Source organism: Lolium perenne, chromosome 4, assembly GCF_019359855.2.
Source record: "Lolium perenne isolate Kyuss_39 chromosome 4, Kyuss_2.0, whole genome shotgun sequence".
Classification (NCBI taxonomy): Eukaryota; Viridiplantae; Streptophyta; class Magnoliopsida; order Poales; family Poaceae; genus Lolium; species Lolium perenne.
This window is the reverse complement of record NC_067247.2, coordinates 364,948,705-365,020,793: the sequence shown is the minus strand read 5'-3', so window position 1 is coordinate 365,020,793 and position 72,089 is coordinate 364,948,705. Positions and strand designations below refer to the sequence as shown.

The following is a 72,089-nucleotide window of genomic DNA, read 5'->3' as shown; positions in this document are numbered from 1 at the left end:
CAACATAAAGTAATATAATAAGTGCAATATGCAAGCATGTAAGAATCAATGCACAGTTAACACAAGTGTTTGCTTCTAGGATGGAGAGAAGTGGGTAAACTGACTCAACATAAAAGTAGAAGAAAGGCCCTTCGAAGAGGGAAGCATCGATTGCTATATTTGTGCTAGAGATTTTATTTTGAAAACAAGAAACAATTTTGTCAACGGTAGTAATAAAGCATATGCATTATGTAAATTATATCCTACAAGTTGCAAGCCTCATGCATAGATTACCAATAGTGCCCGCACCTTGTCCTAATTAGCTCGGATTTACATGGATTATCATCGCAATACATATGTTTTAACCAAGTATCGCAAAGGGGTACCTCTATGCCGCCTGTACAAAGGTCTAAGGAGAAAGCTCGCATTGGATTTCTCGCTTTTGATTATTCTCAACTTAGACATCCATACCGGGACAACATAGACAACAGATAATGGACTCCTCTTTAATGCATAAGCATTCAACAACAAATAATATCTCATAAGAGATTGAGGATTGTTGTCCAAAACTGAAACTTCCACCATGGATCATGGCTTTAGTTAGCGGCCCAATGCTCTTCTCTAACAATATGCATACTCAAATCATTCAACTCATGATAAATCACCCTTACTTCAGACAAGATGAACATGCATAGCAACTCACATGATATTCAACAAAGGTAGTTGATGGCGTCCCCAGAAACATGGTTATCACACAACAAGCAACTTAATAAGAAATAAGATACATAAGTACATATTCAGTACCACAATAGTTTTTAGGCTATTTGTCCCATGAGCTATATATTGCAAAGACAACGAATGGAAATTTAAAGGTAGCACTCAAGCAATTTACTTTGGAATGGCGGAGAAATACCATGTAGTAGGTAGGTATGGTGGACACAAGTGGCATAGTTTTTGGCTCAAGGATTTTGGATGCATGAGAAGTAATCCCTCTCAGTACAACGCTTAGGCTAGCAAGGTTATTTGAAGCAAACACAAGTATGAACCGGGTACAACAAAACTCACATAAAAAAACATATTGCAAGCATTATAAGACTCTACACCGTCTTCCTTGTTGTTCAAACCCTTACTAGAAAATATCTGGACCTTAGAGAGACCAATCATGCAAACCAAATTTTAGCAAGCTCTATGTATTTCTTCATTAATAGGTGCAAAGTATATGATGCAAGAGCTTAAACATGATCCTTATGAGCACAACAATTGCCAAGTATCAAATTATTCAAGACATTCTACCAATTACCACATGTAGCATTTCCCGTTTCCAACCATATAACAATTAACAAAGCAGTTTCAACCTTCGCCATGAACATTATGAGTAAAGCTAAGGACATATTTGTCCATATGCAACAGCGGAGCGTGTCTCTCTCCCACACAATGAATGCTAGGATCCAACTTTATTCAAACAAAACAAAAAAAAAATACAGACGCTCCAAGTAAAGCACATAAGATGTGATGGAATAAAAATATAGTTTCACTAGAGGAACCTGATAATGTTGTCGATGAAGAAGGGGATGCCTTGGGCATCCCCAAGCTTAGATGCTTAAGTCTTCTTGAAATATGCAGGGATGAACCACCGGGGCATCCCCAAGCTTAGAGCTTTCACTCTCCTTGATCATATTATATCATCCTCCTCTCTTGATCCTTGAAAACTTCCTCCACACCAAACTCAAAACAACTCATTAGAGGGTTAGTGCATAATCAAAATCCACATGTTCAGAGGTGACATAATCATTCTTAACACTTCTGGACATTGCGCAAAGCTACTGAAATTTAATGGAACAAAGAAATCCATCAAACATAGCAAAACAGGCAATGCGAAATAAAAGGCAGAATCTGTCAAAACAGAACAGTACGTAAAGACGAGTTTTTTTAGGTGCAACAGACTTGCTCAAATGAAAATGCTCAAATTGAAAGAAAGTTGCGTACATATCTGAGGATCACTCACGTAAATTGGCAGATTTTTCTGAGTTACTTACAGAGACTACTGCTCAAATTCGTGACAGCAAGAAATCTGTTTCTGCGCAGTAATCCAAATCTAGTATGAACCTTACTATCAAAGACTTACTTGGCACAACAATGCAATAAAATAAAGACAAGGAGAGGTTGCTACAGTAGTATCAACTTCCAAGACTCTAATATAAAATAAAAGTGCTGTAGTAAAATCATGGGTTGTCTGCCATAAGCGCTTTTCTTTAACGCCTTTCAGCTAGACGCAGAAAGTGTGTATCAAGTGTTATCAAGAGATGATGCATCAACAGCGGGGTTTGGAGTTTTCTCAACCATGCACTGTATCTTGTATATGTAAGTTTCAGCGGCTCCCTTTTCATTAGTCTTAGGCTTGCTATTCTCATCAAATAAATTTTCAGGGACAAGCCAAGCATAATTATCTTCTAGAGCTTCATGCATTCCTAGGAGCTTGCAAGGTATTGGTGCTTTAATCTCCCCACCATCATTAACATTATTAGTGTACCTTATTCTATCCATGTCCATCTTTTCAAGTGTTCTTTTAAAATCAGTGAACAAACCAAGCCTCTTATGTTTAATAAAAACTTTTCTAGCTTCTTTAGCTATATCTTCAAATTCTCGAACAAGGACTTTTAAAACAAAATCTCTCTTTTCTCCCCTCTCCATATCAGAAAGTGTAAGAAACATGTGTTGTATCATGGGGTTGAGACTAATAAATCTAGTTTCTACCATGTATACCAAACAGGCAGAGGCACTTTCATAGGTAGGGACAGTTTTTGCCAAGGGTATATCTTCAAGATCTTCATTCATGCTAACATGGGTGAAAAATTCTTCTATATTATCTCTTCCAATTATAGACCCTTGTCCTACCGGTATATCTTTAAGAGTAAACTTAGGAGGAAACATGATGAAATAAGTAAAGTAAATGCAAGTAACTAATTTTTTTTGGGTTTTTAATATGGAGAACGCAAACAAGATAGTAAATAAAGTAAAGCTAACAACTAATTTTTTGTGTTTTGTTTTAGTGCAGCAAACAAAGAAGTAAATAAAGTAAAGCAAGACAAAAAACAAAGTAAAGAGATTGGAAGTGGAGACTCCCCTTGCAGCGTGTCTTGATCTCCCCGGCAACGGCGCCAGAAAAAGCTTTGCTGCTTGTGACGGTAAAGCACACATCCGTTGAGAACCCAAGATGAAGGTATGATGCGTACAGCGGCAAGTTTTTCCCTCAGTAAGAAACCAAGGTTATTGAACCAGTAGGAGTCAAGAAGCACGTTGAAGGTTGATGGCGGTGGAGTGTAGTGCGGCGCAACACCAGGGATTCCGGCGCCAACGTGGAACCTGCACAACACAACCAAGATACTTTGCCCCAACTTAACAGTGAGGTTGTCAATCTCACCGGCTTGCTGTAACAAATGATTAGATGTATAGTGTGGATGATGATGTTTGCAGAGAACAGTAGAACGAGTATTGCAGTAGATTGTATTCGATGTAAAAGAATGGACCGGGGTCCACAGTTCACTAGTGGTGTCTCTCCCATAAGATAAATAGCATGTTGGGTGAACAAATTACAGATGGGCAATTGACAAATAAAGATAGCATGACAATGCACATACATGTTATGATGAGTAGTGTGAAATTCAATTGGGCATTACGACAAAGTACATAGACCGCTATCCAGCATGCATCGATCTATGCCTAAAAAGTCCACCTTCTGGTTATCATCTGAACCCCCTCCAGTATTAAGTTGCAAACAACAAACAATTGCATTAAGTATGGTGCGTAATGTAATCAACAAATACATCCTTAGACATAGCATTGATGTTTTATCCCTAGTGGCAACAGCACATCCACAACCTTAGAACTTTCTTCATCGGTCCAGATTTAATGGAGGCATGAACCAACTATCGAGCATAAATACTCCCTCTTGGAGTTACAAGTAACGACTTGGCCAGAGCCTCTACTAATAACGGAGAGCATGCAAGATCATAAACAACACATAGATGATAGATTGATAATCAACATAACATAACATTCATTATTCATCGGATCCCAACAAATGCAACATGTAGCATTACAAATAGATGATCTTGATCATGTTAGGCAGCTCACAAGATCCAACAATGATAGCACAATTAGGAGAAGACGACCATCTAGCTACTGCTATGGACCCATAGTCCAGGGGTGAACTACTCACACATCACTCCGGAGGCGACCATGGCGGTGAAGAGTCCTCCGGGAGATGATTCCCCTCTCCGGCAGGGTGCCGGAGGCGATCTCCTAAATCCCCCGAGATGGGATTGGCGGCGGCGGCGTCTCTGGAAGGTTTTCTGTATCGTGGCTCTCGGTAATGGGGTATTCGCGACGAAGACTTTAAGTAGGCGGAAGGGCGGAGTCGGAGGGCTGACGAGGGGGCCACGCGCTAGGGCCGCGCGGGGCCCCCTTGGGCCGTGCCGCCCTAGTGTGGCGGTGCCTCGTCGCCCCACTTCGGTTCCCTTTCGGTCTTCTGGAAGCTTCGTGGAAAAATAAGCCCCTGGGCGTTGATTTCGTCCAATTCCGAGAATATTTCCTTACTAGGATTTCTGAAACCAAAAATAGGAGAAAACAGCAACTGGCTCTTCGGCATCTCGTTAATAGGTTAGTGCCGGAAAATGCATAAATATGACATAAAGTATGTATAAAACATGTAGGTATCATCAATAAAGTAGCATGGAACATAATAAATTATAGATACGTTTGAGACGTATCAGCGCCCATGCTCAAAATGGTGTCGCCGAGCGTAAGCATCGTCATATTCTTGAGGCTACCCATGCTATGATGATTGCTTCCTATCTTCCGCCGCATTTCTGGGCTGAGGCTATCGCTACGTCGACTTACCTCATTAACATTCAGCCTTCTGCTGCCCTTCAAGGGAGCATTCCTCTCGAGTGTCTTTCTGGTAGTTCTCCAGATTACTCGACTCTTCGTTTATTTGGTTGCGTTTGCTATGTTCTTCTCCCTCCTCGCGAACGCACCAAACTGACCGTTCAGTCTGTTGAGTGTGTTTTTCTCAGATACAGTGATGAGCATAAGGGCTATCGCTGTTGGGACCCCGTTGGTCGTCGGATGCGCATCTCTCGTGATGTCACCTTTGATGAGACGCGTCCTTCTATCCTCGCCCCACCTCTGGTACTTAACCGGTGGATGATATCTCTTTTCTTCTTTTTCCGGATGCACCTCCTGCTGTCCCTTGTCCTCCACCTCCTAGTTCTGATGCGCCCCCTTCGGTTTCCGTCCCATCCTCTCTTCCGTCTAGTTCCCCTAGTACTCCTCGTTCTCCGGCTTCAGATCCTTCCGATGATGGTCCTACTTCCTCTTCTTCTGATGAGTCATCCTCTGTCGATGAGCTTCCCCCTTCACGATCTGTTCGTCAGCGTCGTGCTCCAGCCCGTTACTCTCCTAGTCAGTATGGTCTCTCTGTCGTCTCCGAGCCGACTTCTTATCTGGATGCTGAGCGTCATCCTGAATGGCAGCTTGCCACGGCTGAGGAGATCACTGCGCTTGAGCGCACTGGCACCTGGGATCTTGTTTCTCCCCTTCTGGTGTTCGTCCTATCACGTGTAAGTGGGTCTATAAAATTAAGACCCACTCTGATGGATCTCTTGAGCGCTATAAAGCGCGTCTTGTGGCTCGTGGCTTTCAGCAGGAGCACGGCCGTGACTATGATGAGAATTTTGCCCCTGTGGCTCATATGACCATTGTGCGTACTCTTCTTGATGTTGCTTCTGTTCGACGCTGGTCTGTGTCCCAGCTTGATGTTCAGAATGCTTTTCTTAATGGCGAGTTGAGTGAGGGGGTTTACATGCAGCCTCCTCCTGGGTATTCTGTTCCCAATGGGATGGTTTGTCGTCTTTGATGTTCTCTCTATGGTCTGAAATAGGCCCATCATGCCTGGTTTGAGCGCTTTGCCTCTATGGTGACTGCTGCTGGTTTCTCTCCTAGTTTTCATGATCCAGCACTTTTTGTTCGCACTTCTCCTCGTGGACGTACTCTTGTCCTTCTCTATGTTGATGATATGATCATTACTAGTGATGATCCTGAGTATATTGCCTTTGTCAAGGCTCCTCTTCGTGATCAGTTTCTTATGACTGATCTTGGTCCTCTTCGCTATTTTCTTGGGATTGAGGTTTCCTCCACTTATGCTGATTTTTCTATCTCTCGGGAAAAGTACATTCAGGATCTTCTTGCTCGTGCTGCTCTTGGGGATGAGCGCACGGTTGACACTCTTATGGAGCTTAATGTTAAGCTTCGTCCTACTGATGGTGATCCTCTTCCTGATCCCACACGTTATCGCCATCTTGTTGGGAGCCTTGTTTATCTTGCTGTCACTCGTCCTGATATTTCTCATCCTGTTCATATTCTAAGTCAGTTTGTCTCAGCTCCTACCATTGTTCACTACAGTCATCTCCTCTGTGTTCTTCGTTATCTTCGTAGCACGATCACTCGTCGCCTTTTCTTTCCTAGTTCCAGCTCTCTCTAGCTCCAGTGCTACTCGGATGCTACGTGGGCGAGTGATCCTACGGATCGTCGTTCACTTTCTGCTTACTGTGTGTTTCTTGGTGGTTCGCTTGTTGCTTGGAAGACGAAGAAACAGGTAGCGGTTTCCCGTTCGAGTGTTGAGGCTGAGCTGCGGGCTATGGCTTTGTCGATTGCAGAGGTGACCTGGTTACGGTGGTTGCTTGCAGATTTTGGGGTCTCTATTACGACACTCACTCCACTTTTGTCTGACAGTACAGGTGCTATCAGTATTGCACGTGATCCGTTCAAGCATGAGTTGACCAAGCATATTGGTGTTGATGCTTTTATACACGTGCTCAGGTGCAGGATGAGGTTGTTGCGGTTCATTGTGTGCCTTCAGATTTGCAGTTGGCGGATTTCTTTACAAAGGCACAAACTCGAGCGCAGCATGACTTCTTACTCTCCAAACTCAGTGTTGTGGATCCACCATGAGTTTGAGGGGGGGTGTTAGAGTATATATCTGTATATTGTAGTTTCCCCATATGTTAGGGGGCTTCCTGCATATTTGCACCTGTACATGTACTATATATTGTGGCCTTTGGCCCTTGGTAATACAACAAGTATATTGCCCTAACACTGATCAACATTGATACTGACTCTGCTCAAGTGGTTTCGATGGTACAAGCTACAGGGATAGATCAGTCTATCCATAGTCATTTAGTCTCGGAGTTACAAGCTTTAGTTTGTGCTAGTAGTCATTCCCTTCTAGAGGTGGATCGTGGACAAGTTAGGGTTAGTCATGTTCTTGCAAATTTTGGAAGAACTAATCACTGTTCTTTAACTTGGCTCGGCTCAGAACCTGATGTGGCTCTACAGGAGATTGAGTATGAGTCGCTTGTAAGCCCTACTGTCTATTAAAGATCAAGTTTTACTCGCAAAAAAGGACACACTCTGCATCAACTCCTGAATTTTTTCTCACAATCCAGATGATGTAGATATACATCACCATTGCTCGAATAGATGATGTAAAATACATTACCTATGCTTTGGCACATTTCAAATGAAATTCAAACTTCAACACATAATTAAACATTGACAAATCGACACATATAGTCCATACATAATTAAAAAAATTGATATCTAGATAGATAGACGCCTCAGAGATCAGACACTACACTCGATAACTCGATAGTTTTCTTCACTCGACACTACGCCTCGACACACAGTCATAAACCTAGACATTAGTCATCCCAAGACATGTCATCCTCTGATTCCTCGTCGGCCTCGCGCATAATGGACTCCTAAAAGTCGGTATCCAGCTCCGTGCCTGACGAGATGTCATGAAGAATGGTTGAAGGGGCGGCAGCTGCGATGGACTACAAAGGACCAGCTCCGACGATAGAAGAAGCTGCACCAGTAGTTGTAGTTGCAACAGCTTGCTGGGCTGCCAGCTCGGCATAGAACTCCGACTCCACCTCCACGTGATCTAGGTGAGCGGCGTGGAACTGAGCCATGGCCGCCTTGTCAGGTTGGTGAATAGACATCCGCATATACTCGCTTAGAATGGCGGCATGAGGACGCCCGCTGATGTTATGCAGAGCATGCAGTTGGTAAAGAGGTGTGATGAGCACAGCAGCAAGTTTTCTCTCAGTAAGAAACCAAGGTTTAATCGACCAGTAGGAAAAAGAACTCACTTCTAAAGGTGTTGCTGGCTGACTTTGGCAGAGCGCACTACCAGAGTCAGCAACAACGTGGAACCTGCACACAACACAAGCAAAATACTTTTCCCCAACTTATAGTGAGGTTGTCAATTCTCACTAGTTTTGCTGAAAACAAAGGATTAGACGTATAGTGTGGAAAAAGAGATATTTGTTTGAAGTGAAATAAAGAGAAAAATGCTTGGAGTAAGGAAACAGAACATCTATTTGCAGTAGATGGTTTTATCAGTGTAAAAGAAAGGACTGGGGTCCATAGTTCAGTAGAGGTGTCTCTCCATAAAGATATATAACATGCTAGGTAAACAAATTACATCTGGGCAATTCACAGAATAAAGACCATACATGACAAGATGATTACTATGAGATTCATTTGGGCAATACAACAAGATTCATAGACCGTAATAAAACTGCATCTGTGACTAATAATCCATCTTCAGGTTAGCATCCGCACCCCTTTTAGTATTAAGTTGCAAGAAACTGATTATTGCATTAAGTAAAGTGTGTAAAGTAAACAATAGAATTATCCTTGGATAAAACAATGTTATTTTCTCCCTAGTAGCAACATCACATCTACAACCTTAGAAATTATTGTTACAATCCCAGATTACTAGAGGCATGAACCCACTATCGAGCATAAATACTCCCTCTTGGAGTCACAAGCACATATTTGGCCAGAGCATCTACTATCAACGGAGAGCATGCAAGATCAAAAATAACATATAAATAAGTATATAATCAACTCAACCATAGTATTCAATATTCATCGGATCCCAGCAAACACAACATGTAGCATTACATAAAGATGATCTTGATCATGATAGGCAGGTCACAAGATCTAAACATGAACCATAATTAGGAGAAGACAACCATCTAGCTACTGCTATGGACCCGTAGTCCAGAGATGAACTACTCATGCATCACTTCGGAGGCAGGCATGGTGATGAAGAGGCCTCCGGTGATGATCTCTCTCTCCGGCAGGGTGCCGGGAAGAGCTTCAGAACCCTCCCGATCTAGGGTCGACGATGGCGGCAACAGAACTTTTCGTGGATGGAGTCTCGGGTATTTAGGTTTTTTCCGAACAAATGAATATATAGGCGGAAGGGTGAGGTCGGTGGGCGCCCGAGGGGCCCACACCACCCCTAGGCGCGACCAGGGTGAGGACCACGCCTAGGCATGGTGCGGCCGCCTCCTGGCTCTTCTCTGTCTCCCCTTTGGACTCCGTCTTCATGACAACTCAAGTGGGAACATTAGTGTCATTCCCACAACTCTGTTGTGATTCAAAGTCAAAGTCACCTTTCAATTCAAGTCACAAGTCACCATTCATATTTTTAGAAAAGTTCTGATGACGGAACAGTATGGCCTTCCCAACTGTCCATGACCGCGAACGCGGCTATTCGAATAGTTTAAACTCTGCAGAGGTTGTACACTTGTGCCACAACAATTGCAATAGTCCGTAAGGGGTAACTGGCCCTGATTTATCGCACTCAGTACGCGAACTACCAATCATAAACTTTCATTTACATACCCTAGTATAGGCACCTCTCCACATGAGCTTGGCCTCCCAGTGAAGACCAACCGTCAACCTGGGAACTGCACAGGGCTTGGGTAGGACATTCACCTCATTTCACATCATTTCACTTTCGAGGGAGGCAGCCTCGGCATAACCCCTATGACGCTTGTTCAGAGGGAACCCATACTAAAATACATAAGTTCCCAGTTAAGCCTTACCCAGATTCAGATATTGTGGGGGTACTTGTAAAATTGGAATGGTATCGCATCCGAACCCAACCATCAGTTTTGTAAAATTCACCAAGTCATTCACAATTCATATTCACCTTCAAAAATCTTTCAATAGAATGACTCATCATTCCAAGGTTTTCAAAGTCATTGGTTTTCACAAGTTCCCATCTAGAGTAGTCATTTTTAATCTTAGCACTAGCAACTAGTCATGAGAGGGGCTAACTAGCTTATAGCTTTCTAGGCTAAGTGTGATGCTCTTGCACTACTCCTTAACTAAACCAAGTGAATCATGAATCAAAACTAAACTTTGATAAATCAAAATCAATAAAGCTTGTAAAGTAAAAAACTTGAGATGGGACCATTAAGCATAAAGTAAAAAGTGGTGATGCCTTGCTCTTGTAGAGCTTTGCACTTTGCAAGAATCTTAGCTTGCAAAAATATAACTTGCATTAGTCTAGCTTGCATTGGTAATAGCTTGCCTTGATTGGGGTAGTGATCAAAGTTCTCTTCTTCTTCCTCTTGGTAGAATACATCCTCCTCTTGATAGTCTCCGGTACTAGCGTCTATAAATGAATACGAGGATACAATCACCAAACAATACTTAAGTAGAATTAATTAGCCTTAATGGCTCACACAAATGATCTAGCATCATCACCTAACATTACTCAACATTAAGCTAGTGTTTTCTTACTTAGTGTTAGGAAAATAATTTCCTTTCATTGAAATGTAGATTAGGGTTTTTCTTTAGTTTGGAGAACTAGTTTCCTCTCATTGAATCTTGTTAATATTTAATCTCCTCAAATAACAATTTATGGTCACATGTTGACCAAGGTCAACACTTCACACTTATCATTTGAGAAACATGATTTAAATGAGGTTCTATACCTCATGTAATTTAAATCCTATTTGATTTAATATCCTCAAGTGAGAAATTATGAGACCATGCAAAAAGGGTCATCACATTACTTCAAACTACTTGGGAAGATGATTTAAATGAGGTGCCACACCTCATAGATTTAAATTTCTAAATTTGAGAATAATTTAAATGGGCTAGTATTGACTACATAGCCAATTTTTGATTCTAGCCCATGATCATATGAAACAACTATATCATATTTTTACATAATCAATTAGAGTACTTGAAATTTGAATTATGAGAATTTGAATCACTTCAAAACTCATCATGGTTGATTTTATAAATTTATTTGAATTCTGAAAACTCCCTGTCTTGTTATTTTTACTATTCAAATTCTACAAAAAGGTCTTGATGTGAAACCAGTGGGGTTAGATAGAGTATTTCATAGGCTTTCCAACAATATAAAGTTGGTCAAAAATAGTTGAGTGGATTGAGAGTTATTCAAATTCTAAGTAAGCACCAGTATTGAATTTGAAACTAAAAGAATTAAACGAATTCAAATGTTGGGCTTGGGCGGGAAAGAGTTTGGGCCGCAGAGGGGGAGAAAAAGCTGGGCCAGCCCAACTAGCGCGCCGTGCACACAGCGGGCCGCCTGACAGGTGGGGCTGGGGTGTCAGTGGGTCTTAAACCTGAATCAGTATGTTTTAAAGTCAGCCGCACGATCAGATCCCGATCCAACGACGCAGGTGCAACATCGTCAACGACGAGAGGCAGCACTGGCCGCGGCGTGAGTAGGGGGTCGGAGGCCTACCGGAGCTCTGGCAAGGATCGAGGAAGGTCGCAGACGAACGAGGAGTTGATGGCGAGGTCAGCGGTGGTCGTGGGAGCGCTTGAGGTGGACAAAGTCGCCGTCTCGATCTGGCCACGGGAGCGGCGGTCTCCGGCTAAATTCTGGCGAAGGAGGGCTCAATCGAGGAGGGGAAGGGGTATTGGCGAGCTAGAAGAAGGAGGGGAGGCGACTGGTGTGCTGAGATCATCCAGGGCCATGCTCCTTTTATAGCTGCGCGAGGTGGCCGAGGGTGCGGAGCAGGTCGACGGTGTCGACATGGCTAGGGTGGCTGAGAGGTGTTGGCGACGTCACGACACTGTAGGCGATGTCGAGGCGGTCCTGGGGAGCGTCCTGGCGCAGCGAGTAGTGGTCTAAATCCACGGCATCGTGAGCGTGTACTGAGGTACAGTGGCGGCGGTCGTCGTCGAGGGCGTCGGCTACAGCTTGCCCGCGACCAATTGGGGGTGTCTTGGAGTTAGGTTGTGACCAGGTGGTGGCGTAGGATAGAGGAGGGGTCGAGAGAAGGACAGGGGTGACGAGGGGCCGTGATGCTCTGGCGTGTACAGGGTTTTGCCGCGGCGTGCTCTAGCGCGTCGTGTGCGTCACTGGGCACGCTTGGGCTGGCGCGTGTGCTGGTCCTCTTGGTTGCTGGTGAGTACTGGCTGGTCCAGGGGAGTGAGGGGATGAACGTTGACAAGGTGGTGCATGATGGATTTGGCCAGAGAGAGAAATGGCATGAGGAGGTGCATGACATGCTCGGCATGGCTCAAAAGATGATGAAATCATGTACTGCAAGTGTCTCTGGTGGTTGGAGTGGAGCAAGGGGTACAGGAGGGTACGCAAGATGACCTAAGATAGATGGTTGAGTCGATGATCCACTGGATATAAGGATGTATGTAGTTGGTAGGATGTTGCACACAAGGTGTTTGATGATATGGCCTAAAGAAATAAATTTTTGAATTTTGCAATTCTTTTTGGTGTAAGTGATTCAAATAATATTTGAGACATAATGGTGGTGGTGCTCAAAATGGAATTGATTTGCAAAATGCCAAATTGGGTATGATCTTAGTTTTGTTTCATTGTTGCAACTTTGCTTGATCCTCATTTGAATTTTAGCAAGAATTGGCAGGGGTGTATTTGAGCAAAGTTGTTCACCTTGATGTTGTCTTGGATGAGGTGCAAAGAGTTAGCATTGATTAGTTTGAAAATCTCCAAATAGAGAGGCTCAAAGTGGGTAACATTTTATTATGGGCAGATTTGACCATTATCATATGTAGCTTGGAATTGGATTTTTAATTGCTTTGCATTGTGTTTATTTGATTCAAAAAGTGTTATTAAGGGTTTATTAACATTCTACAAATAATGGTTCAAGCCAAATTGGCCTAGATCAAAGTTTTGCAAAATGTCCATAAGCATATGCATGTGATGAAGTGCATTTTTCTTAATTTCTTATTTTCCTTTTCTTTGCTTCACTTAGGCATGATCTAGGGTCCATTTAGGGTTAGATGGGGTTTAGTGTTGGTTTCAAACCATTTGGGCAAGGTAGAGGTGCTTAGGTCAAGTTTTGGTAATATGGCTATGTGCCACATATGCCTCTATGCATATGTTCATTTTATTTTTGTTTCTCACTTGATTTGGTTGGTAACTACTAGGTTAGGTTTGTTGATGTTTACAAACCTCTAAACAAGGTAGGAAAGCCTAGGTAAAAGTTTTACAAAAAATAGCCATATGCACATAGGCCCTTTTCTTATTTAGTTTCATTTCTTTTTATTTTGTTTATAATGGATAGTGAGAAGAGGGGTGAGGTTTAGGGTTTTGGAAATATGTTCAATGCAAGAAACAAACAATCATGGCAATAACACAAGTATTGGGTATGAGCACTATGCATAGCACCCTAGGTAATAAAAGTTTTTGTTGGTTCTCATTTTTGGAAAATGGAAATTTAATTTCTTCTTTGTTTGAAAATTTGGGATATTACAGATGGTGAGATGATCGTCAAGGTGTTCGACGACACGGCGTGCCGCAGGAACTACCACACCGGCGAATCCGGCTCGGATACCGATAGTTAGAACTTAGAGTGTTCTTTCTTTGCAGCGAAACTGGCTACGGGCCAGACGAAGCCAGTAGTGGAGGTTTCTGGATGTTCGTCTTCGGTAGAACCAACAAGGGCACCATCTCCCGCTGGATTTTCCAGTTTGGGTGACTGGGTGTGCCCTCGAATGTTCTTTCTTGGCAGCGAACATACGGAAATCAACACAACTGGTTTCCTTATTTTGCAATATTTTATTTGTGTCAATCATGATTCAAACCATGTATTAGTTTGTGTAAACCATGTTCCCAATTATGTATTAGTTTGTGTAAAACCATGTTCCAATATATAATATTTGGAACTATGTTTAAATGGAGAAGAGAAAAAAAAATAAGAAAAATAAATGCGTCGCCCCGCTGGAGCCACCCCAGGCGCAAACGGACGAACGGACAAAAACGGTCATTTTAGCGTCCGCGGCGCGACGCAAACAGACGCTCACGGACAATAAAATACGTCGCGTCGCTGGAGATGCCCTAAGTCATTAACAGCTGATTTGCATTTCGTTTACAGAAGGGGTCGCAGTGGCCAGGCGAATGTGCACTTCGAATTCAGGAACTTTTAGATGGTGACCTTTTTCCTTGCAAGATATAGGTAGTGCTCCACCTGCTGCCTAGTTCGATCCCTTTACAAGTTTCAAAAAGAAATAGTTCGATCTCTTTTCATGTTTGTTTGCTTCCGTGTCACGTCAATCCCATATGGAGTATATAGGAGCTGGCGATAAACAGTAGAACAGAAAGGACAGGGGTAGGTCTGGTACTTGTACCCTGGTGCTTATTTTTGATTGAGGCCCATTGGTCCCACAATGACCACTAAAGCAAACTCTTTCCCTTTCTTTGCCTTTTATGTTTCTTCGCTCCTCCTTGTCCAAGGGAATATAGTGTTAATCTGTCGACTTAGGGAAAAATGACGTGAAGCAAAGTTGCTTCTTTTGTCCACTTGTAAACATGTTGGGGAATTTTATTCTCAAAAACTACATGCAAGAAACCCTAGATCTCTTGGATTGGATGATGGCGGCGCTCTCGGGGCCATTCTCCCTCTTGATGGCATTGTTTCTGGAGCAGCTACCGAATGGTGGAGGTAGGAAGTGGAGTGGAGTGCTTCTACCGCGTTGACAATGGTGAGTCTCAGCGGCGTGGTGCAGCGGGGCCTCGGTGACGGTCGTGGTGCGTTGTCTATGAACATGGTGGCGTCGATGATAGTGGCTATGCGTTTCTCGGCCTTGAAGATGGACCAACGGTTGATGGCGGCGATGAATTCTTTGGCGTGGGCATGGGGCGCTCGCTATGAGTCTGCAAGACAAGATGGGCACTCATGTTTCGCCTAGTGGGTGTCTTCGGGTATGCGATGTTCCTGGAGTTGATGGGCAATTTTCTTGTTTTCATGAGTCCTATTGACATGATCTTATCTTATTGTCGTGTTTGGTAGTTGTTGTGTGGTGGTTTCGGGTTTTCTTTATGTATGATCTCTTATTGGGCCTTTGATGAATAAATAAATAAAACGGTCATATCCATCGATTGATGCAGACGCTGGGGCATCGCCTCCATTTAAAAAATTCAATATATAATAGGTAAAGAGATAAGAAAAATTGGAGCCCATGTTGTTTAAAGGTCGAACTATAATTCCATGATGTGCAGAGTTTATTCTTAGTTGCTTCATGGATCCAACCAACATGTCATGGTTGCGAGTATAAATAAAGTTACAAGTGTTTCTCGGAACAGAACAAAATAAAACAAAAGGCATTACAACTCAGGTTAAAGGTAATGAATGGATTAGGGCTTATTTCATTCAAAGGATTTTCAAAGGAATTGTGTTGAATTCTCATCCATAGGATATTTTATTATAGATTCTGTTTAATTTAAAGGATAAACCTTCCAAAATTCATATGAATTGCCTTCCTATACTACAATCCTATAGGATTTCTATCAAGAGGTTAGACCGCTTGGAAAAATTTATGTGTGTCTATGACAACTATGACATGTACCAATCTCTATAGAGATTTCGTGTTTTTCCTGTAGTGCAATTAAATGACTTCTACAACTAATTTATGCATTTTTTATTCTTGTAGGATTTCACACATGTGATGACATACTATTCCTGTGTTTTTTCCTATTTTATGTTTTTGAAATCCTTTGAATCAAACATGCCCTTATATTTTTGTCAAAAGAGTTTTTCCAACAGAGTTTGAAACAAAATCCAGTATTTGTTTTAGCTCATGACAGAATTATTAGTTCTTGAGATTACCGCCTCATGACACTCACAACTCGCGGCATACAAATCTGGACAACTGCAATTAAGCTTTCTTTCCATTGTAGTGACTTAAAAGCTAACATCTAAGGCTGCTTTGCGGCCAGAAGCAGAAGCAAAAGCGGAATCAAATCAAGCTCGAGCCTCCAGGAGAGGGTGGTAACACTATCACAAACAGTGGTGGAACTCTGAGGCAGCAATGGTGAGCCCCAGGCCGGCGGAAGGGGACAAGGCAGGCCGGTGTTCGATTCCTTTGAAGGCCGCAAGCAGTCGCTGCCTCCCCTCCGGGACGCCGCGCGTGCTTGATCAAGCCCCCTCACCCGTCGTCCCTATCAAATCAATAATAATCCTCAGCTTCCAGTCATGCAACGTGAATGATCGATCAGACCGGCCGGACGGTGCTCTCCGCACCAATCGCCAACCTTTTAATTCCTCGGGGAAACCAGCCAAGTACTACATATGTATCTCTGCAATAATGCTGCCTTTTTAGAGTCTATTACTGCGTACGGCGTACCCTCGACCTTTCTTATCAATCGATCTCCGACCAAGTATTTTTTTTAAACAAATCTGGATCGTGTGGTGAAACTAATTCCTCATCTATCCTCTCGATGAAACTATTTCAAAATCTAACCTTTGGTGTGGCTCTATATGTGCTTCAACACGGATAGATGGAACCTATGTACTGCATGTCTGCGATAAGAATTCCCGGCGCCATCGGGGCCACACGCACTTGTGCCAAACCTTTGTGGCCATTTTGTGCCGAAAATCTTTGGAGCCGACCTGCATAATTTCTGCTCCATCATCATTGGTGCTAAACCTAGGGCTGCTAGATGACACGTTAATTGGTTTCGCCCACAGATCAGATTTGTTAATGTGAGATCTGATGGAGGAGGGGACCTTGCAGGCCTGATACCATGTGGAATTGCATGCACTAGCCAGTTCAATCAAAAGACCGATCTGACGGAGTAGGGCTAGATAATTATATTCAACAGTCAAAAGGTACTACCATGCATGGGCAGGCATGGAGACCTTTAGTTTACACACGTCGTCGAGTTGCATGTGAAAGTTCCTCATGGAGCGTGGGTCGTTCACAAAGCTAGCTCCACGTAACACCGTGATCAGGAACATCGCATGGAAGTAACCAGGGCATGCACGCTCGTACTAAAAGAAACCCATGGGGCCTGCATGCACTTCAGGATATAATTAGGACATGTTTAGTAACTTGTGCTAGCTGATGTGTGACATGTATGTTGGGTTAGCTAGCTAGCGGTCGGGAAACCAAGAGGAGTGGGGGCGAAAAAAAGAAATGCTACCGCTACTAAAAAGTTCTCTCGATCGAGATGTTGGCACTGACTGTACGTGCAGATTGTGGAGAGCAGGGAGAGGACATGTTCCAAGTATTCCTGGGGATCGATGTGAGCACAGGATGGAGCTTAGCGCTGACAGTGGAGCTCAGTGGTGGGTCTCGCTGCTCGCCTACTCTCCCACAAGTCCCATGAAAACCAACGGTACGTACATGGATCCGACATATGCCCGATATCAAAACATCCGCCGTATCAAATACCAGTAGCTAGGGATTGGTGTCTATGTCAGGCACCTCCGATGAAAAGTACAACAATAGCTGGGGCTAAGGGCATCGCCGCGAGCGTCCGTTTGCGTCGCGTCACGGACGCTAAAATGATTTTTTTTATCCGCGCGTCCGTTTGCGTCTGAAGGCTGCTCCAGCGGGCCGACGTATTTATTTTTTTCTTATTTTTTTCCTCTACTCCATTTAAACATAGTTCCAAATATTATATATTGAAATATGGTTTTACACAAACTAATACATAATTGGGAACATGGTTTACACAAACGAATACATAGTTTGAATCATGGTGGGCACAAATAAAACATTGCAAAATGAGGAAATCGGTTGTGTTGATTTCCGTATGTTCGCTGCCAAGAAAGAACATTCGAGGGCACACTCAGTCACCCAAACTGGAAAATCCAGCGGGAGATGGTGCCCTTGTTGGTTCTACCGAGGGCGAACATCCAGAAACCTCCAGTACTGGATTCGTCTGGCCTGTAGCCAGATTCGTTGCAAAGAAAGAACACTCTAAGTTCTAGCTATCAGTATCCGAGCCGAATTCGCTGGTGTGGTAGTGCCTGCGGCACGCCGTGTCGTCGAACACCTTGACGATCATCTCGCCATACCCTCGTAGAGGAAGGTGAGCTGGCAGCCGCGCTCGAGCTCGAGGTCGCAGGCGAACTTGTCCCACCCCGTGTGCAGGTACATCTTGCCCTGCCCGTCGAACAAGACCTCCACGGTCTAGCGGCAGAAGTTGCAGCTGGCCTCCCGTAGCTGCAAATGCGCCGGCTCGACGCCATTGACGAACTCGGCGAACTTGTTCGGGAGCCGCTTGATGCCGAGTGGGTCGTCATCGATGCGGAAGAGGAACTCGAAGCAACGGTCCCTCCTGCGAATACGAGGAGGGCGCAGGCGACGGCGAGCGTGGGGCCGTAGCTGCTCCACCACGGCGGCCCCTGCCCCGGCCACGGGGGCACCCAGGGCCGCGGCCTCGACCGCCTCACCGGCCACCAGGACCGGCCATGGACTTCCTCGCGGGTCTGGCTGCGTCGCAGAAACACCTAGGCAGCGCTACGGTCGAGCTTTGTGACGGCTAGGGTTTCTTTGGAGGAGTGGATGAGGAAGAAGAACGCGCGCCCCCTTTATATAGGCCGGAGGCATGCGGTGGCCGCGGGACGCGTGGCATCGCTAGTAACGTGGTTGGCGGAGGTGGGCTGCGGCCGCTCGGCAGCCGAGGCATCGCCATTAACGTGGCGCAGGCTGCCGAAGCGACGCAGCGGCGCAGTCGCTGGCGCGTTTGAGAAGACGCATCGACGCAGGGTCGCTGCCAGGCGGGCCCGACGAAACGTCCGCCAGACGCGAGCGGACATTTTGCGCGTCCGCGCAGCGTCCGCAGAGACGCATCCGAGGCGCATATTTGGGTCAGGTTTGCGTCTCCGCGGACGGCCCGGTCACTTTGGGTTGCCCCGCTGGAGGTGATGCCAGACGCATTTCCGGTCACGGCAGATGCAAACGGTCGCGTCGCGCCGCTGAAGATGCCCTAATATAATAGGTTAAGAAAAGAAAATACATCTATGAAACGTCAAGCTGCTTTTCTTCTCCATTGAAGATTATGGGACCGAACTCGGTAGAAACCGGCCGGTGGATTACAGCAATGGCCAATGGCAGACCTAGAAACTGCTCGAAGCCTCGACGAACATGTTTAAGGCTTTAAGCTGCCTGTTTTTATAAAAACAATCACTATAGAAAGTGGTGTTTATCAAAATGATATCCACCGTAAAGAAGATGAGAAGGAGGGTGAGGAAGAAGAAGGTTTAGTAGCAATTGCTCCCCAGCCTGATGTAAAAAATGATTGACGAAACGGGTATGAGGCCAATTGCTCCCCAGCCTGATGCAAACAGCAATGCGATAGAGATCATGCATGCTAATTCCTCGATGAAATATCCACCTTAAAGAAGATGAGAAGGAGGGTGAGGAGGAAGAAGGTTTAGTAGCAAAATTGGACGTCATTCACCCTTGGTTAAAAAACACGACACAACATCAACAAAACTGCTACAACTCAGGAAACGAAGAAAAAGTGTTCGCTTTCAATAATTGAAGGGATTTTTTTTGTCCCGCGTTGAAGTTTAAGAATCAAAAGCAATCAACTAGATAAGTGTAAAATCCTCGTTCGGGTGCGATTATGTGCACTGAGATAGAGATATTTCTGTCATTGTGTGCATCCTGAACATGGAGAGGCCGGAAGTGAACACTTTTGCTTGTATCACCTCGAGCGAACATGTGAGCTCAATAAAAGTGGTGTTTATCAAAAAGATATCAACTAGACAAGTTGAGGGTGAAAAGCATATTTTCTCAATCTGATACGAGTTGTAGCATATATTAATTGCTGCAAATTCTCACTCTGATTCGCGTCTTGAGTTGGCACCCTCTTTCAACCTGTCAACTTGAGTTCCAAAACATAAAATAGTGCAAACACTCGCTTTCATCCATATAGCTAATAACTAACAAGGGTATTAGTTGTCTCCAATCATCAGAGAGGTCAAGAAAGGGTTCACTACAAGCCTCCCATTTCTTATAGCATCCACCTAAAGACCCTTGACTGGACTCAAAGTTTATTTACTATTCCCCCTAGCGACAAAAACAAAATTGATCCACCACCAATTAACTAGGAGGGGCAGCAAAATTCTTCCGTGTTTACATGATGAGACCGCCAGCGGAAGCCTATGTTCATGCTCTCCAGCCGATAGATGATCGATCGGACGCTGCTTCGACTCGTTGGATTTTGCCAGGAAATGCGCTAGAACACACACGACCTGTATTCCCTGTAAATATTCTTCACAACGGGTGATGCAATGCACAATGCAGAAAACAGGTTAATAGGTTATGATGCAACGCATGTGTGTGTTGGTCAAATTAACATTGGTGATGACGACTCTTCAGTCGTTTTCCCATTAACTACTCCTACAATTGATGCATTGCTGCGTGGCTGATGCAAATATTGGGTAGCTGTTCAACAACGTGTGATGCGTAATGGCGGTGATAATTCTGCTGTAGTGTTCGGACTGACAGAGACACGGGGAGAGAAAGAGAATTTAACTGCAGTTTTGCTCTGACCAAAATGGATACATATGCAGTAGCTAGGCTGGACTTCCTTGGCATGCACCGATATCCTAAAATAAATCTACCTTTTTTTCAACTTGCAAATAAATGTACTCTAGGCAACCCTTTGAGGGGAGACCTACTCAGACGAAAAAAACGCTCTCCTCCTCCTTTCCCCTCTCACGACCCGCGCCGCCCCCCTGCGGCGGCCGGGCGTGCTTCTCTGCGTCTAGCGCCTAGCTCCCCCTCCCCTCCTTTCCCCTGCCGCCGTCGTCGGCATGCGCCGCCGGGCCTTGCCTGTGCGGTGCCGGCGGTGGCGGGACGGACCTTACCCGCGGCTTGGACGGGGGCGCGGGGGCCTCGGGACGGCGGCGGTGGACTCAGGCGGCGGCGTGGTTTCCGCGCGTCGGGGTGATCGGAGATGCGGCGGCACGGCGCGGCCGGGGTGGTGGCGGCGGATCCTGCTCCGCCCAGATCTGGGCCAGTTTGGGCCCATCTGGGCTGGGCGGGCTGTAGCTCCCCCTACCCGGTGGCGGTGCTCCCGGGATCTGGTGATGCTGGGGCAGTGGTGGCGGGGTGGTGGCGGCGCTATGGCCGGCTAGCAGCAGCTTGGCGGCGTGTGCTTACCGGGCCAGGCGGGCCTGGTTGACCCGTGCTGCCATGTCCGGTCGGCTCCCGCGATTGCGGTGGAGGTAGTTCCCTCCCGCTTGGCTACGGTGTTGCTTCCCCCGGCCCTGCTATCTTCAGTCACCTCATCCTAGGCCCTGCGTCGAGGACCACCAGGGAGATAGCGAGGATGACGTCAAGACCGTGGTGGCGTGTGCTTGTGGGCGGATGGCTAGGTGGAGCACTTCGGCTGAACGGGGTGGTGGTGTTTGGGGTTGGGAGAAATCCATGTTGGCTTTGCCGACACCGTCGCGGTGACGCCCGAGGGCGCCGCCTTGCCTTCCTGGAGGGCGTCGGGTGTACCCCCGCCCAATCCCCTCCGTGTACCGAGGGAAATCCTAGGATTAGTCCAGACAGCAGCGGCGTCATCATCGTTCTAATTGTTGAAGGTGTTGTTTGGTACGTGGTGGTTCGGAGTGCTAGCAGCGTGGTAGGACTTTTCCGGTAGGCGCAGCGGTGGCGGGTTGTCCTCGTTCTTGTCGATCTGCCGGTGTTGGCATTCTTTTTCTTTTCTTCTTTCTCTGTTGGTTCCTTTGGGCTTGGTTGTGCTGCGACTCCATCATGCTTGTTGTATCATGATTGCTATATTAATATAGCGGAGCGAAAGACTATTTCGAGGAGAAGGCAACCCTTTGAACTCTTAACTTGCATCACCCAAGAGATAGTAATAGTATAGCCCAAAGAGATATTGGAAGACGATCATCGTCGTCATGCCCGAGTGGAGAGCATGTTCTGCAGTACTACGTACGTGTGCTGGTCAAACAAATCAAGAAATAGAAAGCGGCTAATCCAAAAGCCAGGGTTAAGTAATGGGGGATTAAGGTAGCGTCACGGCTCACATGGCGTGCATGCCATGAGATGAGAGGAGAAGCTAGCAAGGCGCCAAAACGGGTTGGGTGGCTAGTCAAATTTGGCCGTGTCCGTGGAATATACGAACGGAACGGGCGGTCGTTGGCCCAAAACAAAGACACCGTATATAAGACACCAATTTTTTTTGAAAGACGTGGCTAGTTTAATTCTCGATTGCTTAATTACATGCATAATTTATGTGTAACAGAGAAAAAAGTGTAATTGCACACTCATATGCAATTGCAACATATGTGTAATTTTAATGTTTACAAATCAAGATGTAAATCAACAGTTCTAAAGTTGATCTAGAACAAACTTAATAGTCGACCTAGAACTAGCAAAAAGGTTTTTGATTCCAAGTGATATCAGGGGAGGGGGACGCGGCATGTCGCAGCATCCATCATTAGTTCAATCGATCCTTCTGCCTAGTTATTAGGGGTTCCTCGTTTGTTTATGGGTTCAATCATGCTCTATTGCGGTACAACTAACTCATTGCACACGATCTAATGATAGGTTACCCCTTTGTTATATGCTCTCCACGTGAAGAATCCAGGAACACATTATTGGTGTAGTAAAAGATAGTCGATCCTCTTTTTTTGTATGCGTGGGCGTGCGTATGTGTGCAGTTTTTATCTGTGTATGATATGTTTAAGAGTACACTGCAGTTTTTTTTAGAGGTAAGGCCCTAAGGCCCAGCTTTAAATTAATAAAGTCACAAACGGCAGAGTTACAAGGTGCTGAATGAATAGCTTACAAGCATCAAGGCACAAGCAAATAGAGAAAAAACAAAAAAGCACAGCTTGGTCTTCAATGCCATCATCCAATGGAATGGACAGCGCGGAGGAGAGGAGACGCCGTGAAGCTCACCACTGGACTCATGCCATGATCAAGACCTGGCGCGTCGCCACCAGCATGCCATCCGCCTCCGCCTTCGAAGAAGGCCCCAACCTTCTCACCCTGGTTCGTAGCGCCGAACCATCGAAAGGCAGAGCATCTCTCCCCAGAGCACGCATAGACACCTGGGCCAGCGTTCCAAGTACCATCCCCAAGCACGAGCACCGCACGCGAAACACCACGGGCATCACCGCCGGCCATCACACCGACCACCCAAAAGACTTCAGCTACAGGACATTGCTCGCCGAAGAAGACATGGCAAGAAAAGGGCATCCATGTCGTTGTGAACGTCCGGGGCACCCATAGCTGCCGGAAAGGGGACATCTTTCCCCTTTCGCCCAGGCCGAGAGCGCCGACCCGCCGACAAGCCACCGCACCATCTGAGCACCACCACGCTTCACCACAGGAAACGCCGCCACCTGCGGGCCTGGAAACACACGCAGCACAACCACCTTCCGCCGACCCAAGGCATCGCCTCCAAGGAGAACACGACGCTCGAACGCTGTCACCGCCCAATCCAGAGATTTTGGGTTTTCACCCGGGCGCAGAGGAAGGAGAGAAGGGGATGTACCTCAGAGTACACTGCAGTAGTTAGCTGATCGTCCTCAATTCATTAACCAATATAATGTGTACGCATACATGCGTGATCTGTATGCCAGCTTATGTGAGAACAGCTAATGCTGATTTAGGAGTGAAGACGATATACATTGTATGGTAGCCGTTGATTATTCCAGTTTCATCCTTTGCTATACAAAATATAATTTAATGTAAGTGACAACGTAAAATTATGTTGGATACAAAATAACTTTTCTGTATCCTCAGAGTCAAATAGCATCTCTCTCTCTATAATTGTTGTGATCTTGAAGGACTTGCGTGACTAGCTACGTCGTTGGTGTGTGCCGTTTGCGTGCAACTCTCGTTACGAAAGATGAGAACAAGGCAGGAGACTCTCAAAGTATGTTGGTCTTGAAGCGTTTGTGTCGCATGCATTGTCGCCAAGCGAGAACTGTATCCGACAATCGAATCCGTAGTCAGTTAAGCCCTGAAAACTCCACTTCTTAGCCCCTGCAGTGTGCTAGCTGCAGTTCTGGGGGACAAACTAATGAGCTGGATTTTATTTTTTTCGAAAAAGAGGTTAAGACCTCAGCTGGCATATGCACCGAAGAGATGCATATATGACCTTTATTTAAACTTCTACGCCGGCTAGCTGCTCAAAATGTTACACACATGATCATTTACATGATGTGAAGTATTGCTCGTTTAGCTCAAACGATCTGAACTTTTCAGGTCCTGAAGAGAAGTGGAGTCATTGTCCTCGAACAACTGGCAAATATATAGATTTGTCGGTGTGATATATGGCATGTACATAGCGGCATATAAAGCACAACATCACTGTCCAAAACTAACAAAATAGCACAACATCGACGTGGATCCAGCTTCTTGTCAGCCATAGTATTCTTTTTTTGGACGCACTCTCAGGACTGGTCAAAGCACCACTTAATATGATGACGGGACTCTGAACCAATATAATACTCCTCGCATAACAGATGAATCTGTCCAATTTTCAGAAGCCTCCAGTGCAAGTGCCCTAACGTTCAAACTGGTTGGAGTGTTGGGTGATCACTCTTCTGTTTACGCACCTAGAGATGGAGCCAACAGTGAGCTAGCCGTTTAGGTCCCGTGTCACTGTCCGAGCTAACACGCAACCTGCAGAAGCCATAGGCAAACTATATGCAATCTCGATCGCTCGATCGCGTATGTGGCATACGAAGTACAGTGTCCAGGTCGATGGATCGACAGGTCAGGCCGCACGGGCGCGGCGTGTCCGGCGGTCGTGGGACACGACGTAATCACGTCGTTCTCCGCCGCTGCGAGGCGTAAACTAATCGGGCCGTGGAAGGTGGTGTAGCTCGACGATGAGGCACATCTTCCAAACCCCGTCAGAAAAACTATGTGTATCTTCTGGACGAAAAAGAAATATGCAAGGAGTGATGTGGTCTTCAATGAAGCAAGGGCTAGCTCCTCCCTTGTGATAGGGACTTCAGTTTGGAGTCTGGTGAAGCCGAAGTCCCAACTCCTTGGCAGCTAGCTTCTAATGCCCTTTGATTTCGAGATGCAAGACGAGCGCATTATTTTTTATACCCTTATGATGTAGGGACTTCAGACGGAGTACAAGATTTTGATTAAAACATGCTTCATTGATATATGATGAGTGAATCCCACGTTTTGTCCCATGCCAGTAAATTTGTGACAGGGTTTACCCCATTTAAAATTTTCTGCAATATTTACCCAAAGTGTTACATTGTGGTGTTATGTCGAACCTTATTTAACTTGTTTTCCCCTATTTTGACCGACTAGGCACACTTGTTAAGCCATTTTGGCCGGTAACTACCGAGACAACTCGGGAGCATAAATCAGCTGGGTGTGTTCTCCCTATTCACACGACCCGAAACACTACCATGTTCGGCCCACAACTTGCTACTTTGCTGGACCCACAACTCGTCGGATCCCACTTGATTGCACCCCTTCGGTGATTTTGTCCAACCATATACACTCGGTAGTTCCCATGGAGCCATGAGGGCAAGAGACGAGAGGAGGGTGGCAAGGAGGTATTTTGCAACGTCTCACCGATGTTGATCGCTAGATTGGTGCAGTTGGTTGTTGGGGTAGGACTAGTTATGTGTCGAGCATGGAAGCGTGTCGATTCATGCGGGTACAATGGATACACCTAACCGGTTTGAGCTTTCGAGCTATAGTCATGGTCAGTGGCGGAGCTTGGGAGAAAATGCAGGAGGGGTGAAATGCAAAATACGAGGATTTGGGGGGGGGGGGGGGGGGGGGGCAAAAGTCTAAATGTTTTTCTTCCAAGCTGCTCCCAAAGAGGATTCCTTCATAGTTTGCTAAGAGGAGGTAGAAGGTGAAATTCACTCTTAGTTAATACATGGTTTGTGCTACATGAAATGTATGCCATTAGATCCATGTTGTAGGTTATACTTAGTTCAGAAATGTATGCCATTAGTTCTTCAAAAAGAATGACATGTTTAACGGAGCTATTCTTGACCCCAAATAAAAAAAGCATTCTCTAAGCATTATATTGTCTTACCCGAATAAAATAAGCCAGCTATTTCAGCGTGGAAAGAGTATTTGATACAATGGAAAATAAAACGAACTTCAGGAAAAACAGAGCTTTTTTTTTTTTTTTTTGAAACGGGGGGCAAGAAACAGAGCTTTTAGGTTTGGTTCATGGTTGGCCTCTGTCGAACATTTGGATTTGGCTGTATTGGAGGACCGGGAGTTGACCGGCCTTTTGGACGACGCGCGTATGAATATACTGTTCTTACGTTTGGTAGCTGGCGCACGAACGGATCAAGTCACTGTTTTCGCCGCGAAACACTGGAGAATGCGGCGTACGCCAACGCCGCCGTGCTTGTCTCCTATTTTCGAGGTCCACTCTACAGCACTGTGTGGTGCCAAGTTTTGTTCGGTTAGTGTTGGCGATTTGCACAAAAATAACCTAAAAGTGAAAAAAAAGCACAGACTGAACCTCCGGCGAAACTATTTCACTCATCTAACTCTTTTATGTGACGCCCCTCTCATGGGTGCCACACGTGCCCATGTGGCGCCCCTGCTGCCAGCGCCACAAACCCATCCGACGTGGCCCGTCGAGGCTGAGATGGCTAGCCGATCCGACGTGGCAGGCCGTGTGGCGCCGCTCCTGCCGGCGCCACACTTTGAAAGTGTGGCGCCCGTGGCAAGGGCGCCACACGTCCACTTAAGTTTGGCCGCGCGCGCCCAGCCAGCCCGACCCTTCTTCTTTCTTTCTCCTTCTGTTCTTCTTCTCTCCTCACAGAGGCGGCCGGCTCTCTCTCTCCCCCCCTCTCCCCCCCCCCCACCCCACCAAATCCACCACCAAATCACCAGATCTGTCCGTGGAGATCGTTCCCCATCCATTTCTCAAGGTAATCCCCTTCGAATCTTCTCCATTCATCCACTAATTTTATAGATCTTGCTAGATTTGGATATGAACCCTAGACATGGAATTTTTTTTGCGTGCACTCTATATTGTAGTGTTTGTGTTGGAGATGGTAGCCTCATGTATGCATGTGTTTGAACCATAGATTTGTTGAAACCTAGATATGAAATTTCACATGTATGTGTATGAACCCTATGTATGTATGTGTTGAAATGTGTAATATTTACCTAGGAAATGCATTCAAATGTGTTACATATGCCTAGTATTTGTGATGGAGTAACTCGTATTTGTTAGTGGAATGGGTCATAATATGGTTCAAACATGTAAACATGTAGGATGGCCGGTCCCGGTGGCCGGCGAGGCGGTCGAGGCCGCGGCCCTGGGCGCCCCCGGGGCCGGGGAAGGGGCCGCCGCGGTGGAGCAGCAACGGCCCCACGCTCACCGTCACCTGCATCCTCCTCGTCTTCGCATGACGAATGCTGCTTCGAGTTCCTCCTCCGCATCGACGACGACCCACTCGGCATCAAGCGGCTACCGGACAGGTTCGCCGAGTTCGTCGATGGAGTCAAGCCGGCGCAGTTGCAGCTACGGGAGGCTAGCTGCAACTTCTGCCGCTGGCCCGTGGAGGTCCTGTTTGACGGGCAGGACAAGATGTACCTGCACACGGGGTGGGACAAGTTCGCCCGTGACCTCGCGCTCGAGCCCGGCTGCCAGCTCACCTTCCTCTACGAGGGGGACGGCGAGATGATCGTCAAGGTGTTCGACGACACAGCCTGCCGCGTGCACTACCACACCGGCGAATCCGGCTCGGACACCGATAGTTAGAACTTAGAGTGTTGTGAACTCTATGTTCATTGCTTCGTGTTGTTTGAATTCTCTCTTAAATTGTATGAAACTATGTGCTACGATGTTAGGTATGATGATGTTATGTCTATGATATGTGTACGAAATTGCTGTTGATATGATGTGTGTATGAAATAGCTTTTGACATGATGGCAGTTTTGTTGGAATATGATAGGATATTTCATGGTTTTAACACAAGTCAATGTGTGGCGCCCTTCCCACTGGCGCCACACTGCAGTGTGTGGCGCCCGTGACATCGGCGCCACACATGGCAACTTATATCAACTACTGTGTCGAAAACATCCAGGGGCTCAGGACGATAAGTCCTTAGCCGTTTTGGCGAGGCTCTATGTGTGGCGCCGATGCCACGGGCGCCACACTAGCATGTGTGGCGCCGACGCCACGGGCGCCACACAAAGAGGGTCGCCAAAACGGCTAAGGACTTATCGTCCGGAGCCCCTGGATGTTTTCGACACAATAGTTGATATAAGTTGCCATGTGTGGCGCCGATGCCATGGGCGCCACACACTGCAGTGTGGCGCCAGTGGGAAGGGCGCCACACACTGACTTGTGTTAAAACCATGAAAAATCCTACTACATTCAAACAGTTTTGACAACAAGAACATTGCACTGAATATGTACCACACATTGACACAGCATAATGGTTCAAATGACAAATAAGGTTTGACGATACCAAGGTTTCAATTATAATAAGGTTCAACGACACGAAGGTTCGAGAAGATCAAGGTTCACACAACATAAAGGTTCGACAACAAGAACATAGCCAAAGGGACATCACTGCGTGGCAAAGGCTCCCTCCCCCCTCGCCTTCTTCTTCTTACATTCTTCAGCCAATTCTTCCTTCTCCCTTAAGTCACGAGCCAACTGAACGACCGAATCGAAGAAGTGGTGGCGCTCCTCCGTCTTTGCAGCTTCCGCTTGAGCTCTCTCCTCCTTGATGCGTTCAGCCTCCCTAGCCACCTCCTCTAGGTGCATCCTATTGGCCCTCTCCCTCCTAATTTGCTCAAGTTGGCAGCTCCTCAGGAATTTTATCCGTGCCTCGCGGTCCCGTTCGGCCTTCAGCTTCTCATTCCTCCTCTTGTTGCGCAATAGGTATTCCTCATACCCACTTTGCATACGGGCACGCACGGCCATCTTGTTGTCTTCCTCCTCCTTCTTCTTCCTCTCAAGTTCTTCCTTCTCCCTCTTCCGCACCGTCCTTACCGCCTCCTCCCAAACGGACTCCTCCTTCTCATTGCCCTCCCATGCCCCCTTCCCCTTGGTGGGTTGAGTTGCCATAGCTGTAAACCAAATTGAAAAACCAAAGTTAGTCATGGAATATGAAAATAGAAAGTACAATGCAATTAGTAACTTGGAGACACATACGGATAAGGCCCTGCTAGGTATCGTAGCATACTAGTACCCCGACGGCCACCATGCCGACCTCTACTAAGCCCTACATGAATCCTTGGTTGCCTTGGAGCTTGTCGCCATTGTGGTTGATGCCTTGCGTCTTGTTGCCTTGGAGCTTGTTGCGTAGGAGCCTGTTGTCGTGGGGCTTGTTGCCTTGGAGCTTGTTGAGTTGGAGCTTGTTGACTTGGAGCTTGTTGTCGTTGGGCTTGTGTGCTTGGAGCTTGTTGGCTTGGAGGAGGTTGACGCGGTTGGCTTGGAGCTTGTTGGCTTGGGGTTTGTTGGCTTTGGGTTTGTTGGCTTGGGGTCGATACGTCTCCAACGTATCGATAATTTCTTATGTTCCATGCCACTTTATTGATGATATCTACATGTTTTATGCACATTTTATGTCATATTTATGCATTTTCCGGCACTAACCTATTAACAAGATGCCGAAGAGCCAGTTGCTGTTTTCTGCTGTTTTTGGTTTCAGAAATCCTAGTAAGGAAATATTCTCGGAATTGGACGAAATCAACGCCCAGGATCTTATTTTTCCACGAAGCTTCCAGATCACCGGGGGAGATACGAAGTGGGGCGACGAGGCGGCCAGACGCTAGGGCGGCGCGGCCCAAGCCCTGGCCGCGCCGGCCTAGTGTGTGGGCCCCTCGCGTCACCCCTAAACCTACCTCTCCGACTATAAGAAGCCTTCGTCGATAATAACTTCAGTACCGAGAGCCTTCCAGAGACGCCACCGCCGCCAATCCCATCTCGGGGGATTCAGGAGATCGCCTCCGGCACCCTGCCGGAGAGGGGAATCATCTCCCGGAGGACTCTTCACCGCCATGGTCGCCTCCGGAGTGATGAGTGAGTAGTTCACCCCTGGACTATGGGTCCATAGATATAGCTAGATGGTCGTCTTCTCCTAATTGTGCTATCATTGTTGGATCTTGTGAGCTGCCTAACATGATCAAGATCATCTATCTGTAATGCTACATGTTGCGTTTGTTGGGATCCGATGAATAAGTGAATGCTATGTTATGTTGATTATCAATATCATCTATGTGTTGTTTATGATCTTGCATGCTCTCCGTTGCTAGTAGAGGCTCTGGCCAAGTTGATACTTGTAACTCCAAGAGGGAGTATTTATGCTCGATAGTGGGTTCATGTCTCCATTAAATCTGGGGGAGTGACAGCAACCCCTAAGGTTGTGGATGTGTTGTTGCCACTAGGGATAAAACATCAATGCTATGTCTAAGGATATATTCGTTGATTACATTACGCACCATACCTAATGCAATTGTCTGTTGTTTGCAACTTAATACTGGAGGGGGTTCGGATGATAACCTGAAGGTGGACTTTTTAGGCATAGATGCATGCTGGATAGCGGTCTATGTACTTTGTCGTAATGCCCAATTAAATCTCACACTACTCATCATAACTTCTATGTGCATGGTCATGCCCTCTTTATTTGTCAATTGCCCAACTGTAATTTGTTCACCCAACATGCTTATTCTTATGGGAGAGACGCCTCTAGTGAACTGTGGACCCCGGTGAGATCAAGACACGCCGTTGCCGGGGAGATCAAGACACGCTGCAAGGGGAGTCTCCACCTCCAATCTCTATACTTTGTTTTTGTATTGCTTTATTTTATTTACTACTTTGTTTGCTGCACTAAAACAAAACACAAAAAAATTAGTTGCTAGTTTTACTTTATTTACTATCATGTTCTCCATATTAAAAACACAAAAAAAATAGTTACTTGCATTTACTTTATCTAGTTTGCTTTATTTACTATTGCTAAAATGGGTACTCCTGAAAATACTAAGTTGTGTGACTTCACAACCACAAATAATAATGATTTCTTATGCACACCTATTGCTCCACATGCTACTACAGCGGAATTCTTTGAAATTAAACCTGCTTTACTGAATCTTGTTATGAGAGAGCAATTTGCTGGTGTTAGTTCTGATGATGTTGCTGCCCATCTCAATAATTTTGTTGAATTATGTGAAATGCAAAAGTATAAGGATGTAGATGGTGACATTATAAAATTAAAATTGTTTCCTTTCTCATTAAGAGGAAGAGCTAAAGATTGGTTGCTATCTCTGCCTAAGAATAGTATTGATTCATGGACTAAATGCAAGGATGCTTTTATTGGTAGATATTATCCTCCTACTAAAATTATATCTTTGAGAAGTAGCATAATGAATTTTAAACAATTGGATAGTGATCATGTTGCACAAGCATGGGAAAGAATGAAATCTTTGGTTAAAAATTGCCCAACCCATGGACTGACTACTTGGATGATCATCCAAACCTTTTATGCAGGACTGAATTTTTCTTCGCGGAACTTATTGGATTCAGCTGCTGGAGGTACCTTTATGTCCATCACTCTAGGCGACGCAACAAAGCTTCTTGATAATATGATTATTAATTACTCTGAATGGCACACGGAAAGAGCTCCACAAGGTAAGAAGGTAAATTCTGTCGAAGAAACTTCTTCCTTGAGTGATAAGATTGATGCTATTATGTCTATGCTTGTGAATGGTAGGACAGATATTGATCCTAATAATGTTCCGTTAGCTTCATTGGTTGCCCAAGAAGAACATGTTGATGTAAACTACATTAAAAATAATAATTTCAACAACAATGCTTATCGGAACAATTCTAGTAACAACTATAGGCCATATCCTTATAATAATGGCAACGGCTATGGTAATTCTTATGGGAATTCTTACAACAATAATAGGAATTCACCCCCTCGACTTGAAGCCATGCTTAAAGAATTTATTATTACACAAACTGCTTTTAACAAATCTATTGAAGAAAAGCTTGGGAAAATTGATATACTTGCTTCTAAAGTCGATAGTCTCGCTGCTGATGTTGATGTTTTGAAATCGAAAGTTATGCCTAATGAAAATAATGATATTAAGTCATTTGCTACAGCAAAGGCCATCCAAGTTAGAACTAATGAGAATATAAGATTGATGGCAGAATTGCGTGTTTGGTGGGAAAAAGAAGAAAATGCTAAAGAAGATAATGTAGCTAAAGTTTGGACTATTACCACCGCTAGTAATGCTAATGCTCCACATGTTGCTGCACCTCCTACTATTAATGGTAAAATAATTGGTGTTGGCAATGTTTCCACTTCTAATGCAAAGCGTGAAAAGCTACTTAAACTGCTAAAGCTACTTTGAAAGCACGTGTGATAAAACTGCTGAAATGTTTTCCAACATTGGGGACAATGATCCCATTGCTTTAGATTATAATGGTTTGGATTTTGATGATTGTCACATCTCTGAAGTTATAAAGTTCTTACAAAAACTTGCTAAGAGTCCTAATGCTAGTGCTATAAATTTGGCTTTCACAAAACATATTACAAATGCTCTCATAAAAGCTAGAGAAGAGAAAATAAAACTTGAAACCTCTATTCCTAGGAAGCTAGAGGATGGTTGGGAGCCCATCATTAAGATGAAGGTCAATGATTTTGATTGTAATGCTTTATGTGATCTTGGTGCAAGTATTTCCGTTATGCCTAGAAAGATCTATAATATGCTTGACTTGCCACCATTGAAAAATTGTTATTTGGATGTTAATCTTGCTGATAATTCTACAAAGAAACCTTTGGGGAGAGTTGATAATGTTCGCATTACCGTTAACAATAACCTTGTCCCCGTTGATTTTGTTGTCTTGGATATTGAATGCAATGCATCTTGTCTCATTATATTGGGAAGACCTTTTATTCGAACTATTGGTGCTATTATTGATATGAAGGAAGGTAATATTAAATATCAATTTCCTCTCAAGAAAGGTATGGAACACTTCCCTAGAAAGAGAATGAATTTACCTTTTGATTCTATCATTAGAACAAATTATGATGTTGATGCCTCATCTCTTGATAATACTTGATACACACTTTCTGTGCATAGCTGAAAGGCGTTAAAGAAAAGCGCTTATGGGAGACAACCCATGATTTTACTACTGCACTTTTGTTTTATATTTGAGTCTTGGAAGTTGTTACTACTGTAGCAACCTCTCCTTATCTTAGTTTTGTTGCATTGTTGTGCCAAGTAAAGTCTTTGATAGTAAGGTTCATACTAGATTTGGATTACTGCACAGAAACAGATTTCTTGCTGTCACGAATCTGGGCCTAATTCTCTGTAGGTAACTCAGAAAATTATGCGAATTTACGTGAGTGATCCTCAGATATGTACGCAACTTTCATTCAATTTGAGCATTTTCATTTGAGAAAGTCTGGTGCCTCTTAGAAATTCGTCTTTACAGACTGTTCTGTTTTTGACAGATTCTGCCTTTTATTTCGCATTGTCTGTTTTGCTATGCTTGATGGATTTTTCTATTCCATTAACTTTCAGTAGCTTTGTGCAATGTCCAGAAGTGTTAAAAATGATTATGTCACCTCTGAACATGTGAATTTTGATTATGCACTAACCCTCTAATGAGTTGTTTTGAGTTTGGTGTGGAGGAAGTTTTCAAGGATCAAGAGAGGGAGATGATACAATATGATCAAGGAGAGTGAAAGCTCTAAGCTTGGGGATGCCCCGGTGGTTCACCCCTGCATATTTCAAGAAGACTCAAGCGTCTAAGCTTGGGGATGCCCAAGGCATCCCCTTCTTCATCGACAACATTATCAGGTTCCTCTAGTGAAACTATATTTTTATTCCATCACATCTTATGTACTTTGCTTGGAGCGTCTGTTTGTTTTTGTTTTTGTTTTGTTTGAATAAAATGGATCCTAGCATTCATTGTGTGGGAGAGAGACACGCTCCGCTGTTGCATATGGAAAAATATGTCCTTAGGCTTTACTCATAGTATTCATGGCGAAGGTTGAATCTTCTTCGTTAAATTGTTATATGGTTGGAAACGGGAAATGCTACATGTAGTAATTGGTAGAATGTCTTGAATAATTTGATACTTGGCAATTGTTGTGCGCATGTTTAAGCTCTTGCATCATATACTTTTCACCTATTAATGAAGAAATACATAGAGCTTGCTAAAATTTGGTTTGCATAATTGGTCTCTCTAAGGTCTAGATAATTTCTAGTAAGGGTCGAATAACAAGGAAGACGGTATAGAGTCTTATAATGCTTACAATGTGTCTTTTATGTGAGTTTTGCTGTACCGCTTCATACTTGTGTTTGTTTCAAATAACCTTGCTAGCCTAAGCCTTGTATCGAGAGGGAATACTTCTCATGCATCCAAAATCCTTGAGCCAACCACTATGCCACTTGTGTCCACCATACCTACCTACTACATGGTATTTCTCCGCCATTCCAAAGTAAATTTCTTGAGTGCTACCTTTAAACAATTCAAAATTTATCACCTCTGATTTGTGTCAATGTTTTATAGCTCATGAGGAAGTATGTGGTGTTTATCTTTCAATCTTGTTGGGCAACTTTCACCAATGAACTAGTGGCTTCATCCGCTTATCCAATAACTTTGCAAAAAGAGCTGGCAATGGGATTCCCAGTCCCAAATTAATTAACCTTCATAATGTTACAAAAATAGACACTCCTCCATGGTATGTGATTGTTGTACGGCACCCGAGGATTCGGTTAGCCATGGCTTGAGAAAGCAAAGGTGGGGAGGAGTGTCATCTAAATAAAACTAAAATAAAAAGGCACTCCTTCATGGTATGAGATTGTTGGCAGGCACCCGAGGATTCGGTTAGCCATGGTTTGTGAAAGAAAGGTTGGAAGGAGTGCCACCCAAAAATAAAAAAATAAAATGGGAGCCGCTCTTTGAAGGTTTGTCTGGCAAGGGGGTTAGAGTACCCGCTACCATTCGTTGACAACAACAAACACCTCTCAAAACTTTACTTTTATACTCTCTTTATGTTTTCAAAACCAAAGTTCTAGCACAAATATAGCAATCGATGCTTCCCTTTGCGAAGGGCCTTTCTTTTACTTTTATGTTGAGTCAGTTCACCTATTTCTCTCCATCTCAAGAAACAAACACTTGTGTGAACTGTGTTTTGATTCCTACATACTTGCATATTGCACTTATTATATTACTTTATGTTGACAATATCCATGAGATATACATGTTACAAGTTGAAAGAAACCGCTGAAACTTAATCTTCCTTTGTGTTGCTTCAATACCTCTACTATGAATTTATTGCTTTATGAGTTAACTCTTATGCAAGACTTATTGATGCTTGTCTTGAAAGTACTATTCATGAAAAGTCTTTGCTATATGATTCAGTTGTTTACTCATTACATTCACCATTGTCTTGGATCGCTGCATTCATTACATGTGCTTACAATAGTATGATCAAGATTATGATGGCATGTCACTTCAGAAATTATCTTTGTTATCGTTTACCTACTCGGGACGAGCAGGAACTAAGCTTGGGGATGCTGATACGTCTCCAACGTATCGATAATTTCTTATGTTCCATGCCACTTTATTGATGATACCTACATGTTGTATGCACACTTTATGTCATATTTATGCATTTTCTGGCACTAACCTATTAACAAGATGCCGAAGAGCCAGTTGCTGTTTTCTGCTGTTTTTGGTTTCAGAAATCCTAGTAAGGAAATATTCTCGGAATTGGACGAAATCAACGCCCAGGATCTTATTTTTCCACGAAGCTTCCAGAACACCGGGGGAGATACGAAGTGGGGCGACGAGGCGGCCAGACGCTAGGGCGGCGCGGCCCAAGCCCTGGCCGCGCCGGCCTAGTGTGTGGGCCCCTCGCGTCACCCCTAAACCTACCTCTCCGACTATAAGAAGCCTTCGTCGATAATAACTTCAGTACCGAGAGCCACGATACGGAAAACCTTCCAGAGACGACGCCGCCGACGATCCCATCTCGGGGGATTCAGGAGATCGCCTCCGGCACCCTGCCGGAGAGGGAATCATCTCCCGGAGGACTCTCCACCGCCATGGTCGCCTCCGGAGCGATGAGTGAGTAGTTCACCCCTGGACTATGGGTCCATAGCAGTAGCTAGATGGTTGTCTTCTCCTAATTGTGCTATCATTGTTGGATCTTGTGAGCTGCCTAACATGATCAAGATCATCTATCTGTAATGCTACATGTTGCGTTTGTTGGGATCCGATGAATAAGTGAATGCTATGTTATGTTGATTATCAATATCATCTATGTGTTGTTTATGATCTTGCATGCTCTCCGTTGCTAGTAGAGGCTCTGGCCAAGTTGATACTTGTAACTCCAAGAGGGAGTATTTATGCTCGATAGTGGGTTCATGTCTCCATTAAATCTGGGGGAGTGACAGCAACCCCTAAGGTTGTGGATGTGCTGTTGCCACTAGGGATAAAACATCAATGCTATGTCTAAGGATATATTCGTTGATTACATTACGCACCATACTTAATGCAATTGTATGTTGTTTGCAACTTAATACTGGAGGGGGTTCGGATGATAACCTGAAGGTGGACTTTTTAGGCATAGATGCATGCTGGATAGCGGTCTATGTACTTTGTCGTAATGCCCAATTAAATCTCACACTACTCATCATAACTTCTATGTGCATGGTCATGCCCTCTTTATTTGTCAATTGCCCAACTGTAATTTGTTCACCCAACATGCTTATTCTTATGGGAGAGACGCCTCTAGTGAACTGTGGACCCTGGTCCATTCTTAACATCGAATACAATCTACTGCAATACTTGTTCTACTGTTTTCTGCAAACAATCATCATCCACACTATACATCTAATCCTTTGTTACAGCAAGCCGGTGAGATTGACAACCTCACTGTTACGTTGGGACAAAGTACTTTGGTTGTGTTGTGCAGGTTCCACGTTGGCGCCGGAATCCCTGGTGTTGCGCCGCACTACACTCCGCCGCCATCAACCTTCAACGTGCTTCTTGGCTCCTACTGGTTTGATAAACCTTGGTTTCTTACTGAGGGAAAACTTGCCACTGTACGCATCACACCTTCCTCTTGGGGTTCCCAACGGACGCGTGCTATACGCGTATCAGGGGTTTGTTGGCTTCGAGGTTGATTTGAAGCTTGTTGGCTACTTGATGCTTGACTTGTGCTAGCATCATTGCCCTTTGATTTTTTGCCGGATGTGCACTTCCTTTTATTGTGGCCCTTACTATTGCATGATCTACAATTAGTTGGCTCGCGAGCCTCTTGGAATAACTTGTTTCCCGAATGACCCCATCTATCCATATCTCCGTGATACCTCTTTGTCTTTCTTCTCCCACGCTTCACAACCTTCCATTCCGGATCTGGCCAAACTTGCACTCCATGATACTCCGGCCATTGTGATTGATCCAAGTAAGGAGAAAAACTTGGAGCCCATGTCCTCTTTGTGGCTTCGATTGAGAACTCTGACTCCCGAACGGTGAGCGGGTTATTGTAGTCGACACGTCTAGTGCGTGCCGCTGTTAGCAAGTGGGAGCAAGCCAAATGAAGCAAAGAGGGCCTCCTACATGTGCATTCACATGTCTTTAGGGACACACGGAAAGCCCGGCCTCCGTGTTGGACACCACCTTGTGTGGTGCCTCCCGGCTCATTCACTTGGTAAACCCATTCAACATTGTCATAACATGTAGCCGTTTGGGAGTCCGCCTTCCTCGCCTGAAATTCCATGAACTCTTCAACCTTCGTAGGGAACTCGCAATTCCTAGCAATTTCCTTCTCCGTTTCATCGGTGTAGTTCTGGAAATAGACATTCAACTTCTCGAATGTGTATTGAATGATTGCCGTCACGGGCAATGCACGGACACCCTTCAACACATTGTTGAAGCACTCGGCCATGTTGCTTGTCATTTGGCCATATCTCCTCCCATCCTCATCATAAGCTCTTGCCCACTTTGAGTTAAATATGAGGTGTCTATGAATTCTTGACCACCCGCGTTGAGGTCTTTGTGCTTCAGCAAGCCGTTGTATAGGTTTGCAAAGCGGCGCTCAGAGTAAGCGAGGCAACAATCTTGAAGAAGGTCAGACAACTCTTTGCTCTTGCATGCCCGGTAGAAGTTTGCACAAAAATGCCTCATGCACCATCGGTGATGCAAGGGAGCATGCCCGGGAATTGCAAGCTCCACCGCATTGAGAATTCCCTGATGACGATCGGAGATGACACACACTTCCTTTGAGGGTGATATGACCCTCGTCCTCAATATATGGAAAAACCATTCCCAGTTATCATTGTTATCGAGCTCTACCAATGCAAAAGCCAGTGGTACTAAACGGTTGCTCGCATCACTTGCTATTGCCACCAATAGTGTGCCCTTGTATTGCCCGGTCAAGAAGGTACCATCCACGGCTATGACGGGCCTATAATGTTCGAATGCCCTCGTGCATTGCTCGAATGCCCAAAATGCACGGTGAAATACCCTCACTCTTTTACCATCATGCAATGTCATTTTGGTTGCGGAAGGCTCCACCACATGCACCATGCCCGGGTTAGTTGCGGCCATCGCTAACAACAACCTAGGGACTCGGTTGTATGCTTCCTCCCAATCACCGTACAACATCTTAAATGCGGCTTGTTTGGCCTTCCATGTCTTCCCGTACTTGACGTCGTAGGCAAACCGGGATTTGACCGTATCTTGCACGGACCTAATGCTCATGATAGGAAGTGATGATATCTCCGCCGAGAGATTGTATGCAATGAACTCGGATGTGAGTTGACGGTGGTCCGGCTGCGCATCCTTGCCATCAAGCTTCGGCCCCCGGCACATGTGAGTGGCTACACAACTTGTTATGTGCCAAGAGGGCCCTTTTTTGAAAGGTCTTGCACGGACAACCCATGGGCACCTTTTGTCCACACATTTGAGCGTGTACCGCTTCTTCAAGTCCGAGTGAACAACGAGGTAAGGGCGATGATGCTTAATGGAGAACTCCTTCAACCATATCTTCAAGTCCAAGAAGGTATCAAACGTGAGCCCTTTAGAGATCATAGCCGTCCTACCATCCACATCTCTCTTGGATAGTGGCCTAGCTCCAAGAAGTAAACTTTTGCCACCATCAACCACGGCTCCATCCGCAAGACTAACATCACGGAACAATGGTACCCGGATATCCCGTCCGGTTACCTTCTTGAAGATCTCGGCTCTTTCGGCTTCCTTAGCTGTCAAGCCATCCTCGTCAACCTCCTCTTCGGGTCCATCATCATCCGAGTCCGACGCATAGCATCGGGAATAAGGAATGGAGTGGTCCATCTCCTCTTGCGTCCAATATTTATCCAAATCACCGATATTGTTGCCATTCATCTCGAAACCATCATCACCATCGTTATGCTCGTCATACTCATTATCCAACGGAGGTTGTTGGGCAATGGGAGATTGGACAATGGGAGATTGGGTGGCTTCTTCTTGGCTCATGGGTGGTGGACTCCTCTCTCGAACGGGGGAGGAGGGCCGGTTAAGGTCAAGCTCGATACGAGCATCAACCTTCTTGGTTGCAAACAACTCCAAAGCCTTATCTTGTGACCCGGCCACCGTCTCCTTGTAAACGGACCAACGTTGCTCGAAGTTGATACGCATTGTCTTCCAACGGGTGTGCATTCCAAACCCCACATTATGCCTTCCCACTAGCTCAACACCATCATTTGGCTCATTCCAATTCAACTCAACCCTAACTTGTGCTACCACCTCCGCAAAGCTAGGGCTAAGGTCAAACACCAAGTCAACCTCTTCCGGGTCCGGCTCTATGTTTCCCTTCAAGAAAGCATCCTTGTCCACATGATGAACATGAACAATTCTTTCCATCCCCCTAGCATAATGGGAACAACACATACACACATGTGTTCATTAGTTACCATAATCAACATAATCTACCCATACAAACTAGCACACTACCATTTCTCCTACTTAAACAACCCTAACATCCAACCAAATCCATCTCCACCCTCAAATCAACCAAATCCACATCTAGGGTTTCACATGTACATTCAACCAAATACACAAAATCAACGGATGAAAAGAAGGGGAACGGAGGGGATTACCTCAAGGAACGAGTTGGGAACGATCTCCACGGATAGATCTGGTGATTTGGTGGTGGATTTGGTGGGGGGGGGAGGGGGGAGAGAGAGAGCCGGCCGCCTCCTGTTCTTGACGCGAAGAAGGGAAAGAAAGAAGAAGGGTCGGGCTGGCTGGGCGCGCGCGGCCAAACTTAAGTGGACGTGTGGCGCCCTTGCCACGGGCGCCACACTTTCAAAGTGTGGCGCCGGCGAGAGCGGCGCCACACGGCCTGCCACGTCGGATCGGCTAGCCAGCTCAGCCTCAACGGGCCACGTCGGATGGGTTTGTGGCGCCGACAGCAGGGACGCCACATGGGCATGTGTGGCGCCCATGAGAGGGGCGCCACACAAAAGGGCTAGATGGGTGAAATAGTTTCGCCGGAGGGTCAGTCTGTACTTTTCTTTCACTTTTGGGTTATTTTTGTGCAAATCGCCGTGAATGTTGCTGGCCTGCTGCCATACTCGAGTAGTCCAGTTCAAAGTGAAGCAGCTACGGCGAAACAGCCATTCATATCAGGGGCGGATTTACCGTCCGGACACCCTGGGCACGTGCCCGGGCTCAACGCCGGCGCTTGCAAGCACTCCGGCGAGGTCCCATAGCGATGTACCTAGCTGCAGCTGCAAAAATCGGTTGAAAAACACGCGTTTTAGGAATTTCCTATACATAAACCAACTCGGCGCGTACCCCGTGCGACGCACATCTCTGCACGCGGTACAGGCCAAACCAGTTCGGATGTAGGTCGTTTCTGTTTTGAATCATTTTGTCTGTTTTTTTATGATTAAAAATGTTAAAAATTAAAAAGTGATCAAACTAAAAAGTTCGAATTTTCAAAATGTATAAATTTTAAAATATGCGTTCTAAAAAATTTCAAATCTCAAAAAATGTTCAAATCAGAAAAAGAGTTTCAATTTGAAAATTGTTCAATCCTGAAAAATGTTCTAATTTGAAAATTATTCAAATCTGAAAAATGTTCAGATTTTTATAAAAATGATTTCTTTTCTAAAATTTTAAAATTTAATTTTTTTTCAAATCTAAAATGATTTCAAATCTGAAAATTGTTCATATATTTAAAAATGATTTCTTTTTTAAAATATTTTTCAAAAAGAAAAAAACGACAGAACAAAAAAAATGAAAAGATGTACCTGGGGTGCAGCAACTCGCCTGGTGCCAATCACCCACACCCCCCCCCCCCCCCCCCAACCCCGCATGAGAGGGAGAACTAGCCCATGCGGCCCATTCTATATGTGTCCTAGTCTTTTGTGGTGTTAGGAAGCTTTTAGAAATTTTCGTTTCACGTTTGTTACTGTTTACTTATGGTTCTTTGGTGTTTTCTATCGGTTTTCATTTTTGTGTTTTTTCTTTTAATTTATCATTTTTTGAAAATTCTGAACAATTTTTATGTTTGAGAATTTTTAAAATTTAAACATTTTTCTACTGCAAATATTTTAAAATTTGAACAATTTTCTTATTTGAACATTTTTCAAAAAATCAGTTTTTATCTTTTCACGTTTTTTGAAAATTCTGAACAACTTTTTATTTTTTAGCAGTTTTCAAATTCAAAATTGAACAATTTTTAAGGTTTTATGTTTTCTTAATTTAATTCAGATTTTTTTAGATTTAAAATTTTGCTCTTGCTATGAAAACAAAATAGGATCGAACTCGAGGATACAAGAATTGCGACAGGAGTTGCAACCACCTGGTCTATGTTTGGGATGTTGTACAACTGTGGAAAATATGTTACTCCCTCCGATTTAAATTAATTGATTTTACTTTGTCTAGATACGGATGTATGCAGTCAACAAACACATCTATATACATACGTATCTAGATAAAGTGAAGTCAATTAATTTTTATCGAAAGGAGTACTTATTTCGGGTAAGCTAACGAACTAATGGGCAGGCCCATTCGGGATCAACCTTTCAGGCGCTACGGTTTTCGCTCCCGCATTGAGGCGATGAATAGGGCACTAGCAGCGGGAGGTTCTATTCCCTGCCCTTAGCGACCTATATCTGGCGCTTCGCCTCAAGAAAAACTTGTTGGGTCGGGCCCAAAAACTCGGTTTTGCTAGCGATCGCATGTCTTAGTCGGTAGTGCGAGTACATCGCTGGCTAGTTTCTTTAGCTATGGGTTTTGCTCCATGGGTTTTTGAAAAAAGTTATACAGATTTTGAATAAATGCTTAAATTTTAAAATGTTTAAAATTTGGAATCACATTTTGAAAAGTTCATATACGAAAAAGGTTCAGTAATGAAAATGTTCAGATTAAAAAATATTCAAAATTTTAAAAGTTCACATCTGAAAAGTGTTCAAAATTTTAAAATTTCATATGTGGAAAAGTTTAAAATTTGAAAATGTTCAAATTTGAAAATTGTTCAAATCTAAAAAATAATCAAGTTTAAAATTATTTGAATCTAAAAATATTCAAATTTAAAATTTGTTTACATTTGTTTTTTAAACTCGGAAAATCTCAAAAAATGAACAAAATTCGAAACTAGCTAAAACCAGAAAAAACAGAAAATTGAAAAAAATACTGAGAAAACTAGCAAAAATCTGGATACTAAGGAAAATCAGTAAAACCTAATCCGTTCTAATCCATTCAAATTCCGTCCAGTAAAACAGACGAATTATCTCGAAGATGAATGGGCCGGCCGTCCCCGTTCAGCGCTTCAGCTGGCCTCGCCCATCAGGGCCACAGTCAGCGGCGAATAGGATTTGCGCGGGCGCGCCTACCTCCCGTTCATTAGCGGGTGACAAGGTATCGACTTGTCAATGCCTACAAGTTATAGACTACGGTTTCGTGGAAAGTAGAGAGCAAGTAGATCTTGAAGGTTTCAGCCGAAAAGGTACTCGACTGCTAAAAAACTAGGATTGTGTTGACAATGAATCGATCCCCTCTTTCTCCCTCGACTCCCCCTTATATAGGAGACGGAGCCGAGAGTTTTGTGATGTAGAAGTTAGAAACAACGGGAGACTCTTTGAGTTCGTCTCATATAATTACAAGTCTCTATTCCTAATATATCTCTAATTTCCATATCGACGCTTTACTGGGCTTCCGGGCTTCGTAATCTTTGGATCGTGGGCCTTCAGTAAACCCCGGGTACCTTCTTCGGCAGGCTCATTCGGGATGCCTATGTCAGCGGGACCGACTAGGCATCGCCTGAGGGAAACTCCGGGTGGGCCGGCCCATTAATTTGTTCTCTCCGTCCAAATAAGTAAAATATTTTCTCATGTTGACCATGAACGGAATTGCAGCTCAGTGGTAGCAGAATCCACCCCACAAGCGAGTAGGACGCAAGTACGAACCCCACGGCTGACGGATTAACAAACCTTTTTGCAAATCCGAAAAAAATATTAAAATAAAAACATATCTAAAATAAACCGAGTTACAAAATGTTCAAATTTAAAAATTTGCTCGAGTTCAAAATTAGCTCGAATTTAAAAATTGCTCAAATTTAAAATTTGTTTGAATTTTAAAAATACTCGAATATGAAATTTCTCAAATATCAAAAATACTCGATTTTAAAATTTGCTCGAATTTGAAAAATGCTTAAGTTTAAAATTTGCTCAAATTTGAAAAATGCTTAAAACAGAAAAAAATAGAAAACGAAAAAACAGACAAAGCGGAAAAAAAAGGAACAAGATAAAATCGAAAAATCGACACAACCAGAACGAGAACCGACGAAAAAACACAAAACAGAAAAACCGTCCAGATGGACCCTGCCCCGTTCGCTCCCGCATGCGTCCGGGGCGTATTAAGCCCCGCTAATGGGTGGTGAATAGGGATTGGCGATTTGCGCCCAGCACCTACCTATTTAGTGTTAGGGGCATTTCCTTTACTATGGGCTTCGCTCCCAAAAGGCCGCAACGCGACCTCTTCTGAGAGGCCAGGTTCTGGCCCAACGCTCATGAGTAATCACCTCTGGACTCTGGTTGATATATTTTTATATAACCTCTGGTTTTTCATTTGAACTTGTAGGTGACTTTATTATGAATGAAAACATGATCATCTACAATTACAGGAATAAGAAAAGACTAGAAAAACTGTCCATACTTTGCTACAGGTTTATTCGTGTTAATGTTGTTGCTCGTCGCCATCCTTCAGCTTATACATGAGCTGGTTCTTCCTCTCAACCTTGGAGTTTATGGTGTAGAGCGGTTCCTCCATCGCCTACCTGTACACCCTGGAATTTTACGAAATTGGATGCTTCATCCACTGAAATTTCCTTATGTGTTGATCTTCTCATGGTTCTTGCTATGAGAAAGGGCTCATGGTCTCGTCGTGAGTCACTGCATCGTTGCATCGAACTGTTTTATCACGACTCAAGACGGCGGACCGTTTCATCTGATCAACGTTTGTTGCGGTATTTTACACCTTTTTTTTTTGAAAACAGCACTTTATTGATCACATAACATCAATACAAAGAGTCTTCCGGATACAATCCGGAGCTAAACTAGAGATAAAACCTTTGCTATTGACATCGCAAGTCCTAGCCAAAACATGTGCCGCTTCATTAAGGGAGCGATTAACATGACGAAAAGCAACGGAAGAAAAACCCATTGCGAGTTCTTTGATGTCCAGCACCACTGATCCAACCGGAGACCGATCCGGGCGTGCCGAAGAGATCCGCTGGATTAGAGACAGACAGTCGGAGGCGAAGATAATCTTATCATGACCCCTTTCTCTGGCAATCTCCATCGCACGCCGAAGCGCTAAGGCTTCTGCCAGCTCAGGGGACGTGAGACCAGCCATCGGCTCGCTAGCAGCAACAATGCAAGAACCATTGCGAGTCGCGAAGAACTGCCCCCATTGCCATGCATTGGTGATCAGGAAAAAGGGCAGCATTCACGTTCATCAGCACCTCCCCAGGCGGCGGCGGAGTCCATCGTCGAGGTTGTTTGGACTCACGTCTTGTGCCTGGTTTAGGCTTAAAACAGTGCTGCACAATCATCTGAATATATGCAATAATCTTCGCACTCAGGCTCTGCGGTGGGGTTCAGCTTGATCATTCCTTGCATCATTTCTGGCGTCCCAGATATGCCAACACCCAACAGCCAGGGTAGTCGCCTCCAGGTCCGTAGCACTCGCCAGAAAATCAAACAGCCAGAATTTTGGGGACTGAAATTCATGGCGAGCAAGATGAATGCCGAAGGACAATTTGACCAAACGCCATACCTCTTTTGCAAACTTGCAGTGAAGATGAGCATGCGCTACATCCTCCTCCCGCCCACAGAAGACACAAGTGTCATCCGCCAGAACCTGCCTTCGGCGAAGCTGAACACCCGTCGGTAGACAGTCATGAGCAAGTCGCCAGAGATGAATTTTCATTTTACCAGGCGCGTTAATTTTCCAAAGCATCTTCCATTGTTTCTCCTCGATTACAGCCGCGGATGATGTACCACCACCACGTTTGCTACGAGCAACAAAGAATTTATCAGCTCTGGCCATATTGTATGCCGACCGGACCGAATAGATGCCATTCTTCGTGTGCGGCCAGCGCACAAAATCATCACCCCCGTGTCTGCTAATCTGAACTTACATGATCAGGTCTGCAGTCTCCTTGTCAAAGAAGGCATACACCGTCTCTGGTATTGTTATCACCAGAATTTGACCAAGTCAGAGGTGGGCCACGATCAAGATGGGCTTGGGGATTATATACGGAGAAAATACGTAGATCGGCCTTATATGCAAAGTTGGGCTAGATTGCCCTTATATCTGTAATATAGTAGATCGTATCTTAGATAGAGTTTTACCCGTGCACGGTTAGGTGCACGCCTAAGTTAGAAAGTCCCCTGGACTATAAATATGTATCTAGGGTTTATGGAATAAACAACAACCAACGTTCAACCAAACAAATCAATCTCGGCGCATCGCCAACTCCTTCGTCTCGAGGGTTTCTATCGGTAAGCGACATGCTGCCTAGATCGCATCTTGCGATCTAGGCAGCACAAGCTCCACGTTGTTCATGCGTTGCTCGTACTGAAGCCTTGTTGATGGCGAGCAACGTAGTTATCATAGATATGTTAGGGTTAGCATAGTTCTTCGCGTAACATGCTATCGTAGTGCAACCCTTGCATGTCTAGCCGCCCTCACACCTATCTTAGGTGTGGGGGCGGCACCCCGCTTGATCATTATTTAGTAGATCTGATCCGTTACGGTTGCTCCTTGTTCTACAAGGATTAGTTTAATATCTGCAATAGTTAGGCCTTACAAAGGGGGGGAGGATCCAGCGGCACGTATGGTGTCGTTCGCTAGTACTAAACAGGATGTTCCGGGGATCAACTTCGTGTTGGTTTTTAGGCCTTGTTTAGGATCGGCTTACGATCACCGTGCGTGGCCGCGAGGCCCAACCTGGAGTAGGATGATCCGATTATGCGGTGAAAACCCTAAATCGTCGTAGATCTCATTAGCTTTATCTTGATCAAGCAGGACCACCATATATTCGTGCACCCCGTACGAATCATGGGTGGATCGGCTCCTTGAGCCGATTCACAGGACAACCTGAGAGCCGATCGAGGCTCGTATTTAATGTTTACGTGTATGCCATGCAGGAAACTAAGCGAGGCATCTCCATCACCTTCCTGACCAGGTATAGGTCAGGTGGCACGCCCTTGCATCAGCATCGGACGTGTGACCAGAAGGCTTTGCGGGCCGTCGCTCGGAGGGACCTCAGCCAGCCGCAGCTCTAGGTTGTTCCCGGCTCTACGGTGTTGCCCGTCGCTGCCCGCCGGTGGGTTTCTGACGACAACACATTCTGGCACGCCCGGTGGGACAAGCTTCATCATCAACCGCATCGCCATCTACATCTGAGATGGCGGACGGCACGCCAGTCACCTACGAGGAGCTGCCCGACGAGCTCAAGAAGAGTTATGACGAGATCAAAGTCACGCTCGAAGCCGACCTCATCGGCTCTTTTCAGAGAACCCGTTCACATGGCATCAGATGGAAGGGGTTCTCACCGCAAGGTGCACTCGATGGGATAGACCTCTCTGCCCCGTCGGAGGAACGCACCAGGTCCCTGCGGCAGGAGATCAACTACTTGGTGGCTCACTCGCTACACCGCCACTCTGAGAACCTGGTCAACACGTTGGAGCGTGTCGCTCTTCGCGTGATCCAGGAGATCATGAGGCACCAGTACTCGCCGTCAGGACCAGCTCTCGGGACGCATCAAGGAGAGTTGCCACTCCAGTCCCGTCCACCGCTGCCATATGCGTTGGCAGCACCAGAAGTGCCGGCTACACCGGCATTCGTCGTCTACAAGATCGGTGGTGACCCTAGTGACTACCAGTTCTTGCCCGAGGCGCATAAGGAGATCCCTCACGGGTACACGTGCACGTATGTGCCAGATTGTGGCAACTGGGCATTCACAAACCAGGCCACAACATCAGGGACTTCTGGGAAAACAGGAGGGACGTCAGCGACAGAGCTTGAGAAGCAGACGTGGCTAACTAAGTACGCCACCCCGACGAACCTCCATAGCTCAGCTCCTGCAGTTGGCTCAGAGCTGGAAAAGCAAACATGGCTGGCTAAGTACGCCACCCCGGCGAATCTTCAGAATTCAACTCCTGCAGCCAGCACAGCGGATCAGATCAGTACTATACTGAGAGACCAGTTCGGCATGGTGCCGAAAAGGAGGGCAATCGGCTATTCCAAGCCGTACCCCGACGACTACGAGATGATCTCGCTACCACCCAAATATCGGCTCCCTGATTTCTCCAAATTCAGTGGATCAGATGGTTCCAGCTCCATCGAGCACGTCGGCCGATATTTGGCGCAACTAGGACCGGCTTCAGTGTCGGATCAGCTACGCGTGAGGCTCTTCTCACAGTCCCTCACGGGATCGGCTTTCGGATGGTACCCCTCTTTGCCACCAGACTCCATCCGGACTTGGAAGCAGTTGGAAGAGCAGTTCCATATGCAGTACCATTCAGAGGCTTCCGAGTCTGGCATTGCCGATCTAGCACAACTACGTCAGAAGCGCGGAGAAACTATGGCAGAATACATCCAGCGCTTCAGGAATCTTAGGAACCGATGTTATTCGGTTCGTATAACTGAAAAAGAAGCAGTCGAGTTGGCAGTAGCAGGCCTTGCAACACAGCTCAAGGACATGGCCTCCCAAGCAGATTATCCCTCGCTGGCGCACATGGTTCAGAAACTATCGGCATATGAACAGCGCCACCCGGACCTGTACCAAGACAAGTTCAAGCGTGCGATAGTCACTGGTCGATGCGAGAGGAAGACGAAGTTCCTGCGGGAGACCAAGAGGTAGCAGTGGCTGAATGGACTCGGGGAGGAACCCCCGTGTCCTGCAAATGGGTAAAGCCACCAGGCCCGCCCCGGGGGTTTGATTTTGACGTGACCAAGACTGAGCAAATCTTCGACCTCCTGCTCAAGGAGAAACAGTTGACGATTCCTGAAGGTCTCAAATTCCCCACGGTGCAAGAGCTGAACGGAAAGCCATACTGCAAATGGCACAACTCGCTCTCCCATGCCACCAACGACTGCAGGGTATGGCGTCAGCACATCCAAGCGGCGATAGAAAAAGGGCGTCTAATTTTCAACCAGTACGCCATGAAGGTCGACACCCAGCCCTTCCCCGCTGTTAACATGGTGGAGTGCACTTACCCTGAAGGTTGCCAGCCAGGATCCTCGTTCAGCATCAATATGGTAGGACACAGGAACCACTCAGCAAAGATGGAGACGAGGGCAGCTGCTCTCGTAGCAAGGACACAGAGGAGGCCGCTCCACGCGATCGGCTCCGTCATGATGGCAAGCGCTACGTCACAGAGGGAGAAGTGAAGAACATGAGATATCAAAGACCCCTCTCTGATCACCTCATCAACAAGTATGTGAGTCAGTATGACCAACGCCGACGATCCAGCGATGATGATGAAAGAGATCGTCTGGCTAGAGAAGCCAGAAGACATCGTCGGCACGATCGCGATGAGGAGGAGCACGAGCGCCGTGCCACGGAAAAATCAAGGGAGCAAGACGACAACGACAGCATCGGGACTGCCCCTTCTTCAGACACTGCTGGGATTCAGGAATGAGCCGATTGCCCACAATCGGCAATTGCCCAGAATGCAACCAGAAGAAGAAGGAGGCAGCCAATGTGTCTGTGTTCAAGCGCTTAGGGCCTCTCCCGCCACAGAGCAAACGCGCTGAGTCCCCTCGCTGGGCAGATCTCGAGGATTCCGAAGACGAGGGACAAGAAGAAGAAGAAGACAGGTACCACCGTCCAAGGTGGTGCCCTGACGGACTCAGCCGTTCACAAAAGCGCAGGGTTCAGCGATTGCGCGGCCTGGAGGAAGCCGAAAGGTTATACCTGCATATTTTAAGGAAGGCACGACCTGATCTGGCTGCGAAAGTTCAGCGGACCCTGGATGAAGAGGGTCGTCCACGGAAAATGGAGTGGCGCCCCAAGCAAAGGAAAGCCGATGATGAAACATCGGCTGGTACGAACATGGTGCTCGTCCTTCCGACGGAGCTTAGTGCACCACGATTCTACGATGCACTCAAGGTGGACGACAGCAGGCGCATCAAGTCAGAGGTTGGGCTGGTTTCCACCAGCCTGACCGAGTAGCAAGATTAAACCAATGAGCAAACGGGGCGAGGCTGATCCTTGTGATCGGCCCCATAAATTATGAAGGAACATTACAGAACCTTCAGTCAGCGCTCCAATGGATATGGAGGCCGATTCCAGCAATCGGCCAAAATTATCTTCACCACGTGTTCTGCTTGTGTTCAGCATCGATCCACTGGGCAGCGGCCATGTCGGCAGATGAAAGTCAGCACGAATCCTTGCGGAGCCGATGTGCAAGTGCAGTGCCCTGACTAACCATAGAAGCCGATATCTGCAGTCATTTGGCAGATTCGGCTCGGGGGGCATACAGTCAGATGAACATGTGCAGATAAACGTGTGTAAACATGCGTGCAGTGGAACATTGGGGGCCGATGAACATTGGGGGCCGATTAAGAAAAATCGGCCGAATTAAAAAAAAAAATTGCGCAAGAAGCGAAGCCGATGCGTAGCCATCGACTCTAGTACACTTACACAAGACCAAGACCTACTGGTTATATGCGCAAAGTTCACGTCGACATCGACGTTTAGTGGGAAAAAGCTGATCGACGATCTGTGCATCCTCGCCGGTATCCTCGCCTTGATTAAGGCTCGGGGGCGATTAACTTGGTAGATGCTCGATTTGGGAGCCGATTGGAGTCACATCGACTGGCCCTGCATTATGATCTTCTCTGAAGTAGTAAGGTGTTGCAGAAGAAGACTACTGAAGCTATGGAGAGGAATCGGGAAAGGAGGCCGTCGGCTTTTACAGGTTTTGGACCGTCCTGAAAGGGACTGGATTCTCAAAATAGCCGATGAATAGTCATCGGCTAAGGGATTGCGAAAAATTATGGTCGGATATCAAATCGCAGTCTGAAATTGAGAAGTGCTTGACCAACGGGCTAATCGGCATGTGAGTCCGGCTTCACGGGCGTCCAAAAGGGAAGAAATCCGATACGTTGCTATCGGTCTTGGCATAACAGGCGGAAGGAATGAAATTGGAGTAATTGAAGGATGAATTGAAAGAACAATTTCATTAATTCAAAGGAGCGGCTTTACAAGAAAGAGCCGATGGCTCTCAAAAGAGGGATCTGGTGCCTAGTGCACTGCTACTACTAGTCCTATTCTACTAGTCGTCGCTGTCCTCGTCATCACCGCCGTCGATGTCGTCGGCGCTGCTCCCAGGAAGCTCCTCGTCGCTGCTGCCCCAGCCTTTGGTCGGAGCTTCATCTTCCTCGTCATCATCATCATCCTCGCTGTCCGCCCAAGAGCGGAAGCGTTTCGTCGGCGGGTACCCAGCGGAAGAGGAAGATTCATCTTCCTCCTCCTCTTCTCCTTCTTCGTCGTCATCTTCGTCCTCGCTGTCCGCCCACATGCGGGAGCGCTTCTTCGGCGGGAGCTTGGCGGAGGGGGAGGCCTTGGCCTTCGCTACTTCTCCTTCTTTCTTCTCATTGTCGGGGGAGAGGGGGTTCACCTCGGAGTGAAGGTTGTCCTCGTTCTTCCTCTTCGGCGAGGATTGGAGGGGGAGGCCTGAGAGGGAAGAGGAAGAGGAAGACATTGCTACAGGAGGAGGGGGTTTTTTGGTGCCGATAGCTAGAACAGAGGAAGGTGATGAAGAGGGCTAATCGATCGGCACAGTTAAATAATGGGAAGCCTGGTGGAAATTCAATGCCACAGCAGTTTCCGAGGAGGCGGTGCCCAAAGACAACGGTCAAATCACGCGGAATAGTTGAGAAGACAGGGCATCATGATGAAGAATGCTGCGACGGTTCTGCTCTGCCATGACATGACCCGACGAAGAAAAAAACGGAGTGATTTTGGAATTCATAATTCCAAAACCAGGGGGGCATGTGTTATCACCAGAATTTGACCAAGTCAGAGGTGGGCCACGATCAAGATGGGCTTGGGGATTATATACGGAGAAAATACGTAGATCGGCCTTATATGCAAAGTTGGGCTAGATTGCCCTTATATCTGTAATATAGTAGATCGTATCTTAGATAGAGTTTTACCCGTGCACGGTTAGGTGCACGCCTAAGTTAGAAAGTCCCCTGGACTATAAATATGTATCTAGGGTTTATGGAATAAACAACAACCAACGTTCAACCAAACAAATCAATCTCGGCGCATCGCCAACTCCTTCGTCTCGAGGGTTTCTATCGGTAAGCGACATGCTGCCTAGATCGCATCTTGCGATCTAGGCAGCACAAGCTCCACGTTGTTCATGTGTTGCTCGTACTGAAGCCTTGTTGATGGCGAGCAACGTAGTTATCATAGATATGTTAGGGTTAGCATAGTTCTTCGCGTAACATGCTATCGTAGTGCAACCCTTGCATGTCTAGCCGCCCTCACACCTATCTTAGGTGTGGGGGCGGCACCCCGCTTGATCATTATTTAGTAGATCTGATCCGTTACGGTTGCTCCTTGTTCTACAAGGATTAGTTTAATATCTGCAATAGTTAGGCCTTACAAAGGGGGGGAGGATCCAGCGGCACGTAGGGTGTCGTTCGCTAGTCCTAAACAAGATGTTCCGGGGATCAACTTCATGTTGGTTTTTAGGCCTTGTTTAGGATCGGCTTACGATCACCGTGCGTGGCCGCGAGGCCCAACCTGGAGTAGGATGATCCGATTATGCGGTGAAAACCCTAAATCGTCGTAGATCTCATTAGCTTTATCTTGATCAAGCAGGACCACCATATATTCGTGCACCCCGTACGAATCATGGGTGGATCGGCTCCTTGAGCCGATTCACAGGACAACCTGAGAGCCGATCGAGGCTCGTATTTAATGTTTACGTGTATGCCATGCAGGAAACTAAGCGAGGCATCTCCATCACCTTCCTGACCAGGTATAGGTCAGGTGGTACGCCCTTGCATCAGCATCGGACGTGTGACCAGAAGGCTTTGCGGGCCGTCGCTCGGAGGGACCTCAGCCAGCCGCAGCTCTAGGTTGTTCCCGGCTCTACGGTGTTGCCCGTCGCTGCCCGCCGGTGGGTTTCTGACGACAACAGGTATCCAATCACCAGTTTGATCATCAATCAAGCAACGCACAGTAGCTTCATTAGGGATAGGTTTGAGGGGTTTTAGCATATAAGGTGGTCTTTCAGGAATCCAATGATCAGACGTGATTCTCACTGAACGTCCATCGCCAATACCCCATTGAACACCTCTGAGAAGAATTTCTCTGCCAAACAGGATACTTCTCCAAGTATAGGACGATGATCTTGGTTTTGGAGCATGCCAGAAGTCGGTATCAGGGAAATACCTTCCTTTAAGCACCCTGGCACATAAGGATGTTGGTTCTGTGAGCAGCCTCCATCCCTGACGACCAAGCATAGCTTGATTGAATAGCACCAGATCCCGAAAGCCCATGCCACCGAGGCCTTTCGGTGTAGACAACCAATTCCAAGATCTCCAATGTAGCTTCTTCTTACCATCTTCCACTCCCCACCATTGTTTGGCAATGGCGGATTTCATCTTATCACATGTTGAAACGGGAATTTGGAAGCAACTCATGACAAACGTGGGTATAGCTTGGATTACGGCCTTTAAGAAGGTTTCTTTGCCAGCTCGAGACATAGGCCGATCCGTTACCCCATTTATCCTTTTCCAGATCATCTCATGGAGGAAGTTGAATGTGGCCGTGGGGGAACGCCCAACAGAGGTAGGCATGCCGAGGTAAAAGTCACTGAGGATCTCACTTTGCACGTCCAACATCTCCTTCACTCTACCCTTGATCACATCATTACAATGATTACCAAAGAAAACCGATGACTTGTCCAAATTAATCTTCTGTCCAGAGCCATCACAGTAAGTCTTCAGTGTCCTCTTGAGGGCCTCAACACTCCTATTATCACTCCGAGCAAAGAAAATGCTGTCGTCCGCAAACAGTAAATGTGAGATAGGAGGTCCGAGTCTACCATTTTTGATTCCATAGAGCTCACCACAGTCTTCCTTTTGTTGCAGTAAACACGATAGCCCTTCTGTGCATAAGAGAAATAAATAAGGACTGATGGGGTCCCCTTGTCGAATGCCCCTGGATGGCACCACCGGCTCGGTTAGTTCACCGTTGACACGAACTGCATAACGAACACAAGTAACACATCTCATCACCGATTGTATCCAGGAAGGGGCGAAACCCAGCTTACTTAGACACCCATGAAGATAGTCCCATTCAACCCGATCATATGCCTTCATCATGTCAACCTTTAAAGCAAAGAAAGGCCGCTTGCTATCCTGTTGTCTGATGGTGTGTAAGCATTCAAAGGCAATCAGGGCATTGTCTGTAATAAGCCTGCCGGGCACAAATGCGCTTTGTTGTTCAGAAATGATCATAGGCAGTATTACTTTCAACCTGTTTGCCAGTACTTTAGAGTCGATCTTGTAAATCACATTACATAAGCTGATAGGACGAAAATTCTTTAGCTCTTTCGGTTTAGCCACTTTCGGTATGAGGACGATGACAGAATCACAGAAACCCTCCGGCACCACCTGATGACCCACAAGTATAGGGGATCGCAACAGTCTTCGAGGGTAGTATAACCCAATTTATTGATTCGACACAAGGGGAGACAAAGAACACTTGGAAGCCTTAACAGCGGAGTTGTCAATTCAGCTGCACCTGGAAACAGACTTGCTCGCAAGAGTTTATCAGTAGTAACAGTTTTATAGCAGTAGTAGTAGTGAAATAACAGCAGCAGAGTAACAAAGACAGCAGTAGTGATTATAGTAAACAGCAGGATTAAAATACTGTAGGCACGGGGACGGATGAACGGGCGTTGCATGGATGAGAGAAACTCATGTAACAATCATAGCAGGGCATTTGCAGATAATAATAAAACGGTGTCCAAGTACAAAGCAATCAATAGGCATGTGTTCCAATTATAGTCGTACGTGCTCGCAATGAGAAACTTGCACAACATCTTTTGTCCTACCGGCCCGGTGGCGGCAGGCCTCAAGGGAAACTACTAGATATTAAGGTACTCCTTTTAATAGAGTACCGGAGCAAAGCATTAACACTCCGTGAACACATGTGATCCTCACATCACTACCATTCCCTCCGGTTGTCCCGATTTCTGTCACTTCGGGGCCATCGGTTCCGGACAGCGACATGTGTATACAACTTGCAGGTAAGACCATAAACAATGAATATCATGATGAAATAATAACATGTTCAGATCTGAGATCATGGCACTCGGGCCCTAGTGACAAGCATTAAGCATAACAAGTTGCAACAATATCATCAAAGTACCAATTACGGACACTAGGCACTATGCCCTAACAATCTTATGCTATTACATGACCAATCTCATCCAATCCCTACCATCCCCTTCGGCCTACAGCGGGGGAATTACTCACACATGGATGGGGGAAACATGGCTGGTTGATGTAGAGGCGTTGGCGGTGATGATGGCGATGATCTCCTCCAATTCCCCGTCCCGGCGGAGTGCCAGAACGGAGACTTCGAATTCTCTCCGTGCGTTTTTAGGTCGAGGCCAATAAGTAGTCCGAAGGAGGGCGTCGGAGGCCGGCCGAGGGGGCCACACCATAGGGCCGCGCGGGCCCCCCCTAGGCCGCGCCGCCTTATGGTGTGGGTCCCTCGAGCCTCCACTTGATTTGTCCTTCTGGCTCCGTCAGTATTCTGGGAAAATAGGGCCTTCTGCATAAATTCCGAGGATTTTCCTGAAAGTTGGAATTCTGCACAAAAACGAGACACCAGAGCAATTCTGCTGAAAACAGCGTTAGTCCGTGTTAGTTGCATCCAAAATACACAAATTAGAGGCAAAACAATAGCAAAAGTGTTCGGGAAAGTAGATACGTTTTGGACGTATCAACTCCCCCCAAGCTTAGCTTATTGCTTGTCCTCAAGCAATTCAGTTAACAACTGAGCGATAAAAGAACTTTCATGAACACATTTGCTCATATGATGTATATATTCTCATGCTATGGCTAATACTTAAGCAGTTCATAATGAGATATATGCAAATAGGATCATCTAACAGCTATGTCAATCATGGAGAGGTACCAACAATTAATAATAAGCATCATGAATCATGTATATAAGCAGGATTGCAATGTTCATAAGAGAGTATGATAAAGTGGTATCTCGCTTGCCCGTATTTGATCGGCAAAACATAAATGCCCAGGCACCTCTGGAGTTCATAGAAAGACTAGAAGTAGTGATTGTCAAAGATAAAAGCATCAAAGTTATACCACAATCAATCATATTTTGAGACAAGCATATTATACTAAGAATGACAGTTGTGCTCTCAAGATAGTGCTCAAAGAAATAATGGAGACACAACATAGAAGTAAAAGATTGACCCTTCGCAGAGGGAAGCAGGGATTAACATGCGCTAGAGCTTTTCATTTTTGAAATCAGGAGTAAAATTATTTTGAGAGGTGTTTGTTGTTGTCAACGAATGGTAATGGGTACACCAACTACCTCGCCAATCGGACTTTCAAGAGCGGCTCCCATGAATTATTTGCATGTTTATGTGGCACTCCTTCCAACCTTTCTTACACAAACCATGGCTAACCGAGTCCTCGGATGCCTGCCAACAATCTCATACCATGAAGGAGTGCCTTTTTATTTTAGTTTTATTATGATGATGACACTCCCCCAACCTTTGCTTACACAAGCCATGGCTAATCGAATCCTTCGGGTGCTGTCCAACAATCACAAACCATGGAGGAGTGTCTAATTAGGTTAATTAATTTGGGACTGGGAATCCCGTTGCCAGCTCTTTTTGCAAAATTATTGGATAAGCGGATGTGCCACTAGTCCATATGAGAGTCCGTCAAAAGTAAATGACAAGGTTGAAAGCTAAACACCACATACTTCCTCATGAGCTATGAAACATAAACACAAATTGAGAAGCATTTTGAAGGTTTTTAAAGGTAGCGCATGAGAATTTACTTGGAATGGTTTGAAATGCCATGCATAGGTATTTATAGTGGACACTTTGGAACAACTTGGTTTTCATGTGTTTGGAAGCACGAGCAGCGTTCCCGCTCAGTACAAGTGAAGGCTAGCAATAGACTAGGGAGCGACAAATCAAGAGAGCAGTAACTGTCATAATCATGCTTGCGGCAAAATAAATTAACGGAGGCATAAAAATGATACAAGAACTCTGAAGCAATATAGATCATCGAGGCTTAATTGACTTTTTGTTCAGTCATATGCATGCGTGAGCATGTGCCAAGCCGATATAAATGAATTATTCAGAGGAGGATACCACAATGCCATACTTACTTATGAATAAAACAATGCAACAAACATCCATGACATGCTACTCATATTAATAAATTGGAGCTAAACATGAGAGATCATAAACTACTAGACTTTCTCAAATAACATATACCTCACATGAACCAACTAAGCATGCTCACATGGATGAGTATATGTACAAAAATGAAAAAAAAATAGAGTTCATACCAGCCTCTCACCACAATCAGATTGTCGTAGATCGTCATTATTGCCTTTTCACTTGTATAGCTTGGATAATATGAAATGAAAACCACGCTCCAGCCACCGAAGACCATTGAACTCATAAAGAACTTTACAAAACCAAAGAAGAACAGCAAATATTTTTGGTGTTTTCGAATTTGAGAACAAGAACAAAAGGAAACAAACAAACAAAGCAAAATCTTTTTGGGTTTTCTTATAGCAAACTGGCAATAGCAAATAAAGCGAAACAAATACAAGAAACCAAAGCAAACAAGTGGTGAAGAGAAACAACAGAAATATTTTTGGTCCTTTTGTGTTTTAGGAAAGAAACAAAGCAAGAACAAGAAAATGAAAACTAAAAGAAACATAGAAAAGCGAGATGGCAGAAATCTGCCAAAACCTGACAGCAGTACAGAAATCGATTTTTACAAAAATCTTACGTTGCTCAGCTCGAAAAGTGTTCAACTAATGAAAGTTAGACAACAACCTGGGGAACCTGCAAAAAAATTGGCAGCTCAAAATAACGTTCTGGCTGTGCGCACGAATATTTCTAGTAACAGTCCAGAATCTGTTTTCAGGCAGCACTTCCCCAAATATCATCTCCCTCTCATTAGAAAACCACTCAAAGAGACTAAACAAGTATGTACAAGTATCCAGCAACCATAATATGCAAGGAATGAGTGATGCCGGTATACCTCCCCCCAAGCTTAGGCTTTTGGCCTAAGTGGAGTTCAATCCCATCGAGACCATGAGGTAGTATCTCCGTAGTACGACGAAGATGGATCATATTCCGGGCATGTGCTAGAAGAAGCACCCGGATACGTGACGGTGTAGTCGTGGGAGGCCTCGGCATCCTCAGAGTCATGCTGCTGGTGGAAGTCTTGTATCTTCATATGTTCATCCACCTCCTCCTTAGTGCACGACCATGATTGCCTGTCAATACTGAACAAACCTGGTTGGGGAAGAGGGATTTCCTTCTCATCCCCGTCAGCAAACAACATTCTATAGACCATATTATCTAAAGTAGAATCAGCGGTAACAAAATGATGACTCTTCATAGCAGCAATATCGAGTCTCCTAGGGGTCAATGGCACATCATTAGGATCAAGGGGAAGTCTTAAATATGTTAAAACGCGCAATGCAATAGTTCCTCCAAAAATAGGCCCCCTATTAGACAGGCGGCGAGCAATAAGAGAACCAAGGTGATAAGATGTCCGACCAGTAAGTGCAATGTTCAAGAAAGCAAGATGGTAACTAGAAATATTGCTAGTGTTCTCCCTACCAAGAATGCTAGTAGCAATGTAATATGCAAAATACTTAATGGCGGGGAGTTGAATGTTCCTTATCTTGCCACGCTGAATGGTGCGACAATCATCATCGGTGATCCCTCGATAGAGCTCCAACAAGTCCCGGGGGTTGTCATCAATCCTCCTTGCTGTACCTACAGGGGCAATATCCAATGCACGACAAAAATCTTCCAATTCCATAGTAATAGGATTACCATAGATCTTGAATGCAACTGTCGGCTCGTATTGCGTGTTGTTGAACCTGAAGCTCTCGACGAAAATTTTGGTGAGCATATAGTATTGCTCCCTTTCGTCTTCCACGTAGGTGGTTAAGCCCGCCCTATTGACAAGGGTGAAGAAATCATCCAATATCCCTGCATTTCTCAGAAAATCATGACATGGAAAAGAGGAAGCATTAGGAGCCCCGTTGTCCTCTTCGGGCGCGAAGCTAGGCGCGATGATATCCTCGTTGTACGATCGCCTAAGCCGGGTGGCGGCCCTAGAAGGCCTCCCGGTGCTGGTTGTTCCTTTCTTGAACAACTCTCCAAAGTTGAACTTCTTCATCTCTTCTCTGAAATTTTCAACAAGTGATATAAAATTTGATTTGGTGACATATAATTGAGGGACACTACCATAGGAACTTGCTAGAGTACTAATCATGCATCAAAACTAGTTTCTACCACTTAGAACAAGCATGCAAGCTCACTAAACATGTTACCTACAGCAGCAAAATATTCAAGATATACTCAACCAAACAAAATTCTACTTGGATAGGCGGAGGAGTCACATACCGGAGAGCAAATGTGCCAAATTTCAGACAGAAATCTGGGATGAGCAAAGAGATCGAAATATCCTGAGCTCTTGAGCAAAAACGCGAGTGAGAGAAAGCTGGTGCGAGTTTTTTTCGGGAGAGAGAAGATGCTGGGAGAAAGAGATGAAGTAGTGGGGCAAGGAGGGGCCCACACCACAGGGTGGCGCGCCCCCCTCCTTGGCCGCGCCGGCCTGTGGTGTGGCACCCTGGGGTGCCCCACAGGTCATCCTCTGGTGCTCCCAGGTGCCTCTTCGAGAAATAGGACCAACGGTATAATTTTTGTGAATTTTTGAAAACTTTGAAAAATGCACATTTCTGGGTATTAAGTTTATTATTACTGGCCAGGAAAATTTTTGAAATCTCCAATTAACTAAGGAACTTTGCAAATTAAAAGTGCTACAGCAACTAGAGCAAGTGGAGGAAGAAAGAGATGTTGTTTACCTCCTCTATGCATATAAAAAGTATTTGTTAACAAGGTTGATCAAGTCTTGCCACCAAATAAATTTTACATAGCATAAGAAAAAATAAACCTCAAATCAATCATGTTATCTTGAATTGTATTGATATGGATCCAATCACGAGAGTTTGATATTCTTCTTTAGGCTCATATATAGGACAATCAATAGTTCCCACTTTGATAGTTCTCACATTAGAAATAGTATTAACTCCACACGCTTTCTCAATCCTCTTGGAAAAATAAACGGTATGCTCCCTATCATCAACATTGAAAGTAACCTTTCCTTTATTGCAATCAATAACAGCTCCTGCGGTGTTAAGAAAAGGTCTCCCAAGAATAATAGACATATTATCATCTTCAGGCATTTCTAACACAACAAAATCAGTTAATATCAAGCAGTTATTAGTAACTTGAACAGGAACATCCTCACATATACCAACAGGAATAGCAGTAGATTTATCAGCCATTTGCAAAGATATATCAGTAGGTATCAACTTATCTAAGTAAAGTCTCTTATAAAGAGAAAAAGGCATAACACTAACACCGGCTCCCAAGTCACATAGAGCAGTTTTAACATAATTATTCTTAATAGAACAAGGAATAGTAGGTATACCTGGATCGCCCAACTTCTTTGGAACTTTGCCATTGAAAGAGTAATTAGCAAGCATAGTGGAAATTTCCTCATTGGGGATTTTCCTTTTGTTAGACACAATATCTTTCATATACTTTGAATAAGGAGGCAATTTAATAGCATCAGTCAAAGGGATTTGCAAGAATAAAGGTTTCATCCAATCACAAAATTTATTATAGTGTTCTTCTTCCTTTGATTTTAGTTTCTTAGCAGGAAAAGGCATTTGCTTTTGCACCCAAGGTTCTCTTTCATTACCATGTTTCTTAGCAATAAAATCTTCTTTAGTATACTTTTTATTTTTAGCATGCTTTTCGGGTTCATCTTCTACCTCTTCTTTATCAGAAGCATCATTCTTATCATTATCATTACCATTATCATGTTCATTTCCACTTTCAGTTTCAGCATCGGAAATAGAAATACTATTAGGATCATTAGCAGGTTCAGAGGATTCTACAACATTTTTATGTTTCTTCTTCTTTTTCTTCTTAGAAGGAGCACTAGGTTCAATGCGTTGAGAATCTTGTTCAATTCTTTTGGGATGCCCTTCAGGATATAGAGGATCCTGGGTAGAGACACCACCTCTAGTTGTTACTTCATAAGCATGTTTCTCTTTAGAATTATTCCCCAACAAGTCATTTTGCACTTTAGTGAGTTGATCAATTTGAGTTTGAACCATATGAAAATGTTTAACAAGCATCTTAACATCATTGGAGGTTCTCTCTACAATATCATGCAATTCACTAATAGCTCGAGAATTTTCCATTAAATGATTCTCTACTCTCATATTAAAATTTTCTTGCTTAACAATATAATTATCAAACTCATCTAAGCATTGTGCAGGAGGTTTCGAATACGGAATATCTTCCCTAGTAAAGCGTTGAAGGGAGTTTACCTCAATCATGGATGAAGGGGGAATTATCTCACATATATCTTCTATGGGAGGAAGATTCTTCACATCTTCAGATTTAATACCTTTCTCCTTGAGAGACTTCTTGGCTTCCCTCATATCTTCATCATTTAATTTAATCATACCCCTCTTCTTTAATATTGGCATTGGAGTTGGTTCAGGCGTAGTCCAATCATCATGATTCCGGCCTATTTTAGCCAATAATTCTTCAAATCGTCGTGGAGTTCTTTTCCTGAAAACACAACCAGCACAACTATCCAGGTATGCCCTAGACTCAATGGTTAGTCCACTATAAAATATATCAAGTAAATCATGCTTTTCCAAATCATGATCAGGCCGAGCTCTAATAAGAGAGCAAAATCTCGCCCAAGCCTCAGGCAATTTCTCTCCATCTCCCTGGTCAAAATTATAGATTCTCTGCAAAGCAATATGTTGAGCACTAGCAGGAAAGTATTTACGGAAGAAAACATCAAGCAATTCTTTTGGACTTTTAATAGAATTAGGTGGCAAACTATTATACCAAGTTTTAGCGTCATCCTTTAATGAGAATGGAAAGATTTTAGCAACAAAGTAAGTACGCTTCTTAACATCATCAGAAAACAAGCTACTCAGAGTAGATAGCTCAATCATGTGTTCAACAACACTTTCTTTTTCAGTACCACAAAAGGGTGTTTTCTCAACAATAGCTATATGAGATAAATCAAGAGAAAAATCATAATCTTTATCCTTAATGTTTATAGGAGATGTGGCAAACTTAGGATCAGGAGACAGTTTATATCTAACAGCATGTTCTGCAAGCAACTTTTTAATTTTCCTTGCATCAGTAGTAGCATTGCATTTTTCAATAAAATCATCATTAAGCTCCACATAATCTTCATCAGGGTCATCACTAGAATAATCAAGTTCAGGTGAATTAACAGGTGTAGTAGCATTAGGAGTTTCAGTATTTTCAATTTGTCTAGACCTAGCAATCGTAGCATCTAGAAAGGATCCCAATGAACCACTATCATCAAGCACAGCAGAAGTATTATCAATATTATGAGAGTTTTCAGATTCAGCAGAAGTACCCGCATGTGAAGCATGTGGCGGTGAAACAAGTTTATCAATCACAGATGGTGAATCAAGAGCACCAGAGGTACTCAGAGTTGTACCTTTTCTTGTAGTGGATGGTAATATGGCGACCTTAGTATCGCGAGGTTTACCCATGATGGAGAATTTGCAGCGAACAATATCAATCCAAGTGAACTTCCAAATAAAGCTATGCTCCCCGGCAACAGCGCCAGAAAATAGTCTTGATGACCCACAAGTATAGGGGATCGCAACAGTCTTCGAGGGTAGTATAACCCAATTTATTGATTCGACACAAGGGGAGACAAAGAACACTTGGAAGCCTTAACAGCGGATTTGTCAATTCAGCTGCACCTGGAAACAGACTTGCTCGCAAGAGTTTATCAGTAGTAATAGTTTTATAGCAGTAGTAGTAGTGAAATAACAGCAGCAGAGTAACAAAGACAGCAGTAGTGATTATAGTAAACAACAGGATTAAAATATTGTAGGCACGGGGACGGATGAACGGGCGTTGCATGGATGAGAGAAACTCATGTAACAATCATAGCAGGGCATTTGCAGATAATAATAAAACGGTGTCCAAGTACAAAGCAATCAATAGGCATGTGTTCCAATTATAGTCGTACGTGCTCGCAATGAGAAACTTGCACAACATCTTTTGTCCTACCAGCCGGTGGCAGCCGGGCCTCAAGGGAAACTACTAGATATTAAGGTACTCCTTTTAATAGAGTACCGGAGCAAAGCATTAACACTCCGTGAACACATGTGATCCTCACATCACTACCATTCCCTCCGGTTGTCCCGATTTCTGTCACTTCGGGGCCATCGGTTCCGGACAGCGACATGTGTATACAACTTGCAGGTAAGACCATAAACAATGAATATCATGATGAAATAATAACATGTTCAGATCTGAGATCATGGCACTCGAGCCCTAGTGACAAGCATTAAGCATAACAAGTTGCAACAATATCATCAAAGTACCAATTACGGACACTAGGCACTATGCCCTAACAATCTTATGCTATTACATGACCAATCTCATCCAATCCCTACCATCCCCTTCGGCCTACAGCGGGGGAATTACTCACACATGGATGGGGGAAACATGGCTGGTTGATGTAGAGGCGTTGGCGGTGATGATGGCGATGATCTCCTCCAATTCCCCGTCCCGGCGGAGTGCCAGAACGGAGACTTCTGGCTCCCGCGACGGAGTTTCGCGATGTGGCGGCGTTCTGGAGGCTTTCTGGCGACTTCGACTTCTCTCCGTGCGTTTTTAGGTCGAGGCCAATAAGTAGTCCGAAGGAGGGCGTCGGAGGCCGGCCGAGGGGGCCACACCATAGGGCCGCGCGGGCCCCCCCTAGGCCGCGCCGCCTTATGGTGTGGGGCCCTCGGGCCTCCACTTGATTTGTCCTTCTGGCTCCGTCAGTATTCTGGGAAAATAGGGCCTTCTGCATAAATTCCGAGGATTTTCCTGAAAGTTGGAATTCTGCACAAAAACGAGACACCAGAGCAATTCTGCTGAAAACAGCGTTAGTCCGTGTTAGTTGCATCCAAAATACACAAATTAGAGGCAAAACAATAGCAAAAGTGTTCGGGAAAGTAGATACGTTTTGGACGTATCACCTCCCCACCTGAAAGAAACGCCCTGACAGAAGTACAAATCTCCTCTTTAAAAAATTCCCAATGGGTTTGGTAAAAAAGCGCTGGGAAACCATCTGGCCCCGGTGCCTTCGTAGGCCCCATTTGGAAAAGAGCAGCTCCAATCTCCTCATCAGTGTATGGCTTGCACAAATCTTCATTCATCTCTGATGATACTTTGGAGGGAATAGCATCTAGAACTACATCCACTGAAGTACAGGTTTCAGACGTAAAGAGGTTCTCATAGAAATTCTGAACCATACCTTTAATCTCACTTTGCACTTCACATTTAGACCCATCAGCCCGATGAAGAGAGGCAATTTTATTAGTTTTCCGTCTCGCTGATGCCCTATCATGGAAGAAGGAGGTATTACGATCACCTTCTCGGAGCCACTCAACTCGAGATCGCTGCTGTGCCATAATTTCTTCTCGTTCAAACAGCTCACACAGCTCGTCTTGTAGCTCCTTCTCCTTCCTCACACTTTCTTCAGACAGCTGTTGCTCACGTACATCCCGGAGTCTTCCTTCCAGCTGCCTAATTTTCTTCCGAACTGATCCAAACGTGGCTCGGCTCCAATCCCTTAACGACCTGGCCACCCGATTTAGGTTCGACCACGTATTCTGCAGGGACCTAGAACCCTCATCCCCATCATTCCATGCCTTCTCAAGGACCTCACGGTAGTCCGGAGCTCGTAGCCACATGGCTTCAAAACGAAACCCCTGCTGAACAGGTCGCTGCATGGTAACTCTAGAGCTTCCCAAAAGTGAGATGAGAATAGCATAATGGTCAGATGAGGTAGTAATAAGATTTTCCACAATGCAGTCCTCAAACATGTGTGAAAAACCACCATTTGCGACAGCCCGATCAAGGCAAACTTTTACATTAGTATCACATCCTTGTCGGTTACTCCACGTAAACTTCGGACCCTCAAACCCCAGGTCCATGAGTTCACAGTCTTGCAAGCAGTTCTGGAAGGAACTAATCTGAGCTTCAGATCTATCACGAGGCCCAACATGCTCATCCTGAGAAAGAATCTCATTAAAATCGCCACAACATAACCATGGTCCATCCCACTGTGCTCGCATAAAACGGAGAAAATCCCAGAATTCAGAACAAAATTCCCGGCGAGGTTCTCCATAGACAAAGGTTGCACGCCATTTTATTCCATTTTCCGGTGTAATATGAACATCAATGCACCGTGCGTTACATGGTTTTATAGAAACGGAAATAGACGACAACCAAAAAAGGGCCAAGCCACCGCTAAGGCCAACACTACTAACTGCATAGCAACCAGAATACCCCAAGGACCACATGAAACTTCGTACTCTGGAATCCGTCATTTTTGTCTCAGACAGAAAAAGGAGGGAAGGTCGATGAGCTCGCAATAGCCAGCGAAGCTCGCCAACTGTCGCGTCCGACCCGAGTCCGCGATAGTTCCAGCATAGGATCCTCATTGCGTGCGGCGGGGCTGCTCAACAGCTCCCGCCTGATCCGCCGATCCACTGTTATCACTCTTCCTCTTTTTATTGGAATCATTGCTCACATTGTCATTGGTGTGCTCCTCACCAGCCATAGGAGCAGCTCCAGGTTGATGGACCACAACAGCTAGCGGGTCTACCACCTCGGTCGTCAGCAAGAGAGGGGCCTTCGGACGATAGGCTTGCTGTTTCCGCTTCTGCCCCGTGAGCGCCTTCCCTTCCTGTGTTGGGTCTTTACCTTTTCCTTGACTCTTATCATTCCTTGTTTGTGTTGCGCGAGCTTGAGGTTTCTTGCTCTTGGAGGGTGATGACACCTCAGCAAAATCTTCAGGTTGTTGCTCCTTACTCGCTGCTTCGCTTGTGTTGCGTGACTGGCTAGATCTCTCTCGCATCCGAGTGGCAGATCGGCCTTGCCCCGCAGAAACAGATCCGCTTGACGACTTAGCCCCTTGATTCTTGAACTTCTTCTCATCATAAGCACACAGTCTGTCAGCAGAATAAGGATGTTTCCACTCAGTATCTCTATCCCCTGGGTCTTTACATTCCGTGGAGGAGTGACCAAGAATACCACAGGAGAAGCAATATTGTGGCAGGTCCTCATACTTGAGGTCGAACCACTCCGTCGCATTACGACGTTGAGAGAAGACAGTAACTCCCCGCCGTAGCGGTTTGTCGATATTGATACGTCTCCGACGTATCGATAATTTCTTATGTTCCATGCCACATTATTGATGATATCTACATGTTTTATACATACTTTATGTCATATTTATGCATTTTCCGGCACTAACCTATTAACGAGATGCCGAAGAGCCAGTTGTTGTTTTCTGCTATTTTTGGTTTCAGAAATCCTAGTAAGGAAATATTCTCGGAATTGGACGAAATCAACGCCCAGGGGCCTATTTTCACACGAAGCTTCCAGAAGACCGAAGGAGAGACGAAGTGGGGCCACGGGGCGCCGCCACACTAGGGCGGCGCGGCCCAGGGGGGCCGCATGGACCTAGCGTGTGGGGCCCCCGTGACGCCTCCTGACCTGCCCTTCCGCCTACATATAGTCTTCGTCGCGAAACCCCCAGTACCGAGAGCCACGATACGGAAAACCTTCCAGAGACGCCGCCGATGCCAATCCCATCTCGGGGGATTCAGGAGATCGCCTTCGGCACCCTGCCAGAGAGGGGAATCATCTCCCGGAGGACTCTTCACCGCCATGGTCGCCTCCGGAGTGATGAGTGAGTAGTTCACCCCTGGACTATGGGTCCATAGCAGTAGCTAGATGGTCGTCTTCTCCTAATTGTGCTTCATTGTCGGGTCTTGTGAGCTGCCTAACATGATCAAGATCATCTATCTGTAATGCTATATGTTGTGTTTGTTGGGATCCGATGGATAGAGAATACTATGTTATGTTGATTATCAATTTATATCTATGTGTTGTTTATGATCTTGCATGCTCTCCGTTATTAGTAGAGGCTCTGGCCAAGTTTTTACTCTTAACTCCAAGAGGGAGTATTTATGCTCGATAGTGGGTTCATGCCTCCATTAAATCTGGGACAGTGACAGAAAGTTCTAAGGTTGTGGATGTGCTGTTGCCACTAAGGATAAAACATCGATGCTATGTCCGAGGATGTAGTTGTTGATTACATTACGCACCATACTTAATGCAATTGTTTGTTGTTTGCAACTTAATACTGGAAGGGGTTCGGATGATAACCTGAAGGTGGACTTTTTAGGCATAGATGCATGCTGGATAGCGGTCTATGTACTTTGTCGTAATGCCCAATTAAATCTCACTATACTCATCATATCATGTATGTGCATTGTCATGCCCTCTCTATTTGTCAATTGCCCAACTGTAATTTGTTCACCCAACATGCTATTTATCTTATGGGAGAGACACCACTAGTGAACTGTGGACCCCGGTCCATTCTTTTAATCGAATACAATCTACTGCAATACTTGTTCTACTGTTTTCTTCAAACAATCATCATCCACACTATACATCTAATTCTTTGTTACAGCAAGCCGGTGAGATTGACAACCTCACTGTTTCGTTGGGGCAAAGTACTTTGGTTGTGTTGTGCAGGTTCCACGTTGGCGCCGGAATCCCTGGTGTTGCGCCGCACTACATCTCGCCGCCATCAACCTTCAACGTGCTTCTTGGCTCCTACTGGTTCGATAAACCTTGGTTTCTTACTGAGGGAATCTTGCCGCTGTACGCATCACACCTTCCTCTTGGGATTCCCAACGGACGCGTGCTGTACGCGTATCAAGCAGATTTTCTGGCGCCGTTGCCGGGGAGATCAAGACACGCTGCAAGGGGAGTCTCCACAATCCAATCTCTTTGCTTTGTTTTTGTCTTGCTTTATTTTATTTACTACTTTGTTTGCTGCACTAAATCAAAACACAAAAAAATTAGTTGCTAGTTTTACTTTATTTGCTATCTTGTTTGCTATATCAAAAACACAAAAAAATTAGTTACTTGCATTTACTTTATCTAGTTTGCTTTATTTACTCTTGCTAAAATGGGTACTCGTGAAAATACTAAGTTGTGTGACTTCACAACCACAAATAATAATGATTTCTTATGCACACCTATTGCTCCACCTGCTACTACAGCGGAATTCTTTGAAATTAAACCTGCTTTACTGAATCTTGATATGAGAGAGCAATTTTCTGGTGTTAGTTCTGATGATGCCGCTGCCCATCTCAATAACTCTGTTGAACTTTGTGAAATACAAAAGTATAAGGATGTAGATGGTTACATTATAAAATTAAAATTGTTCCCTTTCTCATTAAGAGGAAGAGCTAAAGATTGGTTGCTATATCTGCCTAAGAATAGTATTGATTCATGGACTAAATGCAAGGATGCTTTTATTGGTAGATATTATCCCCCTGCTAAAATTATATCTTTGAGGAGTAGCATAATGAATTTTAAACAATTGGATAATGAGCATGTTGCACAAGCTTGGGAAAGAATGAAATCTTTGGTTAAAAACTGCCCAACCCATGGACTGACTACTTGGATGATCATCCAAACCTTTTATGCAGGACTGAATTTTTCTTCGCGGAACCTATTGGATTCAGCTGCTGGAGGTAACTTTATGTCCATCACTCTTGGCGAAGTGATACGTCTCCGACGTATCGATAATTTCTTATGTTCCATGCCACATTATTGATGATATCTACATGTTTTATGCATACTTTATGTCATATTTATGCGTTTTCCGGAACTAACCTATTGACGAGATGCCGAAGGGCCAGTTCCTGTTTTCTGCTGTTTTTGGTTTCAGAAATCCTAGTAAGGAAATATTCTCGGAATCGGACGAAATCAACGCCCAGCATCCTATTTTTCCACGAAGCTTCCAGAACACCCGAGAGTTGCCAGAGGGGAGCCCTGGTGGGCCCAGGAGGTAGGCCGGCGCGGCCCAGGCCCTGGCCGCGCCGCCCTATCATGTCACCGCCTCTTCGACCCTCTGACGCCGCCTCTTCGCCTACTTAAGCCCCCTCGACCTAAAACCTCGATACGGAAAAGCCACGGTACGAGAAACCTTCCAGAGCCGCTGCCATCGCGAAGCCAAGATCTGGGGGACAGGAGTCTCTGTTCCGGCACGCCGCCGGGACGGGGAAGTGCCCCCGGAAGGCTCCTCCATCGACACCACCGCCATCTCCATCAACGCTGCTGTCTCCCATGAGGAGGGAGTAGTTCTCCATCGAGGCTCGGGGCTGTACCGGTAGCTATGTGGTTCATCTCTCTCCTATGTACTTCAATACAATAATCTCATGAGCTGCCTTACATGACTGAGATTCATATGATGATGCTTGTAATCTAGATGTCATTATGCTAGTCAAGTGGATTTTACTTATGTGATCTCCGGAGACTCCTTGTCCCACGTGTGTAAAGGTGACAGTGTGTGCACCGTGTGGGTCTCTTAGGCTATATTTCACAGAATACTTATTCACTGTTATGAATGGCATAGTGAAGTGCTTATTTATATCTCTTTATGATTGCAACATGTTTTGTATCACAATTTATCTGTGTGCTACTCTAGTGATATTATTAAAGTAGTTTATTCCTCCTGCACGGTGTAATGGTGACAGTGTGTGCATCCGTGTTAGTACTTGGCGTAGGCTATGATTGTGATCTCTTGTAGATTATGAAGTTAACTATTGCTATGATGGTATTGATGTGATCTATGCCTCCTTTCGTAGCGTGAAGGTGACAGTGTGCATGCTACGTTAGTACTTGGTTTAGTTGTGTTGATCTGTCATGCACTCTAAGGTTATTTAAATATGAACATCGAATATTGTGGAGCTTCTTAACTCCGGCATTGAGGGTTCGTGTAATCCTACACAGTTAGTGGTGTTCATCATCCAACAAGAGGGTGTAGAGTATGCATTTATCTATTCTGTTATGTGATCAATGTTGAGAGTGTCCACTAGTGAAAGTATGATCCCTAGGCCTTGTTCCTAAATACTGCTATCGCTGCTTGTTTACTGTTTTACTGCATCTGTACTGCCCGCAATATTACCACCATCAACCACACGCCAGCAAGCACTTTTCTGGCGCCGTTACTACTTATTCATACCACCTGTATTTCACTATCTCTTCGCCGAACTAGTGCACCTATTAGGTGTGTTGGGGACACAAGAGACTTCTTGCTTTGTGGTTGCAGGGTTGCATGAGAGGGATATCTTTGACCTCTTCCTCCCTGAGATCGATAAACCTTGGGTGATTCACTTAAGGGAAACTTGCTGCTGTTCTACAAACCTCTGCTCTTGGAGGCCCAACACTGTCTACAAGAATAGAAGCACCCGTAGACATCAAGCACTTTTCTGGCGCCGTTGCTGGGGAGGAAAGGTAAAAGGCACTCATACTTCGGTTCCAGGTAAAGTACTTTTCTGGCGCCATTGTGTTTGTGCTCGAAGCTATTTCCTTTAGATCCTGCAATTGCAACTTTTTGTTTCTTGTTTACACTAGTTAGGCATAATGGAAAACAACAAAAATATGAGAGATCTTTATTAACTTTATCTTGAATTAGGACATGATGTGTTTGAAGAGAGAATTAAAAAACCCATGGAACTTTATATGCATGCTAATGGGAATGTTATTAATATGAATGCTTTGAACACTATTGTTGCTAATGCTATGGAAAATTCTAAGCTTGGGGAAGCTGGTTTTGATGAGCATGATCTTTTTAGTCCCCCAAGCATTGAGGAGGATATTTTCTTTGATGATACTTTGCCTCCTATTTATGATGATTATAATGATAGTAGTCTTTTGTTACCACCTGTTATGGAGGATAAATTTGATTATGATTACAATATGCCTCCTATATTTGATGATAGCTACTTTGTTGAATTTGCTCCCACTACAACTAATAAAATTGATTATGCTTATGTGGGTAGTAATAATTTTATGCATGAGACTCATGATAAGAATGCTTTATGTGATAGTTATATTGTTGAGTTTTCTCATGATGCTCCTGGAAGTTATTATGAGAGAGGAAAATATGGTTGTACAAATTTTCATGTTACTAAAATACCTCTCTATGTGCTGAAATTTTTGAAGCTACACTTGTTTTATCTTCCTATGCTTGTTACTTTGCTCTTCATGAACTTGTTTATTTACAAGATTCCTATGCATAGGAAGCATGTTAGACTTAAATGTGTTTTGAATTTTCCTCTTGATGCTCTCTTTTGCTTCAAATACTATTTCTTGCGAGTGCATCATTAAAACTGCTGAGCCCATCTTAATGGCTATAAAGAAAGAACTTCTTGGGAGATAACCCATGTGTTTATTTTGCTACAGTAATTTTGTTTTATATTTGAGTCTTGGAAGTTGTTACTACTGTAGCAACCTCTCCTTATCTTAGTTTGGTGTTTTGTTGTGCCAAGTAAAGTCATTGATAGTAAGGTTCATACTAGATTTGGATTACTGCGCAGAAACAGATTTCTTTGCTGTCACGAATCTGGGCAAAATTCTCTGTAGGTAACTCAGAAAATTATGCCAATTTACGTGAGTGATCCTCAGATATGTACGCAACTTTCATTCAATTTGAGCATTTTCATTTGAGCAAGTCTGGTGCCTCAATAAAATTCGTCTTTACGGACTGTTCTGTTTTGACAGATTCTGCCTTTTATTTCGCATTGCCTCATTTGCTATGTGGGATGGATTTCTTTGTTCCATTGACTTCCAGTAGCTTTAAGCAATGTCCAGAAGTGTTAAGAATGATTGTGTCACCTCTGAACATGTGAATTTTTGATTATGCACTAACCCTCTAATGAGTTTGTTTCGAGTTTGGTGTGGAGGAACTTTTCAAGGGTCAAGAGAGGAGGATGATATACTATGATCAAGGAGAGTGAAAGCTCTAAGCTTGGGGATGCCCCGGTGGTTCACCCCTGCATATTTCAAGAAGACTCAAGCATCTAAGCTTGGGGATGCCAGAGGCATCCCCTTCTTCATCGACAAATTATCAGGTTCCTTCTCTTGAAACTATATGTTTATTCGGCCACATCTTATGTACTTTGCTTGGAGCGTCTGTTTGTTTTTGTTTTTGTTTTTGTTTGAATAAATGCTTGTGTGGGAGA

The 72,089-nt window shown here is 44.9% G+C and overlaps 1 pseudogene; it reads right to left on the bottom strand.

Moving 5' to 3' along the window:
- Positions 1 to 11,866: 11,866 nt before the first annotated feature.
- Positions 11,867 to 64,970, bottom strand: LOC127347937 (uncharacterized; annotated as a pseudogene).
- Positions 64,971 to 72,089: the final 7,119 nt, after the last annotated feature.